General features: G+C 39.1%; 3 protein-coding genes and 1 non-coding gene across 13 annotated transcripts in view; 3 read left to right on the forward strand and 1 right to left on the reverse strand.

Annotated features, from left to right (window-relative positions):
- Positions 1-7,748: 7,748 nt before the first annotated feature.
- LOC120106919 (small nucleolar RNA R71) lies at positions 7,749-7,854 on the forward strand. The gene has a single exon (XR_005508902.3). It is a non-coding gene; the product is annotated as a small nucleolar RNA R71 (small nucleolar RNA).
- Positions 7,855-19,354: 11,500 nt separating this feature from the next.
- LOC149768513 (uncharacterized) lies at positions 19,355-24,059 on the forward strand. Its single transcript, XM_089929482.1, has 3 exons — positions 19,355-20,349; positions 21,119-21,972; positions 24,043-24,059. The coding sequence occupies exons 1-3, from the start codon at positions 19,355-19,357 to the stop codon at positions 24,057-24,059; spliced, it is 1,866 nt and encodes a 621-aa protein (XP_089785608.1).
- Positions 24,060-26,393: 2,334 nt separating this feature from the next.
- LOC103722508 (G-box-binding factor 1-like) lies at positions 26,394-50,101 on the forward strand. Of its 8 annotated transcripts, XR_003388611.4 has the most exons (11): positions 26,394-26,742; positions 26,962-27,339; positions 27,417-27,503; positions 27,593-27,744; positions 27,868-27,925; positions 28,272-28,320; positions 28,403-28,677; positions 28,856-28,933; positions 47,575-47,648; positions 47,730-47,895; positions 48,721-48,847. XR_003388611.4 is itself a non-coding variant. In XM_008813094.6 (10 exons), the coding sequence occupies exons 2-10, from the start codon at positions 27,025-27,027 to the stop codon at positions 49,519-49,521; spliced, it is 1,326 nt and encodes a 441-aa protein (XP_008811316.3). In that variant the 5' UTR covers positions 26,394-26,742; positions 26,962-27,024; the 3' UTR covers positions 49,522-50,101. The 8 variants fall into 8 exon arrangements, 3 of the variants coding, with proteins under 3 accessions (XP_008811316.3, XP_008811318.3, XP_089786595.1); XR_003388610.4 differs by lacking the exons at positions 47,575-47,648; positions 47,730-47,895 and adding an exon at positions 49,336-50,101 and having other exon boundaries at positions 48,674-48,846; XR_015983017.2 differs by lacking the exons at positions 47,575-47,648; positions 47,730-47,895 and adding an exon at positions 49,336-49,358 and having other exon boundaries at positions 48,678-48,846.
- A 14,158-nt stretch (positions 50,102-64,259) lies between these two features.
- LOC120104865 (putative protein phosphatase 2C 55) overlaps positions 64,260-72,089 on the reverse strand; it is a 10,860-nt gene continuing 3,030 nt past the window's right edge. For 2 of the 3 annotated variants that reach the window (XM_089930468.1, XM_039116739.3), the window contains 3 exons: positions 71,138-71,462; positions 67,019-67,168; positions 64,260-64,793 (listed from right to left, as the gene is read on the reverse strand). In XM_089930468.1, coding sequence (XP_089786594.1) covers positions 64,500-64,793; positions 67,019-67,168; positions 71,138-71,462 — 769 coding nt within the window. In that variant the 3' untranslated portion in view covers positions 64,260-64,499. The remainder of the gene's footprint in view (positions 64,794-67,018; positions 67,169-71,137; positions 71,463-72,089) is intronic. The other variant, XM_039116740.3, reaches the window with a different exon arrangement.

Consider the following 72,089-nt stretch of genomic DNA (forward strand, 5'->3'; position numbering starts at 1 on the left):
AACAATAAGTTCATCCTACAAAAGAAGATGCTGCGAATTTCATGCAATAAAAGGAAAAAAAGAAAGAAAAGCAGTGGAGCAAATCTCTAAGCCGTGTATATATATATATATATATATATATATATATATATATATAAAATATAGTGACACCCCTTAATTTTGGATGTATTCTAAAAATACCTCTTCAACGTTAAAAGTTTTAAGCCGGTCATTCAAATTTCCAAATCGTTTCCAAGTAGTCCTTATGTTAATCTTCGTTAATAAAATAATGGCATGTGACTATCATATAATAGTATAAAGCAGTTGTAGGATAAAAATGTTGGAAAAAATTGTCCCAAAAAAATTAAAATTTAAAATATTCTACTTCAACAAATAATAGGCAGAAATAGGCTTAAGAAAAAATAAAGAAAGAAAGTGAAAAAATGGAACCCGAGATGTTGAGGCGTGGTATGTTGATCACCTTCCTTGAAATAGATTTCGCCGCTTACAGTGCACTAGGCTTCGATGTCGTTCTACTCCTGAGATACAATAGCCTCTCGCAATGTTCCTTCTGCCTCAATGATTTGCACGGATCAAAGAGACCTCCAAACCCAAAATCAGGATGCAGCAAGGTCGTTGATTGAAAGTAAAATAGTAGAAAGGGAGAATAGAAGTTCTCTGCTTTTAATTATATCCTCCGTCTAATCCGAAGAGATCTATTTATAGACTTTCTCGGGACAGACGCGACCAAAAACCGATTAAACGGTCAAAATTGGTAAGAAAGTTTGAAAAAACACTGGAAGTAGGGCCAGCGGATGCGAGGTCGGTCGGGAAGAAGTGCAAGCGAGGAAATGACGTGGCTCCTTGCGCCTTGGGTGCAAGGCACGGCCCACGCACCTCGGCTCATCGCACATGTAGTCCGACCTCGACCTCGGCTCCCACCCGCTTCGGACGAGCACGGGCGAGATACGACCTCGGCTCTTCGCGCTTCAGACGAGTACTCGCGCGAGGCGGGTCGGATGAGCACATGCGCAAAGGGCCTCGGATGAGCAACGAAGTAGCCAAGTTGCCTCCAATGAGAGGCTTCACGTGAATAAACCCTCCACGTGAGAATAAAAAGGAGGAAATGGAGAGCCGAACCCATGACCTCCTCCAAATTAAACCAACACACCAACCATCCAAGCTATACTCCCATCTTAACTTATATATAAATATATATGTTTTAAGTATGAAAACTTTTAATCATTATTAACCAAAAAAATCTAACATTTCCCCACTGATGAAAATGTTTTCAAAACTTCATAAAATCAGAAAATAGTCAAACCAGGCTTGTTTATGTCATGACTTCAATAAAGGTAGCTTGCAGCTTTGAACCTTTACCTAGTGAAAGTATATTTTCATCTGAAAGGTATAGTGGTAGCTAAAAGGCTTTGAACCAAATCCTTTGGATCAGATATCTATATACTTCACCCATGACAAATGTAAATAATGGGTTCATCGTAGGTGGTGCTTTTTTCGGCCTTATGCACCAATATCTCAGTTTCATGAGCGCTCTAAAGGTTAAACCCTTATCCCCATAGACTGCAGCCACATAGTCACACTCACATAGGTGAGTCCTCCAAGAGTGCTCGCAGCACAGCACCTTGCCATAGACTCGAACTTATTCAGAGTTTTAAACTCTTCCGTATACCTCTACTGTGTTTAGCACTCACATCATAAGGAGAGACCAAATGACATGAAGTCATTTTATAATAGTACTAACTAATCATTAAACAACTTGTTTTTCCCGTTGAACCTTTTGTCTTGGGATCTCCAGTCAGAATAGGTTGGGTTATCATTGTCAATGATTCCTTACGGGTTTCAGTCTCATCCCCTTTGATGTTTCTATGACTTTGCTTCTAGATGGTTCTTTAGTCAAAAAATCTGCTAGGTTATCTTTAGATCTAACAAATTCCAAAGTCATGATACCATTTTTAATTAGGTATATTATAGTCTTATGTCTCACACTAATGTGTCTCTGTTTCTTTTGTTATACTTAGTATTTTTACAAGTATTAATTGCAGCTTCATTATCACATAACAAAGAGATAGCAGGCATAGGCTTTTCCATAATAGGTATTTCAGACATAAGATTTTTAAACTATTCTGCTTCTTGACTTGCAGAATCTAAGGCTACAATCTCAGCCTTCATGGTGGATCTGGTGATCACAATTTGTTTGAATGATCTCCAAGCAACAGCTGCACCACCCAACATGAATATGTATCCACTAGTTCCTTTTCGGTTCATTGAATCAGTGATCCAACTAGCATCATTGTATCCTTCAAGTACAACGGAAAATCTTTGATCGGTTATTTCAATTTCAAAAATAAACCACGCAATAGCACGTATCCTGTAGGATAGTGATTACGGGTGTCGGTCCACAGGGATTGGAGACAAGTTATTTTTCCTAATTAAATGATTACTTCAAAGGGGATAAGCTAGAGTAAATGATAAAAACTAAGAATTAATATGGGTGTAGTAGTATGAATTATCTATGGAGAGAGGTGTTTAGGGCTAGAATCCACCGATGGATTCGTAAGTGTGATGCTTTCAATGACTTAGATGCGTGTATGATCTGATTGCTCTTAACTACAAGTTAGGGCAATCATACAAAAAAGCTGAAATCTAACCCACAGTATGAGTCATCTAAGCCTGGCACAAACCATCTTTTCTAAGGATAGGCATGGTCTGTCCTATTTAGCATGATTCATCTGATGATTAATTTTTCAAAGATAAGTCCGATAGTTGCATAGCAATCTTTTCCAAACCACAGGTATTGGATTCAATTTCGATAAACTAGATTAATTCATGCAAAGACTTTCTACAAGATAAACATCTTACATAAATTAAACAAGACATTTTAAGATCATAATTTCATTGAGTATGCAACTGTCTTACAATGCTAAAAATCAAAGAAATGCAACACAAATACTCATCCATGGCTTCATCAAATCCCTAAACCGAGGCTTAGCTGCTCATGGTGGCCGGAAGTCCTCCCATCTTCATCTCCATCTCGGCTTTCTTCTTTTCACTGAAACAGGGGGTCTCCCCTGTTTTTCTTTTGAATCGATCCGAGCTCCTCTCCGCTTGCCACCGAACGATGGCCTCCTTTTATAGGTCCCCAGCAAGCATGGAGAGGGCGGAGGGCGTCAATCCGTGGCTGGATTTCGGGCGGAAGATTGGCACGCGGATGCTGTGATTCCGGGACGAGATTTGCAGATGCTGGTGGCTGGTGTGGTCGTTGGATGCTGCTGGAACGGGCTGATGTGGAAAATGGCTGGCTGCGGGATCGACGGAGGAACGGTCGCAGGCGGAACACCCGGGGACGACGACGATGCCACAGGTGCTTGAATGCGGAAAATGCCTGGCTGGATGCATCGCGGGAGAAAGGGGAACGTGCGGAGAATCTGGCTATGGCTGCTGGGATTGGATCCGGATGAAAACGGAGGCGCTGGATGCGGTTGGGACGTCGGGATCACGGAGGAGAAGACGCCGCACGCGGTTGATGGCGGAGGACCCGGGGACGACGACGACGTTGGGGCGTTCGGCTGGGACGAGCTCCTTTGATCGCACGGGGGAGGATTGCATCGCGGGAGAGGAGGAAGAGGCGCCGCGGGATCCACGGGAAGACGCCGTGGTTGTGAGCGAGGCGAGATCACGGGAAGGTTTGGCAGCGGGAGAAGAAGATAAACAGTGGAATCTATTTATTTATTTATTTATTTATTTATTTATTTATTTATGTTTTTATTTATTTATATTTTTTTGTATATATTTTTTTGTGCACTGTTCATATGAACAGTGTTTTCATGGGACACTGTTCATATCAACAGTGAATACATTGCTTCTTCCCGAAATTATCATTATTTTTATTTTTATTTTTATTTTTATTTTTTATTATAAATTTTATATGAAGGCACGCAAGGAATTGACTTTAGATTTGAGGTGGATCATGATTGTTGATTTGCTTGAACTTGTTCTTGAGCCCAATGACATTTAATTCTTACTAAACCGCTTCAGATTGAACTCAACCAGACCAGACTGTGACTTAAAAAAAAGGGTTAATCAAACCTTTGCCCCATACATAATTAATTATAACTTTCGGTCGAATCAGGACCAAAACCCATTTAATTATAACCTTAGCTTGATTACAACTCCATCAGGTTACCAAATCGGGTCAACACAATCTTCTCCTTATATATTTTCATGAAAGATTATAACCAGGAGAGAGACAAGTTTAGAGTCTGTTTTGAAAAAAGAATTATTTACCTCTTACCATATTTTAAATTCATTTCAATGTTTATTTAATTTTATGGTAAAATATATATTTATCAGCTTAAAAATATTGATAAGTGCTATGGAAAGATAACTAAATTATAGATTATTAAGCACTTATCACATCCCCAAACCTATGTTTTGCTAGTCCTCGAGCAAAATGAAATTAAAAAAAAGTTCTAACTCACTTTCGCAGGCATCGCGATTGCATTTACCATATGCAACAAAGCTTTAAACCCCTAGGTTACCCTAGTGGACGAGTTATAGTCTCGTGAGGGTTTCCAGTGAAGATACCCACAAACTTCAATATCATTTATTGTTATGATTAATTTGTTGTTGTTGTTGTTGTTTTTTTTTTTTTTTAATTTATTTTTTTTTTATTTGATTGATGAAACTTCAAATTCCAAGTGCATCCTAGCTAGAAAAAAAAAATTTTTTTTTAATTAAAATCTAATTTAAGATACATAAATGATAAGAATTTCAAAGCACACACGGTTTTATTTACTAAGTCAGCCCAAATTCTAGATTAGTATGCAATCTAAGTTAAAGTCATTAAGTTTCCGTTTAGGGAGTTGTAAGACTTATTTATACTGGAGTGCTCGGTGAAATCTGGACCGTACACAAGCTAAGGGTTCGGATCTCCAAAATATTGTTAATACTAGTAGTTTCCAAGGATTGGTCGAAAAGACCTACTCACTGATTCAAAATCATCTTATCTGCAGGATTTCGAGAGTTGTGGATGTTTACTTTAGTACCTCACGGGCTTTATCTGTAATATTCCAGTTTACTCGAATTTTTACAACGACGGCTTTCACACTATTGTCTTTTCGATCAATACAACATTTTTTTCTTTTTTTTTTTTTTTTTTTTTCAAGAAAGATAAATAAATTGTGCACTTTTACTCTTGTGGTGATTTCTCCGTGTAACGAGCAATCAGTCGACAACTCTCACACCAGTTGGCATAAGGTGTCGGGCATCAAGACTCCCCTACGGACTTATGCTCGGAGTCCTCATCACAAGCCCACTTGATCTTTGACAATAGGTAGCCCTTTTCGATGTTCCTGACTAAATCCATTTTTATTGATGTTTTTTTTTTTTTTTTTTTTGGATTAGATAAGTATGATTCATCAGGGTCCAAGGTTGCTACCATACTCTCAACATAATGTCGAGCCTAGACCTTAGAAGAGTCGGCCAGTGTAGTGAAATTCCAAAGTATTAATTAGCTTACAACTCCCTAAGAGAGACTTAATAAAAAGAACTTAAATTTGTATAACTTCCGACTAGTCATTGGGCTTTTTAGATTTTATATATCTTGTGTGTTTATCATTCTCACATTAATGTATAGAAATTAGGTTTTTTTTTTATTTTTTTTTAAAAAAAACTTTTTTTTATTATTATTTTTATTTTTTTATTATTATTTATTATTTTATAAAAATGAAAATGAACATATTTTTTCTTTTTTCTTTTTTTTTTTTGGATGAAAATCAAGATGAATACCCCCAAACCTAAACCTGACATTGTGAAGTGAAAACGAATGCAAGAGATGCAAACAAAACCAAAAATTCTTAAAAATACTCAAAAATATCCCCAAACCTAAACCTAACATTGTCCTCAATGTTAAAGAAATCTAAGAGAATTGGGTTGCCTCCCAACAAGCGCTAAGTTTATTGTCTTCAGCCAGACACAGTCAGGTAGTTTTTGCATCTTCTTTTATGGGTTCATCTATTTTGTCTATCATAAAACACTCAACTTTCCTCGCGGGTTGGTCGTCTGCATTGAACACATTTAATTTTACCTTCATATTCCCAAATGATATGTTCATTACCCCTGTTCTACAATTGATGCATGCATTGGCTGTTGCTAAAAAGGGCCGCCCAAGGATCACGGGGATTTGTTTATTAGGATTGGGCTCATATTCCATATCAAGGACAATGAAATCTACTGGAAAATAAAATTTGTCTACCTTGACAAGAACATCTGCAATTATCCCACGTGGTGTTTTTACAGATCGATCAGCCAATTGAAGGGATACCGAGGTTGGTTTTAACTCACCTAAACCAAGTTTCTCATAAACTGAATAAGGTAAAAGGTTGACACTTGCCCCTAGATCTAAGAGTGCTCGATCAATGAAATTATTTCCTAAGAGACAGGAGATCGTGGGAGCACCAGGATCTTTGAATTTTGGAGGGGTGTTGTGTTGGAGAATAGAACTCACTTGCTCAGTTAGGAAGACCTTTTTAGGCACATGTGTCCTAGATTTTCGCTTTTGTGTACAAAGGTCTTTGAGAAATTTGGCATAGGAGGGAACTTGTCTGATGGCATCAAGGAGTGGGAGGTTGATTTTAACTTGTTTGAAGACCTCCATCATCTCTTCTAATGAAGTTCCCTTTTTGCCAAATGGAGAGGGTGAAGTAAGAGCTTCAGGAAATGGGGCCTTTGGGATGTGAGTTTTGGCAGAAGATGGACTAGCCGAAGAAGAAGAAGAAGGTTTTAGATTTTCATTTGACACATTTCTATCCTCTTCTTCACCTTCTTTATTGTTGTCCTCTCCAATCTTATTATCTATTATACGTCCACTTCTTAGGGTAGTCAAAGCATTGGCTTGTTCATGATGAATTGCATTTAATTGATTTTCTTGAGCTATGTATTGTCCCCTAGGATTACTTAGTGGTTGGCTTGGAAGCTTTCCTTCCTCTCGTTTGTTTAGTGCATTAGCTAGTTGACCCATTTGGGATTCTAGCTTGGCGATTGATTGCGTATGAGAGTGCACTAATTGTGTAATGGTTTCCAAACCTTGAAGGGCGTTCAACACTTTCTCCTCAAAGGCTGTGTTTCTTTGGGGTGGAGGAGGAGTGTGTTGAAATTGAGTCGAGGGACGGTAGGGATGAATATTTTGTGGGGTTTGAAAATTCTGAGGGTTTGGAAAGTTTTGGGAATAAGGTTGGGCAGTATTCGAAGCTTGCTGCTTCCAAGAAAAGTTTGGATGATTTCGCCATCCCGGGTTATATGTATTGGAAAATGGGTCATTACCCGGTCTGGGTTGTGTTTGAGCAGCATTGATGTGTTCTTGCACGAGTTCGGGAAATTGGGGCGCTGAGGGGCACTCATGAATAGGGTGGGATGGGCTAGAACAAATAGTACACACTTGTGCTTGAGAAAAGTTCATGTAATGCCCACCTATCATCAGTTGGTCAATCTTATGGGACAATGCATCTACCTTGCTAGACAGGTCCATAGAATGACTTATTTCACAAATAGTCCCTTTTCTTTGAGAACTCGGGGGTGCTTGACGAGAACATGAAGCATGGTGGAGGGAGTTTTCATTAAGATTTTCAAATAATTTCCATGCTTCATGCTCATTTTGAATCATAAAAGTGCCCCCGCATGCAGCATCGATCATCTGACGGTTTCGTTCTGTCAATCCGTCATAAAAACATTGCACTAGTTGCCACTTAGGTATTTGATGATGAGGGCATTTACGGATTAGGTCCCTAAATCTCTCCCAAGTTTCATGAAATTCTTCTCCCTCAGTTTGGGAGAAGCTTGTAATGGCACGTCTAAACTGGTTCGTTCTTCCTATGGGAAAGTATTTTTTAAGGAATTCTTGTTGCATTTGACCCCAGGAATGAATCGAATTGGCCTCTAAAGAATTCAGCCATTGCTTAGCTCTATCTTTAAGGGAGAAGGGGAATAATCTAAGTTTTAACGCATCATCAGTAAAATTTTGAATCTTGACAGTGGTGCAAATCTCAAGGAATTCATCTAGGTGTTTGTATGGGTCTTCGTTGGTGAGCCCATAAAAAGATGGAAGCATTTGGATCACACTAGGCTTTATTTCATATTGTACAGCTGCTACCTCAGGTAATCGAATGCAAGATGGGGAAGTGTAAATAGTGGGAGTAAAATATTCCCTCAGGAGTTTGGGTTGTTCTTCAGCCATCTTAAGAGGTGGGGATGATCCTAATGTTTTGATCTTAGCTCGAATGTTCCTAAGGGTTCGTTCTATTTCAGGGTCAATAGGTAATAGGTTTTGTACTCTAGAACGACTACCGTGCATACACTAGTACTCGATCAATCAAGCATGCAATAAAAGAGAAAAGCATATCAATCCTAGTCTTTGTTCTAAAATCACTAGACAGCTCCTAACTGGTTTGAAGAGGGCACCTAAGCCTCCAATCCGGTCTAATGAACCGAGTTGACCAGGTAAGCTCCCAGGTAAGTGGAGGGGTCACGATGCGTTCGCAAAGGTCCCACTTAAAACCCACTTGCCTCGAACAGATGAACTGTCTCCCTTATAGGGACAAAGCTTGCCTAGACATCAACTAAGCCACAGAGCGAAATTGGTGCAACTTTCGGTGATCTTCGTCCTATTGAGCTCGAATGTCCCTAGGGGCCAACGTCTAATTGATTTTAATTAAAGATGACACTATGTGAGATTGAGTTCACCTAAGTTGGGCAAGAGTCCGGTGATGAAATCCGGCTCTTATCTTGTTGGGGTGATTGCCCTTACTATGTGCAAATTGATTTGTGTATGTGTATCAAGCATGCATTCACAATTTTGCTATAATTAAAATCAAACAATCACCACAAAATTTCAAACCAATAATTAATTTAAATAAGAAAAGTTTAGAGGTTACCAAAGAGAATTTTCCCAGCAATTTTTTTTTTTTTTTTTTTTTTGCAAACCTCTACAGCATTTCTTTTCCGACAGTTCTCCTTTTGATCATCCCAGATTTTTTTCCTCGATTCCTGATCAAATAATATATAAAAAATAAAATAAAAATTAGTAAGGGAGAAAAAGAAGATAAGAAAAGTAACAATAATAGAAAAATTTTTTTAAAAGAATTTTTTTTTTTAAATTTTTGAATAATTTTTTTTTAATAAGAAAAATAACTATGCTAGCAATCCCCGGCAACGGCGCCAAAAATTGATCGGTTATTTCAATTTCAAAAATAAACCACGCAATAGCACGTATCCTGTAGGATAGTGATTACGGGTGTCGGTCCACAGGGATTGGAGACAAGTTATTTTTCCTAATTAAATGATTACTTCAAAGGGAATAAGCTAGAGTAAATGATAAAAACTAAGAATTAATATGGGTGTAGTAGTATGAATTATCTATGGAGAGAGGTGTTTAGGGCTAGAATCCACCGATGGATTCGTAAGTGTGATGCTTTCAATGACTTAGATGCGTGTATGATCTGATTGCTCTTAACTACAAGTTAGGGCAATCATACAAAAAAGCTGAAATCTAACCCACAGTATGAGTCATCTAAGCCTGGCACAAACCATCTTTTCTAAGGATAGGCATGGTCTGTCCTATTTAGCATGATTCATCTGATGATTAATTTTTCAAAGATAAGTCCGATAGTTGCATAGCAATCTTTTCCAAACCACAGGTATTGGATTCAATTTCGATAAACTAGATTAATTCATGCAAAGACTTTCTACAAGATAAACATCTTACATAAATTAAACAAGACATTTTAAGATCATAATTTCATTGAGTATGCAACTGTCTTACAATGCTAAAAATCAAAGAAATGCAACACAAATACTCATCCATGGCTTCATCAAATCCCTAAACCGAGGCTTAGCTGCTCATGGTGGCCGGAAGTCCTCCCATCTTCATCTCCATCTCGGCTTTCTTCTTTTCACTGAAACAGGGGGTCTCCCCTATTTTTCTTTTGAATCGATCCGAGCTCCTCTCCGCTTGCCACCGAACGATGGCCTCCTTTTATAGGTCCCCAGCAAGCGTGGAGAGGGCGGAGGGCGTCAATCCGTGGCTGGATTTCGGGCGGAAGATTGGCACGCGGATGCTGTGATTCCGGGACGAGATTTGCAGATGCTGGTGGCTGGTGTGGTCGTTGGATGCTGCTGGAACGGGCTGATGTGGAAAATGGCTGGCTGCGGGATCGACGGAGGAACGGTCGCAGGCGGAACACCCGGGGACGACGACGATGCCACAGGTGCTTGAATGCGGAAAATGCCTGGCTGGATGCATCGCGGGAGAAAGGGGAACGTGCGGAGAATCTGGCTATGGCTGCTGGGATTGGATCCGGATGAAAACGGAGGCGCTGGATGCGGTTGGGACGTCGGGATCACGGAGGAGAAGACGCCGCACGCGGTTGATGGCGGAGGACCCGGGGACGACGACGACGTTGGGGCGTTCGGCTGGGACGAGCTCCTTTGATCGCGCGGGGAGGATTGCATCGCGGGAGAGGAGGAAGAGGCGCCGCGGGATCCACGGGAAGACGCCGTGGTTGTGAGCGAGGCGAGATCACGGGAAGGTTTGGCAGCGGGAGAAGAAGATAAACAGTGGAATCTATTTATTTATTTATTTATTTATTTATGTTTTTATTTATTTATATTTTTTTGTATATATTTTTTTGTGCACTGTTCATATGAACAGTGTTTTCATGGGACACTGTTCATATCAACAGTAAATACATTGCTTCTTCGCAAAATTATCATTATTTTTATTTTTATTTTTATTTTTTATTATAAATTTTATATGAAGGCACGCAAGGAATTGACTTTAGATTTGAGGTGGATCATGATTGTTGATTTGCTTGAACTTGTTCTTGAGCCCAATGACATTTAATTCTTACTAAACCGCTTCAGATTGAACTCAACCAGACCAGACTGTGACTTAAAAAAAAAGGGTTAATCAAACCTTTGCCCCATACATAATTAATTATAACTTTCGGTCGAATCAGGACCAAAACCCATTTAATTATAACCTTAGCTTGATTACAACTCCATCAGGTTACCAAATCGGGTCAACACAATCTTCTCCTTATATATTTTCATGAAAGATTATAACCAGGAGAGAGACAAGTTTAGAGTCTGTTTTGAGAAAAGAATTATTTACCTCTTACCATATTTTAAATTCATTTCAATGTTTATTTAATTTTATGGTAAAATATATATTTATCAGCTTAAAAATATTGATAAGTGCTATGGAAAGATAACTAAATTATAGATTATTAAGCACTTATCAATCTTGAGTAATGTAAATCATAATACATGGTACCTCTCAAGTATCTAAGTACTTCGTCCAATGCTTCCCAGTGACTAAGACTAGGCAACCATTAAACCTACTGAGTTTTTCTATAGCATAGGAAATGTCAGGTCTACTTGTATTTGCAACATACATCAGTGTCCCAATAATTTGAGCATACTTTCCTGGGCTACTGGATCACCTTTGTTGCACTTCAAGTTCAAACCATGCTCATAAGGTGTACTCACTGGTTTACAGTTCTACTTATCAAATTTCTTCAATATTTTCTCAATATATTGTATTGATAAAAGATTATACCATCAGGTATTCTGATAACCCTATTACCAAGAATTATCTCTGCCTGACCTAAATCTTTCATATCAAAATTATTAGACAAGAAAATTTTGATATCAGTCACCATATTCATATCAGTACCAAAAATTAAGATATCATCAATATTAAACACAAGATAATACATGAATCATTTTCTAACTTAGAATATAAGCCCTTATCAGATTCATTTGCTTTAAAGCCATAAGAAATAATTATTTTATCAAATTTTTTATGCCATTGCTTAGGAGCTTGTTTTAAACTATAGAGAGATTTGACTAACCTACAAACTTTTCTTTCCTGTCCTTGAGCCACATATCCCTCTGGCTAATCCATATAAATCTCCTCCTCTAAATCACTATGGAGGAAGGCAGTCTTGACATCCATCTGATGGATTATCAAATTATGGATTGAAGCTAGTGCAATTAAAGTACGGATAGTGGTTATCCTAGTCACAGAAGAATACGTATCAAAATAGTCTATACCCTATTTATGACAAAAGACCTTAGCAACTAATCTTGTTTTATATTTTTCAATTAAACCATCAGGTCTTAATTTCTTCTTAAATATCTATTTATAACCTATAGCCTTACTACCACGTGGTAAGTCAGTTAGAAACCATGTTTCATTAGTCATAAGTGAATTCATTTCACTATTAATAGCTTCCTTCCAAAACATAGAATTTAATAAGTTCATAGCATCTTTATATGTTTTAGGATCATCTTCAACCATAAAGGTATAGAAATCAGATCCAAAATCTCTCTTTTTTCTAATTCTTTTCCCTTTACCAAGTTCATTAATATCATTAAGTTCAGTTTCATTTTCATTAGTAGGAATAATTAGAGAATTAGAGGGTGAACTGCAAGATGCATCATTAGATTACATGCCTTTCTATTTTATGCTTAAATGAAAAAATGTCTTCAAAGAAAGAAGCATCTTTAGATTCAATTATAGTATTCTTATCTATGCCATTAATATCAGTACTAATGATTAAGAATCTATAAGTAATGCTATTAAGAGAATAACCAAAAAACACAGCATCAAAAGTATTAGGTCCTAATTTTTTTTTCTTAATTAAGGGAATATTAACCTTAGCCAAACAACCCCAAACTTTTAGAAAGTTTAGGTTAGGTTTTCTTCCTTTCCAAGGTTTATAAGGAGATTCATTAGAACCTTTAAATGGAATCCTATTAAGCAGGAAACATATAGTAAGCACTGCTTCCCCCCCACCAAACCTCAGGTAAACCTGAGTTGGCAAGCAAAGATCTTACCATATATTGCAGAGTCCTATTTTTTCTTTAAGCTACTCCATTAAACTGAGGTGAATAGGGAGGCGTTACTTCATGTAGAATTCCATTAACTCTATAGAATTCATTCAAGTTATTAGAGATGTATTCTCCTCCTCTATCTGACCTGAGAATCGTTATTCTCTTGTCTAGTTGATTTTCTAATAAAGACTTATAAGTCTTCAACATCTCAAATGCTTCATCTTTAGATTTCATTAAATAAACTTGACAATACTTAGAGTAATCATTTATGAAGGTAATAAAATACCTTCTACCCCCTTTAGTCAAAGTTTCATTTAGATCATATACATCTGAATGTATTAATTCTAATAAAGTTGAATTTCTATTTATCATTTTAAATGGTTTTCTAGGTTGTTTAGATTGAACACAAATTTGGCACTTTTTCTTTTCATTTAATGAAACATTAGGCAATAAACCAAAACTAATCATTCTTTTAATGGTATTATTATTCACATATCCTAATCTAGCATGCCAAAGAGATGAAGAATATACTGAAAGCACAACTTTATTATCGCTATCAGAAGAAAAATCCAAAGATACATTATTTATTACATATAAGCCATCATACTCATAGTCTTTGCCTACAAATGTTTCATTCTTTGTTATAATCACTTTCTTAGATTGAAATAACAAAGAATATCTACTCCTAATTAGAAGAGATCTATTGATCAGATTCCTCCTTCCATCGGGCACATGGTATACATTAAATAGTGGAAGCACATTCTCAGACGTAAGCCTTAGAAGTACTTTTCCAGTCCCAAGCACTCGTGCCGAGGTGGAGTCCCCCATAGTTACTGTTAGAACGCTTCGGATCTGATAAGCAATAAAAAGGATACGATCAGTACACATATGAACATTTTCACCTGTATCCACTAATCAATCGGTAGAATAAATGGCCAAATTTAATTCTGAACTTAAAGTTACATATCGATTATCAGTACTAGTAGGACCAGTACTGGATAGCACCATGTTGGTTTGTAGATTTGCAGGTTGAGAAGGTGCATATTCATAGTTTTGATACTTCTTCCTCTTCATTCGGCATACTCGAGCCATATTACCGAGTTTCCCACAATTGTAGCAAATCAGCTTCTAATCATTCTTATTGATATGGTGTTTTGGCTTCATAGGTTTTCCTTTGTTTCTAGGTCCACCCTTTTCAAATTTGGAGTTCTTGAACTTATGGGTCTTATTCTGGCCTTCTACAAAGTTCACCTTGGTTAGAAGCTCAGGGTTTATAAGTTGCTCATTATCTTTCTTAAGGTGTTGTTCTTGGATCCTAATGGCAGACAATAAGATTTTCATTGTCATATCCTCAGTTTTATGTCTCAGGGATAACCCGAAGTTTTTCCAAGAAGGTGGGAGCTTGTCAATGGTACAAGCAACTTGAAGGCTCTCAGTTATACCCATTCCCCTTAAGCCTAATTCATGATAAATCACTGTTAACTCATGGGCTTGATCAACTACGGGCTTGGTGTCAACCATCTTATAAGATGGGAATTGACTAGCAGTATACTTGTCCATTCTTGTATCTTGGATACCATATTTCTCATTATGATCATCCCAAATCTTCTTGAAGGTTTTAAAAGTGCAGTAGACATCAAAAAGGAGATCAAAAAGATAGGACAGAATCCTTTCCCTACACAAGTAATCTTTCTTCTTAAATTCTTCCAAATTACAAGTTCTAGCCGGTTCATTTTCTTCCTCATTTGGAGGAGAGTCAAAAATTATGGAAAATAACCCAAGTGTGGTTAAGAAGATTTCCATCTTTTGTCTCCAATGCTTAAAGTTAATTTCAGGAGGAACCGGATCACTTGCATTGGCTATTGGGGTAACTCTAAGTATTAGCCTATTATAAGTAGAAAATCTACTTCAAGAATGTTAGGAAAAACTATTCCAGAAAAATTAAAATCTAAAATATTCTACTTCAATAAATAATAGGCAGAAATAGGCTTAAAGAAAATAAATAAAGAAAGTGAAAAAATGAAACCCGAGACGCTGAGGCATGGTATGTTGGTCATTTTTCTTGAAGTAGATTTCGCCGTCTTATAGTGCACTAGGCTTGAATGACGTTCTACTCCTGAGATCAACAACCTCTCGCAATTTTTCTTCTGCCTCAATGATTTGCATGGATCAAAGAGACCTTCGAACCTAGAATCAGGATGCAGCAAGCTCGTTGATTGAAAGTAAAATAGTAGAAAGGGAGAATAGAAGTTCTCTGCTTTCAATTTTATCCTCTGTCTAATCTGAAGAGATCTATTTATAGACTTCTTAGAGACAGACGCGAAAAAAAATCGATCTAATGGTCAAAACTGGTAAGAAAGTTTGAAAAAATACTGGGAGTAGGGCCAACGGATGCAAGGTCGGTTTCGAAGAGGTGCAAGCGAGGAAACGATGTGGCTCATCGCGCCTTGGGTGCGAGACACAGCCCACACACCTTGGCTCATCACACCTATGGACCGACCTCGGCCTCGGCTCCCACCCGCTTCGGACGAGCACGGGCGAGATACAACCACGGCTCTTCGCGCTTCAGACGAGTTGTAAAAACCCCAAAAAAAAAGGAAATGGGGACGGGCCGGCCCGAAAAGATCGGGCCCATCCCCTTATCACGATCGTGGTGGACGAAGGGAGGGTGCAAGGGGGGACGGCGGCGGCGGCGTTGGAGAGGTGACTCGCCAGAGGAGACCGAGCGCTGGAGACCCGAGATCCGGCCGGCTGCGGGGAAGCCCTCCTCTTTTCTTCGGTGATTTTTAATCCGGGTTGCTCACGAACTCTTCCTCCGGTCCTCGCCGGAAAGATTGCCGGAGCACGCTGTCGGACCGAGGTAAGTGGGGCTCCCTTCCTTATGTTTCATTTTTTGGACTTAAGGCGGTGATGGTGGGGATTTGGCCGATGATATCGTCAGAGGAGGATCCGATACAGGGGTACCCTGTTTCGGCTTTTCTTTTCGGATTTTGCCGCCAGCCGCCGGGATTGGCCGAGGTCCATGGCGGTGGGGTGGTCGGGATATGGGAGGTCGGAGAGGGACCAAAGAGGTGGAGGAAGAACCCTTCTCTCTCATCCACCCCTTCTTTTGGTCTCTTCACCGGAACCGATTATCGTCGCAGCGTGGCTGCGGCTATGGCTGGCGACGACGTAGGCTGGTGGTACAAGGTGGGAGTCGGGCTATCCTGACTGCTCTAGATCTGGAAGGATTGAGATGTTTGGGGATCTGATGATGGACCCCATAACAGATGAAAATTATGGTTCAGAATATTTTAATATTAAATAATTTAGTTTGTGATTTATAATTAATGTTGCAGGAGAAGAGTCAGCGGTGCCAGAAGATTTTGATCAGGGGACTCAGCACCCCAACACGTAGGTTGTGATTCGGATCCGTGGTAACGTCAGTCTACAATTTCTGTAAGAATTCCTACATCTGAGCACTTCTATGCATATATCTGATTTATCATTGGATTTATTTTATAATTATGTTGTTATTGTTTTATGAGCTGATGTGATACCTATGAGGCCTGAATTTTTGTTTATTAGAAAAATATTGAAATCAATTCATTTGAAAAGAAATAATAGATTTTTGAGAATCTATGAAAATGCGAGAAATGATTGAAATTTGATTAAACATGTAAAACTGGACATGTAGAATGGGTTGGACTAACCTTATCATGAGATAGCCTCTACGAGCTTATGCGTAGGATAGCCTCCACGGGCTTATGCGTGGGATAGCCTTCACAGGCTTATGCGTGGGATAGCCTCTACGAGCTTATGCGTAGAATAGCCTCCATGGGCTTACGCGTGGGATAGCCTCTACGAGCTTATGCGTAGGATAGCCTCCACGGGCTTACGCGTGGAATAGCTGCCACGAGCTTATGCGTGGGATTTGTGCAGTCTTGGACTGGGACATGAACTTGGTTAGTCCAAAGCCAGAAGTGAAAAGTCTGAAAACTTGGAAATCAGAGTAATACGGAAATTGATCACATAATGTGAAAAAAGATTTATGTGTATGAAATGGTTGCATATATTAGCTGTTTGTTGAGCCTTTGAAATGATGAAATGATATTATTTTGATGTTTTGATCATTTTATTATTATTACTGTGTGTGGCTGTTGGAATTCTTACTGGGCTGGAAAAGCTCATACTACTCTTACTTTCTTTTTCAGAGGCATTGGATTTGTAGAGTCCATCGGATGGGACGAGAAATAAGATCAGCATGGAGTCTGACTGCTAGATAGATAGAAATTAATTTATCTTTTGCTTATGGACATTTGAATTTATGTAATCATTCAGTACATTTTGGTTGGTTTGGTTTAATTACATTAATCATGAAATTATTGGAATTAATTGTTTATCTTAGGCCTTGCATGATCTTTAGGGCACTGCTCTAGGGCTCATGTGGTCGGTTACGTACCAGACCCGGGTGATGGGTTCGGGGCGTGACAGAGTGGTATCAGAGCTTAAGGTTAAGGTATCCTAGGGTTTAAGCTCGAGTAAACTTGAGTGGGGGAAAATCACTAAACATGTAATATATTAAAATGGTGTGATTAGCATATGAAGGATGCAAAATTTGTCTCAGTTTGATAATCTTGATGCTGAAAAAAATTTGTGTAGGTGGATATGGTGCGAGGGCGTGGTCGAGGGCATGCCCGAAAGCCGACCCGATTTGCAGATGGCTCCACGGCTTGGGCACCCTCTAGACAGCAGGAAGGTACATCAGCCACGCCGACTCGGGATGTGCCACAGCAGGAGTATACTATTGACCCTACTGGCAGTACTCTAGAGATGGGAGCTCCGGAGATTGGGACATCCGAAGGACCAAGTATTCAGCTTGAGGAGATGATAAGTGCTTCACAGTTGATGCAAATGATGGTGCAACAGCAAGCTGCTGCCAGAGCAGACATGATGAGGATGGTAGAGGTGCAGCAACAGTTCTTGCAGCAACAGTTGCAGCAGCGGCAAGCAATGTATCAACAACAGCAGCAACAACAGCAACAGTTCCAAGGCACTACAGCTTAGCCGGAGCACCGAGTCAGTCTGTTGGATTTTCAGAGGTATGCACCCCCAGCATTTAAAGGTACGGCTGACCTGATAGAGGCTGAGAGCTGGCTGAAACAGATTGAGAAAGTCTTTCAAGCTCTGAGGTGCCCTGATGAGGAGAAAGTCCTTTTTGCCACCTTTATGTTACAGGGTGAGGCAGCTGACTGGTGGGAGATGGAGAAAGGGAAGCTTGGTCCGGATGATACCCCCTTCATTTGGGAAGAATTTAAAAAGGTTTTTCATGAGAAGTATTTTCCACAGGGTATTCGATTTCAGAAATATAGGAAGTTTGACCGACTGGAGCAGGGTGATATGACAGTTGCTTAGTATGCAGCAAAGTTTGAAGGGATGTCTCAATATGCTTCGACCTTAATATCAGAGGATAGTGACCGAGCAAGAAAATTTGATGGACTCAGGGGACGGATTCAACAACAAGTCGCTACTTTTGAATTGTCTAGTTATAAAGATGTGGTTAACAAAGCCCTGGTGATAGAAAAAGGGCTTGACAATGCTCGGGCTGCCAGAGAAAAGAATATGAAGAAAAGGTTTCGATCTACTGATTCTCCGAGCCAAAATAGTAGATCTTTGTCACCAGAGACAAAGGTCAAGCTCGAGGTGCCATTAGATGCTACAGATGTGGAGGACCTCATCTTAAGCGAGATTGCACTTGGATTGGAGGGACATGTTTTTCTTGTGGTCAAGAAGGGCATAAGGCTGTTGTATGTCCTAGTGGAAAAGAACCGCAGAGGCGACATGCACCTCAGTCTTCTCAGAGAGCCTCTATAAATCGAGCACCCCAGGAGGAACAACAGCAAGAGGGAGGGCAGCAGAGGCCTACGACCCAGGGGCGGGTCTATGCACTCACAGAGCAGGATGCCAATGCCTCTAATTCAGTGGTGACAGGTAATAAATCCATCCCTAATATTTTCTTTTATTGGCATATCATAAAATTTGGTTAGGTTATATATGTTGTGCATGTATGGATAAAGATTGTGATAGGTGCCTTGTGACTATGTACAGGAATGATTAGGTTAATGTCATATGATGCAAATATTTTATTTGACTCTGGTGCTACCCACTCATTCATATCGGCCAATTTTGTTAGAAAGAATACTGAAATATCATCGGTGCCATTAGAATTTGATCTTTGTGTCTCAACGCCAAGTGGAGATGTTATATTAGTTAATTCAGTTTGCAAGACTGTATTTTGGGCGTTGAGGACAGAAAAATGAATGCAGACTTGTTGGTCTTAGAGATGAATGACTTTGATTTGATTCTCGAAATAGACTGGTTGGCAGTATACCATGCTACTGTTGATTGTTTTGAGAAAACGATCAAGTTTTAGATCTCTGGTCAGCCAGTGTTTGGGTTGGTGGGTAGCAAGTCACCTTATCAAATGAAATTAATCTCAGCTCTACAGGCTAAGAAGCTTCTTGCAAAAGATTGTGAAGGATTCTTAGCTGTTGTGTTAGACACACAGAAAGAGGAGCCCAAGTTAGAGGATATTTTGGTGGTGACAGAGTTTCCAGATGTGTTTCCAGATGAATTGCCAAAATTACCCCCTAATAGGGAGATTGAGTTCTCCATCGACTTAATTCCTGGCACTGGTCCAATATCAAAAGCTCTATATCGAATGGCTCCAGCTGAATTGAAAGAGCTGAAGGAACAACTACATGAGTTACTGGATAAAGATTTTATCAGGCCTAGTGTTTCTCCTTGGGGCGCTCCTGTATTATTTGTGAAAAAAAAAGACGGTAGCCTCCGACTCTGTATAGACTACCGGGAACTAAACAGGATGATAGTACGGAATAAATACCCACTACCAAGGATTGATGATTTGTTTGATCAGCTGCAAGGGGCTCAGGTTTTCTCGAAAATTGATCTTCGTTCTGGTTACCACCAATTGAAAATAAAGGCAGAGGATGTACCCAAGACAGCTTTCAGGACCAGATACGGGCATTATGAATTCTTGGTCATGCCTTTTGGTTTGACAAATGCACTGACTGCCTTAATGGATCTTATGAATCGCATATTTAAACCTTATCTGGATCAATTTGTAGTAGTGTTCATTGATGATATTTTGGTGTATTCAAAGAGCCCACAGGAACATGAAGAACATCTAAGGGTTGTATTGCAAATTCTTAGAGAAAAGAAGCTGTATGCTAAGCTATCAAAGTGTAAATTCTGGTTGGATAGCATTTCTTTTCTTGGGCATGTGATCTCCAAAGAAGGTGTCTCTATTGATCCAATGAAAATGGAGGCGGTAGTTGGGTGGTGTAGACCTACCAATGTAACTGAAGTGCGCAGCTTCTTAGGATTGGCTGGATATTACAGAAGATTTGTTGAGGAGTTCTCCCGTATTGCCATGCCTTTAAGTCGCTTGACTCAGAAGTAAGTAAAGTTTGAATGGACAGATGACTGTGAACAGAGTTTTCAAGAGCTGAAAAAGCATCTCGTGACAGCCCCAGTGCTAGCTATTCCATCTGGAACAGAAGGCTTCACCATCTACAGTGATGCATCTCGTAAAGGACTTGGGTGTGTTCTGATGTAGAATGGGAAGGTGATAGCTTATGCCTCTAGATAGTTAAAGTCATATGAACAGAATTACCCTACACATGATTTGGAGTTGGCAGCGGTAGTTTTTGCTCTGAAGGTATGGAGGCATTACTTGTATGGAGAACACTGTGAGGTTTTCACAGATCATAAGAGTATGAAGTATATCTTCACATAGAAGGAGCTGAATTTGAGGCAAAAAAGATGGCTAGAACTACTGAAGGATTATGACCTGACTATCAGTTACCATCCGGGGAAAGCAAATATAGTGGCTGATGCTTTGAGCAGAAAATCCTCAAGTGGACTGGCAGCATGGATCACTACACAGAAGCATATTCTATTAGATTTAGAGAGATCAGGGATCGAGATACGACTACACAATCCTAAGGTACAATTGGCTACCCTCACAGTGCAACCTACTCTGATTGAAAAGATCAAGATGACTCCTCGGGGTAATGATGCAGTGTGGGTGATTGTTGACCGACTGACCAAGTCAGCACATTTCTTGCCTTTTAGAGTTGGCTTTTCTTAGGAGAAATTGGCAAGTATGTACATAGAGCAAATTGTGAGGCTGCACAGAATTCCAGTTTCAATTTGTATCTGACAGAGATACTAGATTTGTATCACAATTTTGGAAGAGCCTTCATAAAGCTCTAGGTACAAGACTGGACTTCAGTACAGCTTTTCATCCACAAACTGATGGACAGTCGGAGCACACTATTCAGATCTTGGAGGATATGTTAAGGGCTTGTGTCATGGATTTGGGTGGTGCTTGGGATAGTCATTTGTCGCTGGTTGAGTTTGCCTATAACAATAGTTATCAGGCCAGTATTCAGATTGCCCCTTTTGAGGCATTGTATGGCAGGAAACGCCGATCTCCAATATGTTGGGATGATCTGGAAGAAAGAAAAGTATTGGGTACTGAGATAGTACAACAAACTGTGGATAAGATACAGGTGATCAGAGAACGGCTCCTTATAGCTCAGATTAGACAAAAAAGTTATGCTGACAATAGGAGAAGAGAACTGGAGTTCCAGGTTGGTGATCATGTTTTTTTGAAAATATCTCCTACTAAAGGTGTGATGAGGTTCGGGGTTCGTGGAAAATTGAGCCCTAGATATGTTGGTCCGTTCGAGATCTTGGATAGAGTTGGAGAAGCGGCATATCGTTTGGCTTTACCACCAGCTTTATCAAGTGTGCATAATGTATTTCATGTTTCAATGCTGAGAAAATATATTCCGGACCCGAACCATGTGGTAGATTTTGAGCCCATAAGTCTGCATGAGGATCTGACTTATGAAGAGTACCCGGTACGGATTGTGGATAGAAAGGATCAAGTGTTGCGACGTCGGACCATTCCTTATGTAAAGGTGCAATGGAGCAACCACTCCGAAAGAGAGGCCATTTGGGAGCTTGAGGAAGAAATAAAAGCCAAACACCCTCAACTCTTTGGTATTCCAGGTACGTTAATTTCGTGGACGAATTTTTTTTTAGGAGGGAAGAATGTAAACCACCCCCAAAAAAAAAGAAAAAAGGAAAGGAGGACGGGCCGGCCCGAAAAGATCGGGCCCATCCCCTTATCACGATCGTGCCCTAGGCACGATCGTGGTGGATGAAGGGAGGGTGCAAGGGGGGACGGCGGCAGCGACGTTGGAGAGGTGACTCGCCGGAGGAGACCGACGTCGGAGACCTGAGATCCGGCCGGCCGCGGGGAAGCCCTCCTCTTTTCTTCGGTGATTTTTAATTCGGGTTGCTCACGAACTCTTCCTCCGATCCTCGCCGGAAAGATCGTCGGAGCACGCCGTCGGACCGAGGTAAGTGGGGCTCCCTTTTTTTATGTTTCATTTCCGGGACTTAAGGCGGTGATGGTGGGGATTTGGCCGGTGAGATCGTCGGAGGAGGATCCGATACAGGGGTACCCTATTTCGGCTTTTCTTTTCGGATCTTGCCGCCGGCCGCCGGGATTGGTCGAGGTCCATGGCGGTGGGGTGGTCGCGATATGGGAGGTCAGAGAGGGATTTTCTAGGGTTATTGGAGCAAGGGAGTGATGGATCCGAGGTCTTCTTCCTCGTGACTCCGTCTCCTCCCTTCTCCCCTTTCCCTCTCGTCGGCGGTGAAGATGGTGACTGGCCACCGGCGGCGACGGCAGCGGCAGTCGTGGGCTGCTTGGGTTGCCGTCAAGTGGGAGGGGGACCGAGCCACTCTTATGAGGGCTTTCGATGGAAGAAGAAGAAGAAGGAGAAGAAAAAGAAGAAGAAGAGGAGGAGACCTCTTCTTCTCTCTTTCTCTTGGCTAGCCACCATCGCCGGTGACTGTAGCAGGGGCGGCCGGCGATGGTTCGGCCAATGGTGGCCGAGAGTGGGGAAGGTGAGGGCACAGCCACCCTGGCTGTTGCCCTTGGACCAAAGAGGTGGAGGAAGAACCCTTCTCTCTCATCCACCCTTCTTTTGGTCTCTTCACCGGAACCAATTATCGTCGCGGCGTGGCTGCGGCTATGGCTGGCGACGATGTAGGCTGGTGGTACAAGGTGGGAGTCGAACTATCCCGACTGCCCTAAATCTGGAAGGAGTGAGATGTTTGGGGACCTGATGAGGGACCCCATAACAGATGAGAATTATGGTTCAGAATATTTTAATATTAAATAATTTAGTTTGTGATTTATAATTAATGTTGTAGAGGAAGAGTCAGCGGTGCCAGGAGATTTTGATCAGGGGACTCAGCACCCCAGTGCGTAGGTTGTGATTCGGATCAGTGGTAACGTCAGTCTACAATTCCTGTAAGAATCCCTACATCTGAGCACTTCTATGCATATATCTGATTTATCGTTGGATTTATTTTATAATTATGTTGTTATTGTTTTATAAGCTGATGTGATACCTATGAGGCCTGAATTTTTGTTCATTAGAAAAATATTGAAATCAATTCATTTGAAAAGAAATAATAGATTTTTGAGAATCTATGAAAATGTGAGAAATGATTGAAATTTGATTAAACATGTAAAACTGGACATGTAGAATGGGTTGGACTAACCTTGTCATGAGATAACCTCTACGAGCTTATGCGTAGGATAGCTGCCACAAGCTGATGCGTGGGATAGCCTCCACGGGCTTACGCGTGGGATAGCCTCTACGAGCTTATGCATAGGATAGCCTCCACGGGCTTACGAGTGGGATAGCCTCTACGAGCTTATGCGTAGGATAACCTCCACAGGCTTACGCGTGGGATAGCTGCCACGAGCTTATGCCTGGGATTTGTGCAGTCTTGGACTGGGACATGAACTTGGTTAGTCCAAAGCTAGAAGTGAAAAGTCTGAAAACTTGGGAATCAGAGTAATACGGGAATTGATCACATAATGTGAAAAAGGATTTATGTGTATGAAATGGTTGCATATATTTGCTGTTTGTTGAGCCTTTGAAATGATGAAATGATATTATTTTGATGTTTTGATCATTTTATTATTATTACTGTGTGTGACTGTTGGAATTTTTACTGGGCTGGAAAAGCTCATACTACTCTTACTTTTCTGTTCAGAGGCACTGGATTTGTAGAGTCCATCGGATGGGACAAGAAATAAGATCAGCATGGAGTCTGACTGCTAGATAGATAGAAATTAATTTATCTTTTGCTTATGGACATTTGAATTTATATAATCATTCAGTACATTTTGGTTGGTTTGGTTTAATTACATTAATCATAGAATTATTGGAATCTAGGGCTCATGCGACCGGTCATGTAATGGGTTCGGGGCGTGACACGAGTACTTGTGCGAGGCAGGTCCGATGAGCACAGGACGAAGTAGCCAAGCTGCCTCGAATAAGAGGCTTTACGTGAATAAATCCTCCACGTGAGAATGAAAAGGAGGGAATGGAGAGTCGAACCCACGACCTCCTCTAAATCAAACCAACACACCAACCATCCAAGCTATATTCCTATCTTAACATATGTATAAATATATGTATATATTAAGTATGAAAACTGTTGGGAGAAAAAATGAACCACCCCATAAGTACAATTAAAGCACCCAAATCCGACAGCAAGTCTGACCTCATGCAGGCCGAGCTCACGCAGGCCGAGCCGAGCTCATGCAGACGGAGCTCAGAAGACCGAGCTCGTGCAAGCCGAGCCAAGCTCATGCAGACCGAGCTCATGCAGGCCGAGCCGAGAAGTCCGAGCTCATGCAGGCCGAGGCCAGAAGGCCGAGCTCGTCATCCACATGCTGCGGCCACGCCCTGCAGCAGTCTCACTACACCATGCTTTGCTTGCCGGCTACGCCACAGCATATCAACCAGGGACCATATCATGCTACGACTGTCAACAATTAAATGCGCACGATCTCCACAGACCTCCAGCCAGCCCAAAGTCTCAGGCCATCCACGACAACTCGTTGACTCACTCAATCCCGTCCAGTCATCCACGGCAACTCGTTAATGCGCCACTCCGTCTTGTTCAGCTGCCCACGCCAGCTCATTAATGCGCATGACCACGCCCAATCATGACAGTAATTCATTAATTCGCCCAGTCACATCTCAGGTAACCTGGCACTCCTCCTATAAAAAGAGGAGCTTCTTCCTCTAAAAAGAGGGCTTCGAACTTCTACATACAGTCCATTTCCTTCTTCAAAATTAAGCCCCCCTCTGATTTAAGCATCGGAGGGCCGGCGCCGAAAATCCCGGCCACCAGCTTTTTTGCAGGTCCCCCGGAGAACACAACCCGCCGATGTACCATCCACACCGGAACTTCTCTCCCTCGGCCAATGGTCACCCTCGGGTCCAATTTCCAGCAATAAAAACTTTTAATCATTATTTAACCAAAAAAATCTAACAAAAAATACCCTTGATATATATTGAATGGGTGGAGTCTCAAATAATCTTCCGTGCGAAAAAAATCTTGAAGCATAGATTTCAAAGCACCGTTAATATATGACCTATAGTTAAAGATGATCAACTACACAAATCTCAAAGCACTTTAAAACTCTCCATTTATTCATCTGCATAGATCTCAAAGCATATTTAGTATATAACGCATGGTTAAGAATCACCCCAAGCTCATAACATTCGAATCCTCTTCATTTATCTATATGGACAAATCTTAATGCATCTATAGTATACGATACATAGTTAAGGATCATCTACCATGCAGATCTCAAAAGCATTCTAAACTACTTTATTCATCCTTCTGCACATATTTCAAAGCATGGTTAGTATATGGTCCATAGTATAAATCTCAAAGCACTTTAAACTACTTTTTTTCGTCTTTCTTTACAAATTTCAAAATATTTTAAATATATGGTTCATAATTAAGAATCGCACACCACATAGATCTCAAAATACTTCCAATAATTTTCTCTATTTGTCCACTCAAATAATAATTCATGGATGTTTGAAAAGAACGAGGATAGTATGGTTATTTACAAAGATCTTGTGTGGTCGAGAAATTCGAAGGATCATTTTAAAATAATTTTAAAATTTAAAAAATTGATGTATAATTTTTTAAAGTTGAAGAGGCATCTGGGACGCACCCAAAGTTGAGGAACTCGGAGGCTTCTTTTTCATTCTTAGACTATTTCCATTCTATTGGCCGCACCTATTCTAGAATTGGGTATCAGCCATTGTAGAAACAAAAAAAAAAAAAAAAAGGTTTGGAGGAACTGGGGCTACAATTTTTCCAAAGAAAGATTCTCCAAACGGTCGTGCTGCTTGGTCAGTCGGAACGACCGCGACTCAGATGGCAGGCGCCCAAATCGGCTGGCTGTAGCAGATCCGGACAGGCTTTTCCCACTCCTCCGCGCTCATGTTCAGGCTCGACCACCGAGCAGGCGGGCAAGTTTCAGGCTTCAGCCCCTTCTATAAAATACCAATAATAATACTAATAAAAAACACACACCGAGCAAGCGAGCCAGTGGAGAGGGCCTACCGCTCCCGCCTCCTTCCGACCCAATAAATATCCACCGCATGTAAGCGTCTCGCTCGCCGCGTCGGTCCTCCAAACCCTAGCTCGCTCGCGCGGTCCACGAGCAGCAGCAGAGCCAAAGCCCCACCTGGACGGAGACCCCTCGACACGTATCCCGATCTGGCGGGTTAATTACCAGCCAGCGAGCCTCCATCTCGCTCTCTCGGATTCCGTCCACGACGAATCCGTGCCCTAAACCTAATCCACCTCCCGAGATCTCATCTCATCTCTAACCTCCGCTGTTCCATTCTTTCTCGGTTAAAAGAAAGCAGAAATAGAAGGGTCGGTTGGTTCCCACCGCCAGTTTGTTTTTTTTCCAATTCTTGTTCCGACCGGAAAATCCGCCGCTCTTTTCTTCTTTTCATCGCCAGCATCTCAATTTCTCGTTGTTTTCCCCTTTCCATTTTATCTTTTCTTTTCCTTTCGAGAATTTTTCCTTGTCAAAGTTATTATGTTACTGATATTCTACGTGGGTTATTCTACTTGGGTTCTTCTGTTCAGTTGGAGGAGGGAAAAAGAAAGAAAGAAAGAAAGAAAGACGGAAATTGGAGGTAAGATTACCGGATGGAGTCTACAGAAGAGACCGCCACCGTCTCCGAGAAGCCTTCCAAGACTGAAAAGGCGGCTACTTCACCTGCTGCCGCGGTGGCTCCTCCGTCGCCGCCTCAACAATCCGCTGCGCCAGCGCAACAGCTACCGCCGCCGACAACCCATGCGTACACCGAATGGGCGGCATCTCTGCAGGCTTTCTATGGAAGTGGAGCTGCGGCCGCCGCGGCGGCGGCGGCGGCGGCTGCGGCGGGAGCTGCTGCTACTACGCCTCAGGCCTTCTTCCCACCCTCTTCCCCTTCTCCCCATCCTTTCGTCTGGGGAACTCAGGTGAGTGGCTTAATTCTTTGCATTTCTTCCCCAAGAAGAATTCTTTCCTTGTATCTAAGGATTCTTCTTCTCTTTAGCATCTGATGTCGCCTTATGGCACCCCGATCACATACTCCCCGATGTATCCTCATGGAGCGCTGTATGCTCACCCTTCCGTGGCGGTGGTAAGCACGAAATCCTTTTTGCTCATCCCCTGTTTCAGTTGTTAATTGGCCTGTTGATTGACGATTGGATTGCGGTGTTGTTTTGCTAGGGCGTGGGTTACCCGACTACTGAGCCATCAGATGGGAAGGACAAGGGCTCGGCAGCTAGCAGGTGGAGTTCCGGGAATGCTGGGGGTTCCCCAGGGAAGTCAGGGGATGGCGGTAAAGTTACTTCAGGTTCTGCAGATAGTGCATCCCAGAGGTGAAATTTGCTTCCGAACTAGTCTGATTAGTGAATGTACTCCTATGTTGATTGTATTCAGATTATTAGTGCTCTAGATCTGTTGTTGTGATGCATTGGTTTGGTTATTTGCTTTTTAAGCAGTGGTGACAGTGGAAGTGAGGGCTCGTCGGATACAAGAGATGATAACACTGAATCAAGAGTATGCAAATGTTTTTAGTTTATACTGTTTCTCAGTGATGTTTCTTGTTTTGTTAGAAATTCAATAGAGTTTATTTGGGTCATACCATATCACCTCTTTCTAAGTATAGTACGCTAACATATGAGTCTCTTTCATGGGACGCCTGTATTTTTGAAGCTCCAAAGTCAAAAGCTTAAATTAAAAAGCAACTTGACTCTCGCTATAAATCAACTTTAACCACTACTCTTCTTAAGTCAAACGAAATTAGGTGTCTTTTGGTGCTTCTTTGTTGGTATTCTGTCTGTCATGACTCATTCATTAAAAAAGCTCATTGATCTTCTTAAGATACATTTTTTTTAATATTCAGGACTTATCAGCATCAAAAAAGAGAAGTTATGGCAGTATGATATCAGAAGGTGTGTTCTGTAGTAGAAATTCTTATTGCTTATGCTAAATTCAAATGTATATTGACATAAATATCTGCTTGGGTTGTCTCAGTAGAAACTTCACAGCCCATAATTGCTGCCCAATATTGTGGCACTACTGTTGAACCATCTTACTCTAGTAGGGGAAGATCTGCAACAAAGCTGCCAGTTTCAGCACCAGGGAGGACGACGCTAACTGGCCTTCCAACTAACTTGAATATAGGGATGGATCTATGGAATACTTCCCATGCTGGAGCTGTACCTGTTAGAGCTAGACCTATGGGAGCAGGTGTTGCAATGGCAACAGGGAGACGGAAGGGGGTCACAGCTGAACAGCAGTGGATACAGGTAACACCTACTAGATTTTTGCTCAAATTATGGATTGTATACATGCATTATATATTTTCATTTTCTTCATTAAGTGGAAAGGTTCAATTCTTTGTTCGATTTTTGAAAATTGTATTCTCTCTTTTGCCTTGTTTAGGTTTTAGCTCTTTTTGTCTACTGATTAGTCCTATTTTGGCAGGATGATAGGGAATTGAAGAGGGAGAGAAGAAAACAGTCAAATAGGGAGTCAGCAAGGAGGTCGAGGCTACGAAAGCAGGTATTTTTTCCCCACTTCCCTCTAAATGCTTTCGAGGTCAAAAGGAAGGAAGAAATGATTTTACCATTTAATTATTTTTTTTTGCTTTTTTGTTCAAAAGTGAGGTCAAACAACATATTTATAAGCATATCAATACACTTCTTAGTGATTTCTACAGTAAACACAAGGAGAGTGTTTTTTTACAAGATGTAGAGATTAGATGCGTCAATGCTAGGATGATGAGTCCTGGCAGGAGTATTCTGAGATTATAGAAATGGAGAGAATAATTCTAAGAGTTTTTGATGGTGTTATACTCAAGGGGCTTAAAGTTAAAAGAGAGGATGGGTGGGTGGCTATGCAAAAGGGTGATACATTTTGAGGAGGCTTAACAGTTGATATGCTTCAGTAAGGAAGATAACATGTTGTATGGTTTAAGATCATGCAATGAAGATAAAAAAATTTTGCTCCATTTTGGTTAGATAACTTGTCAACAAAAATTGAAATTTTCCAGCTAGATGGTTAAAACCAATTGGCCAATTTAATGATGTGTTCAGATCATTTTGTAGTACTTCTGTGATATAGATTAAGCCAAAACAAGCTGTTTTTTTTTATTTTATGTTTTGCTTTCCATTTTTGGTTTGAGTTCGTAAAAATGTTGAAATATCTTTCATTTAAATGTTTTATTCAAATGTGGTCCTTACATTATGATATGCACGCATGGAAAATTAAACTAGGCTGGTTTAGTTGATTGATGTAATTTTCTAAATGTACTTGTAAAAGATGAGGAGTATGCTAGATGAAGGGATTGAAAACACTCTGGGTTTTAATTTTAAGAATAAGTGACATCTACTAGTTGCATGAGTAGTCATGCTACCAATATTCTTTGTGAATTTGTCATAGTAGAAGCTAAAAAGGCAATGTGATCAATCAATCATTAGGTGAGTAACAATGATTTCTACAATTTAGTCTTCATGCAAGGAAGCAATTTGAGCTTTTGTAGATAATTGATGAAAAGAATAAGTTACTAATAAAATATAATGACAACATATATGATCAAAAATTGAAGTCTGATATTGGATAATCTCAAAGAATATACGGGAGTACTAGGACAAGCGCGATAAGTATTACCAGAAAGATGGAAGCCTCCAAGGGCTACATCTAATCTCTTTGTTTTTTTGAATCATTACAAACGCATTGACTATAAATGTTCCAGAAGAGGCCTCTCTGTTTGTGTTTATTTTCACATAGTGTTGGTTGAGGTGCATGGAATTTTATGAGAATGCATGTATCATGAAGTTTTGATTTAAGATTAATGGTCAAATAGATTTTCTAAGTGATGATTGCTTCACTAACCTTGCTTCCATTATATGGAACAATGGAGGTGTTACTAGAGGTGCTCTTGTTAAAGTTTGAGCAGGATGGATGAGACAGGGATGTTGCTCTGATGTCATGTGATCTTAACTTGAGTTTCAAGCTTAAAGGAATCAAAAGAAACTTTTAAGACCAAATCTGTTGAATATAAATGCAGATGGCCCAAATTGACACTTGGTTGTGATTTACAAGATATGACTTGGTTAAACTTTTAGCATGGTTTTGACTATATTTGATGTTGTATGGAATTTATTCATACTGAAGCTGTTCTTCGTGACAGTTACTTGAGAAAGGGAGCTTGATATTTTGTTCCTGCTAGCCTGTGATAAAAAAAGGGTTCAACCTCACTTCCATTAACCATTACTTCCAGCTGGAGTGAGGAGAATAAACTTTAGAATTTGTTGAAAAACAAGTCCAACTATTGATTTAATGATGGTTTTAAGTGGAAACCTTAGATTTCAAGAATTAAGGTCATTGGCAGAATATATGACAGTTGTGTAGCCTACTATGCTATTATATTTCTTCAGAAATCTGGACAAGATGCCGATTGTTTTTTGTAGTATTACTGCAAAACCTTAAAATATGAATATATTATTGACTTGTCACATTATAAGCTACCTTAAAATGATCTTGTGTAATGCCCTTTGGAAGTGTGAACTAAAACTTGGTCGATAAATTTTGTGGAAAAAAGTATAGGCTTTTGTTTGCCTGGTGCAGCTTTAAGTTATATAGTTTCGTCACTTTGTGTCATTGAAGGAAGTGTGATCTATTTTGTCTCAGCTGGACTTTGAATCTCTTGATGCATTCCTGAGACCTCACTCAGTTTTCTGTTTACTTTCAACCTTTTCCTATTTGATGGATAAGAGAGTTCCCATCTTTCTTGTTCTATTTTCGTATTAATGCTGTAATTAGTTAATGTAAAAAAATACTCTCTTTTTTTCTGTCTATTGCCCTTGCTATATGTTGGTAAATGTGTTGGTGAAAGGGCTTTTACTTTGCTTTAGCTATTTGAAAGGAGATTTTGAAGAATGGTTTTTAGAAGCTTTGGTGCATAGAAATCTAATAGCTTGGGTGTTTTATGCTTTGTACATGTATGGAATTTTGCAACATCTTAAAATTTTTAGAAACTTAGTGTGGAGTTAAAGATAACCTTAGCCTTGCCGATGTAGTTGGAAAGAATGGTTGCCGGGGAGAGGGCTACCATCTTGTTATTTGAGTAAGGTTTTGTTTTTCTAGAGAGGCTTAGGAGCAAGGAGTTACTAGAGGTCAATTTGTTTTAAGAAAGTTATGGAATCCAACGACTAAGGAGGATTTGTGGATAAAGGTAATAAAGAAAAATTTTACATTTGAGAGAGATGGGCTTAGGTATTTGCAAATGTTTTGCTTTTTTGGTAGCAGATTATCATTGGAACATGGACGTGTAAAAAAGCTTTTGAACTCATCAATCTGGAGGGGCTCCAATATTAGGTTTTGGCTTGCTTTTTGGGATAAAGGTGAATAAGTTTTGAGTCATCTTCTTGAAGCTGGTTCTTTCCTGAGATGGGGATTTTACTTGAAGAGAGAGGACAGTGATGAGTAAATCATTTAAAAGTGAACTCTAGAAGTTTAAGCTACACTATCTTGTTTATTCTTCTGGTTCAGCTGGAGTTGGTTGTGTGCCAAGAAGGTTCATTGGATATAGAGGTGGAATTCTAATAACAGCATCTTTGTTTGATGATTTTATGGATTTTGGATGATGGTGCCTGTTGCAGAAGGAGAGGAAGGTTTGACATTCATTCACATTATCTGAAGTTCAAGTGCATTGGGGCATTTGAACTGACGACAATTTCAATAGGAAGATCATTCAATCATATTATAGGTGTCTGAAGATTTTGTTTCCCACTATTTGTTGTATAGGCTTCAATATCTCATGCCTTTTGGACAGAGGGTACTAGGTAGCTGTATTTTTGGCCTCATGTTTTAGCCTATGTAATTGGAAGTGTGAAGTTATAATGTTGGAATGCCAATGAGGCAACAGTTTTGTTGTGTTTATTGAATTATTGAAGTATGGGGTAACATGGGTTTACTAGAAGAAGTTTGCTGGTTATGTGCCATGTATTTTTTTGTGGTAACGAGAGAAACCAAAAATCTCTTTACTTGACATTGGGTAATCACATACTCTGGATCCGTGATCTTCCCTTGGATCTTTATCTAGGGTGTATTTGGTTCGAAGGAAGTGGCAACCCTGACATGGGGTTTCGGCAGAAGTTGCCACTTCTGTGTGTTTGATTTTGGGTTTTGGCAGAAGTTGCAACTTTTGTGTGTGCAATTTTGTGGAAGTGGGAGAATCTCATTGCTGAAATTAAGCCTTAACCTCACCAAAAAGTGACTTGTCTGGTCCAACTAAACAAATTTTGTGGAAGAGAGATGTCATTTGTGCAAGTGAATGCGGGCACTTTAAAGCACTTAATCCTATTAATCAAAAGATTGATCTAGCATTATAATGGTCCTGAGTTGACACATGGAAATGAAAAATGAATCAACACGCGCTAGCAGGTCAAAGTAGAAATGGAGCGTTAGTGAAGGTTCAAATTAATTATAGGCATTACTTATTACATGATATTACTGTGCATTACAATTCCTACATTGTCAATCTCTTATCGGTCAAATGAGCCCTTAAGTAAATAACAATAATTGGAGCTTCAGATTTTTTTTTTTTTGTGTGTGAAATGTTTTATTATGTCATTCTTTATATCCATCTTTCATGTACTAATCCATTCATACTTCTTCCTATTTTTCTAGAGAGAAATATCTGTTAATGGATTAATGGAACAATATTTGTTCTCTTTAATTTTAGTGAAAGGTATTCGTTCTTGTTATTCCAACTACCCGAAGATGGTCACCAAGATGACATCCGTAAACTACTTCCCTAATGCATATCACTGCCTTAAGAACCAATGATAATATTTCCAACAATTCCACCTAGTAGTGCTTTGTACAAGATTTTGCCCCCACGTCTCTAGGTTTGCATTTTGTGGTGCACCTTATATTCAATGCTGAAGTTATTCATCTAATAGAAGCTTTGACTTTTGTTAGATTCAAACATTTCACTCATAAATAAGAACATCTATATAAGTCTGGCTTTGACGAAAGAGCAAAAAACATGAGGTTGAGTGAGAGAAGTCAGTAAAAAATAAATAACCATATAATCTTTGATGAGCTTTGTTCTGTTTGGGGTTAGCTTCAAGGACCTATCATTTGGCAATGAGAGGTACCCATGTTTTTCAAAATGACTACCTTAAAGGATATGGCTTATGACTATTGTAACATAGTTGTATAGAGAACTATATGACAATCTTTCAGTGATAGTGGTTATTATAATTGTTAGAAGTTATATAATGGACATAATGGTTGGGCCATGGCCACTATATGAGTTATGTTTTGTCATGATTTTGATAGCTGTTATAATTATCATGAGGATGGTGTATAATGGTCATGGTGGTCATAATTTGATATTGCATTATGCCATGGTTCAGTTCTTGTCACGATTGCTATATGGATGCTTTATCATGGTCATAAAGGTTGTAATTTCATTTTACAGTTGGCTACAAAATTTAGGACTTTGTATATTATTGGTTCTAACATATTTAGATGTTTCATGTTTGGATGATATGATATCCATAGTTACAGCATTTCACTGCTATCAGCCATGATTTGTGATTTTGATGACTTAGGCCCTATTTGGGGGAGCTTTTGGATGGCCAAAAAGTACTTTCTGGCCCTCTAAAAGTACTTTTGGATGAAAAAGGGTGTTTGGTAAAAATTTCGGAAAGCTGTTACAGCTTCTCGATAAAGCTGAAAACAGCTTTCTAGGAGAAGCTCCATTTTGGAGCTTTCCGAAAATGCTGTTTTTAGCTTTATCGGAGAGCTATTTTTTTACTAAAATACCCCTATTTAAAAGTTTATTTTTCTTTCCAAAATTTTCTATCCCACGCCTCTTCCTTTCCCTCACCGTTCCCTCTCTCTATCTCTCCCTCTCTATCTCCTTCTTCTCAACGCTGCTGCCCCTGCTTTTTTTTCGTTCTGTTTTGGGAGGCAGCTCGTGGCTGCCCATGGTGGCAGCCACCACCTGTGGCCGCCTTCCCGGCCGCCGCTGTGGCCTGTCGCTCCGGTGAGCCGGCACCGACGTCCGGCTCGTTGCTGCGATCCACCATAGCCGCCGGGCGGTGGGAGGTAAAACAAACAAAAAAAAAGAGGAAGGGGCAGCCATGGCCGCCGCCTCCCCGTCCCGGCCCCCTCCCGCGGCCGCCGCGGCCCGAGCCCCTTCCGGCGCCGCTCGCCTCGCGGGAGGAGAAGAAAGGAGAAGGGAAGAGAGGAAGGAAGGAGAAGAAGAGAAGAAAAAAGAGAAGAAAAAAAAGAAGAAAAGGAAAAAAAAGAAGAAAGGGAAAGAATAAATAAATGCATAAATAAATATGTATATAAATGAACGAATAAATAAATAAACAAATAAATAAGATAATAAATAAATATATTTCAATGAAATAAAATAATAAATAAATAAAAATATTAGTAATTATTTAACCAATTATATTACCTAGCTAAAAAATTTGTTAGAGAGATAAATGGTCATTAGAAGGGTAAAAAATTAATTTACACTAATAATTATAATATTTTATATATTTAATATTGTATTATACTATAAATATAATATATATTACATTATATAATAATACATTAATATGTTATGTTAAATAATTTAATATTATGTTATATTATGAAAAATTAATTTACTCTAATAATTATATTACTATTATGCTATGCTATACAATGTCATATTACTATATTATAATAATATTATTTTACATTACAGTAATAGTATACTATATCGTATATTATGCATTAATATATGTTATATTTATTATGCTCTGTTGTATAATACTATGCAATATCCTTTATGGTAATTTTGTCATACAAAAGTACTTTCTTAGTTTGTTTATTAAACACATGTTAAAGCACTACAGTACTTTAGAAATGTAGTTACCAAACAACAAACAACTTTTTATAAAAGCTCTACTTCAGACAGCTCTACTGCCAACAGCTCCCCCAAACAGGGCCTTATTATGACCATCGTACCTCTAAAATTTAAAAAATAATGAACATAGTTTATATTTTCCATTAGTTAAAGAACAATTTGTAATAAATTTATAAATTAGACCATATTTGGCATTTTTTTTCTCATTTACCATTTTTAAAAACAAAAATATGACAATCAAGGCAAGGAATGTGTTTAGTATTTCTATTTCTACCTGTTGTCAGGATATTTTGATAAAATGAAAGAAAAAAATTGTGCTTTTAAAATTTTTAAAAATAAAACCACCCATGAGGCAGTAAGTTAGTAGTCTTGGTTTTGTTTCAAGCACCCTTCAAACTCTCCACTTGAGTGCATCCCTTACTCTCCATCTCCTCCCCATCTTTAAGCTTACCTGATGTATGGGACCCAAAGTGATTTACTGACCCATTCTCCTGTCTCGCCATTGGAATTTCCATCTTTTCCTTTGTGGCAATTCTCATATTTGTTTTCTTCCTTCCTCTTTTTCTTCCTCTTTTGCCTTAACCTCCTTTTATTCATCCCTTGTGTGGTAGTTTGCTTCTCCAATCCAAGCCCTAATCCCAACTGAAGCCCCAATGTCAACTGAATCCCTTCACTGTATTCAGAAATCCAAATTCTCCATCCATTTTCTTCTTCTCGAACCAACCCTGGCCATAGTTGCTCCTAGTATCCATTTGGATATGTTCCTAAGATCTGAACTGTGCATTGTTCTGTTTAGTCCTGTTAGAAGCCATGCATCTATCTAAACTAAGTTCATATCTATTCGCCATAGTAGGAAACAGGAATGAGATTATTTTTGAGATCTGAATTATGCTCATCTTAGTTAGAACTTAGAACTATGCTTAGATACGAAGTAGAAAACAAGGGACGGGATTATGTTCAAAGCTGAACTATGTTTTCTCATTATTATCTATCTTTGGTTCTGAATTATGTATCATTTTAAGATCTGTAGTAAAATTTGAAACATAAGAAACTACAAGTTATTCTCGAAAATCGGGTCATACATTCTTTCATCTCAATTTCTTGTACAAGGAAGAAATATCAATCTTTATCTGGTTCTTTGCTTCCCTTTTGTTCTCTTTATTTGTTTGTTCTCAAAAAATACTATCAATAACGCATTTTACAGGAATTTCGTGGATACCACTAGTTTCTTTGTGGTAAATTTTACTTTTTTCGGTTTTACCAATGTCAATTTTGTTCTAGCCCTGCCCTACTTTGATCCTTTTCCTTATTAGAGCCTCTTTTAGATCTTTGTTGTGCATGTCCATGCCATCTAAAATGATCTTCATCACTTTGCCCTTAAGTGGTGCAACTTTTACATCTATTATACCTATTCCTCACTCTTTCCTGGATTTACAACACATCCATCTTAACATTTTTCATTTATTAAATTTATTTTGTTCATTTGATCCTATTTATTCTGCAATATTTCAAGCCATACAATATTTCAAGGTTTATTGCTTTTCTATAAATTCTTCCCTTAAGTTGACTAGGTATGGAATGGTCACCATGTCACTTTTAAAGTACCTCTTCCATTTCCTCCATCCGGTTTGAATATCGGTGGCTTTAGTGGTGTATATCAACTATACCATACTATACTGGTAGTCTGGTACCGGTAGTATCCTTATTTTTGAGCCTTATCGACCCATTGTGTATCACTCCTGTTTTCCATGCTTACACCAAGAGGCATATTGTGTGACGGTATGGTAACAACTAGTTTGCACTATACAAGTAAGGTACCAATACAAGTACAGGTACTAGTACTTCAAAGTTCAAACGTTGCCCTTTTTTTTTTTGTATGGTAGAACCTACATAGTGAGGCTGATTATTATGCTGTTGCTCTAGTCTAACAATCTTGATCGAGGGCTCATCTTCATTTCTATTTAAATTCGTGTTCCACATGCTATTTTTATTATATTATTTGTAAGCCCTAATCCTCAAATTTTTTCCTCCCCAAATTGAATTTAACATTTAATCTCGTCTTTTCATCAATCAATACTATAGCATTTGCAAATAACATGCATCATCGGACATCCTTTTGAATATCAATAACAAATTTACCCATGATTAGTGTGAAAAGATATGGACTTGGTCTTATTGCTTGGCCTAAGCCTGTCGTAACTAGTTTTTTCTTTTGAGCATTGCGATTACTTCTAGCACTTGTTGTTCTAGTCTACATGTCGATAATTTTACTTTACCACTAATGGACACTATTGCGGAAACTACCAAATTACTTGTTAGTTTGACATCCTTGTCTATCGTTTGTTTTTTTAAACCATATTAAATAAGAAGCTAAATGAGTGACTTCAATCGGTCTTTCATAGACTAAATTGGTTTTTTAAGACTGTCATCATTTTTCTTAATTATTATTCTATAACCTTTTTGCTTAACTTCATAGAGTGGTTGTAAGTTTAATCCCAAAATAATTAGGTGAATTTTATACATCATTTTTATTCTTATAAATGAATACCTTATACGCGTTAATGATTTGTCTTTTTTGGTTTTCAATACATTACAAATCAAGCTACGAAGTTACCCAATATCACCCTTTTGCATGACTTCAAAGAGTGGCTAATAAGTTTAATCCCAACATAGTTATGATAATTTGTGCATCACTTTTTTCTCCTTATACATGTCCAATCATTTGCTCTTTCTTTTGTTTTCATAAACCATATTAAATAAGCAGCTAAATGAGTGATCTCAATCGGTCTTTCATCTGGCCTTAATGCGCTTCGTTCTGACCATATTTGAGTTATTTATAATTTCCAAATTGGTTCCGGAGAAACTAGACAGCTGCCTAATCGAGCCTATTTTATAGAAATTTCTTTACTAGATTCATTTAATAAGTTTTGAAAATAATTTTTTTATCCTTTTTTGAAACTATCCTCATATTTCACTAAAAATTTATTATCCACACCCTTAGTGTGTCTAACTTGTCTAGTATTTGTATCAAGTTCGCCGAATTAGTATCGGAACTTATATCGGCCGGTGAGCAGTTCTATAGGGTACTGGTACGTATCATATCAAGTTGGGGCATATCGAACCAAGGGGAGGGAGAGGGAGAAGAAGAGGGAGGAAGAGAGAGAGAGAGAGAGAGAGAGAGAGAGAGAGGGCCTTATGGAGAAGGGGAGAGGGAGAGATCGGTGGTGGAATCCCTTTCGAGAGAACAGTGGTGGAACCCTTTGAGAGAGAGAGAGAGAGATGAGGGCTTACTCGATGGTGTTGGTTGGCATCGAAGAGCGGAGATAAGCACCAGACGATGTAGAAGGGGGGGGGGGGGTGGGAGAGCGAGAGGGGTCGAACTCGTGAGCCCTCTCGAACCTTCAGCCAAATAGGGTGGGGGACGGTTTTATAAACAAATCTGAATGGTCGAACTTGTGAGCCCTTCTCTTTCTCAGTTTTTCTAACCCTCCTTTTCCATCTTCTAGAAGAAATGCAAGAGATAGCACAAAGAATGTGGGAAAGTCGAGGCAGAACAGCGTTTTTATAACTTTTTTGGATAAAAAATTGTTAAAAATTTTAACTCTTGATGTCTTGGGTGATAGATTTGTGTTTGATTAATGTTCTACCTAAGCTTACGTAATATTTGGAGTCTCTTTCTTCCCTCTCACTTTTGGGTCAATCCCTTTTATTAATTTAATTGTGCTATTTTTTGGGGATATATATTCTCTAATTTGGACATATAAGAATTAGACAGATTTCAATTATCATTTCCAAAGTATCTATTAATATAGACATTGCACACATGCTTTGTGATTAATAATTATAAAGAGTGCCTAAAGTTGGCATGTGAGTTCTTGGAAATTTTATAAATATTTTCATATATATAATATACAGATCTGTGTATGGCTATATAATATTATAACATTAATATTTTCATATATCTATATAGATAAGTCTATGACTGTACAATATCAATAATGTCAATCTACTTATTAGTAATATTTTCATATATCCATATAGATAATTCTATGACTATACAGTATCAATAATGTCAATCTATTTATTATATTTTATAATGTTTTAATTTGTTTATTATATCATTATGACAATACCTCGACTCAAGAATAAAAAATTCTGTGGAACAAGGGATGCAAAATTGTATGGTTCGAAGTGTTGAGCAATAAAGAGAGTTCACAAAAATAGGTTGAGCGTGGTAGAAATGAGAATGTTAAGATGGATATATGGTAAAATTAGAAAAAATGGATTGAGAAATAAACATATTAGAGGAGCAGCAGGATTTGTACAAAATAAAAAGAGTGATGGAAAATCAATTGGAATGATATAGACTTGTATAACGAAGATCTAAGAATGCTCCAATAAGGAGTGGTATTTTATTGTGTGCTGAAGGTTGTAACAAAAAGAGAGGAAGACTTAACGTAACAGAGATGAAGGTTGGGAGGAAGGATGTGGACAAGCTTAGAATAATATTAGAGGTAGCTTTAACTAGAAATATTTGGCAAATGATGATCGACAATACCAACTCAAATAGTTGAGAACATGGTATGTTATACTGTACTGAATCGAATGTTACCGGACGTATCGTACCATACCGGTTCAGTACTGGTACATGGTAGGTGCGGCGTACTGATATTCGGTATGCCTCCGTACCGTACCTTACCGACACAATGATAGGGTGGCACCAGTATGGGGCTCGATACCGAGACGGTGTACGTTGGTTGAGAAAAAGCTAGATGGTTATAGTGATGGTCCCATCATTATAACTTCATGGTTTGTTTTTAATTAACTCGATAGTTGAATCGATGGCCTGCCTGCTTTTTTGGTTCAACAAATGGCCCAAGTTTTGGCACTGCATACTTTATGTTGTATCCTATACCACTTATCCTTACATGCTTAAAAGTGCCACTTATTATTGTCCTTTCTCCCTCTGATATACCTTCGACTGATCCATTAAATTTTCTATAAAAAATGCCTTTCTTTTCCTTCAGACTTGTTAGCGAAGCATAAGCACTGACTATATTTAATAATATCATCATCTAGGACTAAATAGCTATTGGTCAATTAGCTACTTGTTTATTTTTGCAATTTTGGTGACTACTATTCGAGCTCTATTTTTATAATCCTTAACTACATATATGATCTAAGAGGATTGTCAGACTTGATGTGGACCACTTTGGGCCACTATGGGTAGGGCTGAATAGGGTCCAAAAGTGAGATTCACTACATTGGGAAGCCAAATTGCGTGCCAAACTTTCGGAGGCCATAACTTAGTCATATGATGCTCGATTAAGGTGATCTCTTTTTCAAAAAAAAAAGGATAACTTTCAAGTTTTACGATGTGGCTTTACCATAAAGGGTACAATGTGGATATCGATCAAGGCCAAATTTCATTGTTTGGGCTCCGAAATGGATAGTCAAATCAATTTTTTTAGGACTTTGACTTGGTGTATCTTCTATTCCAAAAAGAATTAAGTAAAGCAATAGAAGGCAAAGTCGATGTAGGAGTCGAGATCTACCTTCTATAGGATTTTAGCTTTTCGAGTTTTTTTACTCTAGTCATGTCTACTTTAGGAAAATAGTCTTGTTCGAACTAGGAGAGGAATCCAACTTGAATTATATAAGGACAAACCTCACTATTATAAATAGAGGCCGTGTACCTCAGTTTTTGGATCATCAATGAAAGAAAAGGGAATGTAAACCCCACTTTCATAGATCTTTTTCTACTTTTTTATGAATTTTGAGAGATTCGAGTTGAGCAGGTTGAGAAAATTTTTTCTTCTTTGATCGGATCAAGTTGGTAACAAAGCTTCAGTCCTCTACATCTGTGGAGGTTTTAGTTTATGGTTCAGACGTGCAAGTGATACAAGTAGACCGGAGAAGGGCTATTTGTGCTAAAGTACATCGAAGGATAAAGGCAAGTATGACTAGTTTTACGTTGATGGATGATGAGATAAAGGGAATACCTTCAACACAAGCACTGACAACTCTTGTAGCTATCTTTCACATCTGGAGATGGGATCTACCATCCAATGAGGAGGATAAGCAACCTACGGGCACTCAAAATTTCTCTTTTCAACCCTTCAAAGTTGAAGCTCAAATCGAGATCTCTAGATATGATGGAACTATCGATGCAGAGAAGCTGAATACTGGTTAGACCCGTTAGAGACCTACTTCACTATCGATGGATATCCTAGTATTCAGAAGGTAGCTTTTACCTGCCTTAAGCTTTTCAGTCATGTCCTTACCTAGTGGAATTTGTTTATAAGGAATGATATCTCTAATCTAACGTAAAGTGGCAGTAAGGAGGATCGGTGGATCAAGTGGCAGTATCTGCAGCGGAAGTATGATTAATCTGTCTAAGACTTCACCATTGAGTTCCACATGCAAACCATTTCACTCGAGATCTCTATCGATGATCATGTGATTCTCATGAATAAGTTAGAGGCCTCAATAAGAGCATCTAGAAGAAGCTGAAGCACTTCAAAGTTGAAGATATCATCGAAGATAGTGTGAAGTATGGTCTGTTGTGCTGGTACCGGGCATTAGACCAGTTGCCCGACAGCTACAGGCTCGTGCCGTGCTGGGTATGTACCAACATAGTAATGGAGGCGGGGGAGAGGGTGAACGGGAGGGGAAGAGAGAGAGAGAGAAGGGGGAGAGGGAGGGAGGCAGAGAGGAGGGTGGTGGAGGCTGGTGCCCGGGCAGGAGGCGGAGGCCGCGGGCGGGTCCCATGTTTCGTTCGAAACAGGGTCTCTCCCTCTCCATTTCTCCCCGCTCGCTCTCTTTTCCTCTCTTTCCTTCTCCCGCAATGGGTTTTGTTTTCGTTGTGCAGTCGGGACCAACTCGGTCTGCCGCCGAGACTGACTCGATCTGCCGTTGAGACCGTCTGGTTTAGGATGGTTCCGCCGATCCTAGTATGAAGGCTATGGGGATTGAGGAGAAGAATCGGTCTAGGGAAGGCAAGAAGGGTGTTAAGTTTAGGAAAGGTGGAAGATTAGGTCAGAAGGTGGAGTAGAGTAAGAGCAAGCCAACCACTATAAGATTAGTGGGCACATTAAGTAGAGGTGTTGGAGTCTTCATGCTGAGTTGCAGCCAAAGAAGTCGAAGGAGGATCCTAAGAAGAAAGAGGAGGTCCTCAATGTGCCAGAGGAGCTACTTGTGCTTGAGCAAACAAATTCAAAATTGAGTCTAATGATAAGAAAATTTGAGACATCAACTGTAGTACGACGAGTACGGTATGAAATAGGTTGGCAAAGAACACAGAGTCGTTTTAAGGTCTAAAAACCCGACAGAACTCTTTCTTTCCAGGAAGCCTATCCCTCTTTTTATGTATGATACCAGTCGAGTACAAAAACGTAGCAACAATTGCTTGTAATTGGCCGTTTCCCTTCATCGACAAAATACGTTTCCAGCGAGAGAACAGGCTCAGACGGGAGCAGAGCCGAAAGGAGATCCATACGTTGATCCAGTCAGAACTAGTGGATCCCAAACAAGAGTTTGATTCGTTTGTCGACAAACCTAGAGGCGTGAGAGAAACTCTTCAACTTGAAGATTCAGCTGAAGCATAGCATTATTGATGTTATTGTAGATCCTGAAAGCTAGAAGAATCTCATATTTGAAAGTTTGGTTCAAAAGCTAAGGTTGCACATCAAGCCTCATCTGCATCCCTGCCCTCTCAGTTGGACTCAGAAGGACGTTGAGTTGAAGATCACCAAACAGTGTATCTTTAAATTGCAATAATTGAGAGGTATACTGGCGAGTTGATATGTAAAATCGTTTCTTTGGATGTTTATCAGTTCATCATTGAGTATCTCGTACCTTTGGGTTTGAAATGCAGTCTTGTATAGGTGGTGAGGAAGTATCAATTCATATAGGACGGGAAAGAGTTCATGATCAATGCTTCTAGAACACAAGAAAACATAGACTTTGCAATCGTTGCCCAGGTGAAGTGACTTGTTAATGCTTGCAATAAATTTATGATGATGAAACAAGAAGCCGATACCACTTATGAGAGGTCAAGCTCTCGCCTCTTGGTTTCACCGATTAATCAACCGAGATTGAGATTGAGGGAAGTTATTATCGCCATGGTTGTCGTCAACAAAGAATGATGGCAAGGAATGTCCCTACCATAGAGTCGAGGTGCAGAAGTGGGGCGAGTGATTTGCCAAGATTCAGGAGGCAAAGGAGACCAAGGTCAAGAAAGACCATTGGCTGCGGACTGTGTCATCAAGAGAGGCCACAGGAACCAGGTGTGGGAGGATTGAATCTTTCTGGATTGGTTGAAAGGGTCAGCTTCCAAGCAAAGCTAAATGGTTCATCCGTGAGATAGGAAAGCTGACATTTTCTTATTTTCACTTCTAATTTTGTAGGAGTTAAATCCTTTACACAAGGAGTGCTCCGATCCAGGAGGAGCACCAGACTCGATGTGGACTACTTTGGCCACTACGAGTAGGGCTGGAGATGGTCCAAGAGCGAGATCCGCCATATCGGAAAGTCAAATTGCATGCTAAACTTCCAGAGGCATAACTTGGTCGTACGATGCTTGATTGAGGTTTTTTTTTAATAAAAGAATTATATAATTTTTCGAGATCTATGACATAGATCTAGTGTTCATCTAGTGTTCAGGGCCAAATTCTACTGTCTGGGTTCCGAAATGAGCAAGTCAAGCCGATTTTTTTTTCCGAAAAGACTTTGACCAGACATACATGAAGAATTAGGTGGAGCAACAGAAAGCAAAGTTGATGTAGGAGTCCAGATTTACCCTCTGAAAGATTTTAGCTTTTTTATGTTGATTTTCGCTAATGATTATTTTTGGAAAAGCTAGTCTTGTCCAAATAATAAGAGGAATCCGACCCAAATTGTGCAAGTGTGAACCTTACTGTGATAAGTAGAGGCTATATACCTTAGTTTTTAGATTATCAATTAAAGAAAATGAGAGATGTAAATCTTACTTTCACTAATCTTTTTATACCTTTTTCAATTTTTTTGAGATATTCGAGTTGAGTGGGTTGAGGAAATTCTTCTTCTCCCTTATTAGATCAATATAAAAGCTTATAACCATCACTGCTATCCTTCAGAATTTCCATCTCCTACTATGTGGCTTATATGGAGAGAGAGAGAGATGACTAGGCTAGACTAGTCAAACCTTGATCCGGTCACCTCTGTTGCTGTTCAATCGTCATGCATCTTGAGGCATTCAGACCTTAATAGGTTCATTGCATCAGAATAAGAAAGAAAGAGAAAAGCATTAATTAATAGGATGAGATGTGCCGCTCATGCCCGCGCCCATCCCTTGGGACACGCCTCGTTCATGCTCTCTTTCTCTCTCTCCCTCTTTTCTTCACCCTACAGAAATAAACACTAAGGTGTCCTGGGTAAACAGTGACCCCCAAAACGATAAACACCTAGTCTACGAGAATAATTACAAATGTCACAGAAAACTATCTAGCCACACTAGGTCAGATGAGGGCTACCTTATAGCAGACAACAACAGACCAGGATAAATAGAAAGTTTGAAGGAAGTAAACCCTAATTGCTTGAAAATAAACGCTAACTTGCTGGAAGCAAACACTGACTCTACATACATAAATACTGAGGTGTTCATGATAAATACTCATCCTTAGATGATAAACACCTATTTTGTGGAAATAAACACAGTGGTAGAAAGAAACAGAAAAAGATCTGGCCTGGGGTGGGGGGTAAGGGAGGGAGAGGGAGAGAGGACCAGAGCATGTGGCATGGGCGTGGACGGCGCGCCACGTCCCATCCCATTAGTACATGAATGTTGTACACAAGAGGGGAGAAAAAAAGCCATGAGTGCCATCCGATCCCATTAATGCTGTCTATTTTTATTTTTTTTGGATGTAATGATGGGGGGCTGCTGTTAACAGCCGATTTCCAAGCTTCAAGATGTGCACCGATTGAATGGCAGCAGAGACGACCGGATTTGGGCTTGGCTACACTTGAGTATAGCCTAGTTCATCTCTCTCTCTCTCTCTCTCTCTGTATATATATTTAATAAGGCATTGCTTTCACTCCAATACATACATTATACACACTTGCATGCTTTTTTTGTGTGTAAAGAAACCTATTGCTGTTAGGATCAGGCCTAATGCAACCCCCATTGGAAATATAGGTATTGACTTTTACCTTGTCAAATAACCAGCTTATTATTAAAATAAACAAACAAAAGAGAAATATCTACAGCTCTCTGTTGACATCGAATATATTTCTGGTCCAATAACCTATCATTTTTTTTTGAAAAAAATCCTTAGTACCCAAATTGTCGTTTCAATCTTCTTCTTTTTTCTGAAAAAAATATATTTTGAATGACAAAATTCCTCTGTTATATTGAAGTATTATGAAAGACAATCAAGCACATATTGACACAAGCAATTTACATTTGATGTGTATGTTATCGTTATTTATTTTTGTAAGCTGTTTGCATTTTATAATATGCTCAACATAGTTAAGCAATTTTTTTTGCATAACTTAACTATGGTTGTTATATAATCTAGTGTAACTTTAAATACAATGTTTGAACAAATGAATATCTTTTCCACTTTCTATGAATGTATACACCTAACACATGCTACATGTACGTCCCTTGGCTACATATTCTACTTGTGTCAATTCATAAACTACTTTTGATTACATGTTGTTGTACTACAAATCGTATATTATAACGATATTGCACATGTATACAAACTAACTTATCTAACATCAATGAAAATATCATAAGACTCGTGCAAGCCATCATGGTATATGCACATTCACTAACATTATTATGTTGAGTGAATAATAGTTTCAATATATACATTGCTCGTATTTTATGGGCTGATGAGCTTAAAATCAAGAGGGTAACTTTGTCCTTGAAGAGAGTGATTTACTATCACAAATTTCTGAACTTCAGAGATCTAAAAAGTAAGTTTAAAGGTCCTACTTATACCTAAAATTAGTCGCAGGTCTTGTTATGGACCTATAGATAATATTTCTAATAAATGCGCTAGTTCTCTCTCTCTTCCCCTCCTCCCCACTGGCTCCACCTGCTTTTGTCCCTTTTTTTTTTTTTTTTGTTCTCGTATCTTTTTATTTTGGTATGCTGTTCCTATATCTTTGGAAAAAAGATAATTAAAACCTACTTGTTGTAGCAAATCCTTCAGTTTAAGGGAATGGCTTATGTGTGCATGCACACTTCAGTGTGTTTGATGGAGAGAGAGAGGTTAACATTGCATGACATGATGGGTGTAAATTACCAGGTAGTACTATTAGGGAGGACAAATGTGTACATTGTTTGGGGTCGACAAATAAAGAAGATAATTTGAGAATGATGCAACATGAAAACACATTAGAGCCAGACTAAAGATCAGTTCAGTAATCGATAGTAATATATATTTATACACACACATATATATTAATTATTAGATAGCTTATTCAGTAAGATATTCATGAGCAACACAATGAACTATCAGGAGAGAGTGATAAAACAAAAGAAAAATGACAACAATCATAGGACTAGTGTGACTTTATCCTTGGTTGCTTAAAATTAGAGGTGATCTATCATGTTGAGCTTTGAGAATGATGCAACATGAAAAGACATTAGAGCTAGATTAGAGACCAATTGAAGTATGTATTTGTGATTGTTAACTAGCCTATGGAGTTTGATTTTTATGGCCAAACCATGATACACCTAAAGATGAGATTGCTGTGCCGGATGTGTGGTAAAACGTTGAAGGATATGCCAAGAACAAGTGCATTCTGAATGTGCATGAACTGCACCAATTGGATGCGAAGTGGTGAATTGATTCACAAGATGTGGTCATTTGTACTATATTATAATGGAGAGGTCAGCTTACACTCCTGCAAAGCCTGAAGCCTCGCGTTTCCCATGAAAAAATGCGAACGGAAATTTCCAGTTTTCCAAAGCACACCTGCTACACCTTGAAGGATATGCCAAGAACAATGCACACCTGTTACACCTTGAAGGATATGCCAAGAACAAGTACGTTCTGAATGTGCATGAATTGCACCAATTGGATGATAAGTGGTGCATTGAATAACAAGATCTAGTCATCTCTCCTATACACTATACATGATGGGATAGGCTTGGAGGCCAACTTACCTCCAAAGCCCGAACACTAACATTGCCCCTGCCCCAACCCCACCCTCTGTGCGCGTGCCCCTCAACCCATTTTTTTTCAAAAAAGTTATATATCAGAATTTTTTGTTTTGTGATGTGCAGTTGTTGCCCACCAAAAGAAAAGAGCATCTTCCCTGCATGCTCTGGACCCACCACACCCAACACAGGCACACAAGGTGCTTGGCTTCCCCCCTGCGACCTTATCAGTTGAATTAGAGCCATTCATAACCATGTCCAATGCATGTGCTGGACTCCAGTGCGGGATGAAGACTGATGAAGGCCTTACTAGGATGACAGGCTTTTATTTATGTCAAAGGATACATGGAAGAGTCAGAAATCTGGTAATGACCATGAATGTAGCTCTCAATATGAATGAAGTGGCAAAGGGGAGGACTATCATAAAGCTGACTTTATGTAGTGAGGGTAAGGCTTGTTGGTTATGACTACTGTTATATCACGTTTAGAAATTTGTCTTTTTGTTTGTATTGTTGTACAGCTAGTCTCTCTCATGATATGGTTTACATGACTCATAAAAATGATGCTATCAGTGTGTGAGATGCCATTGTTTTCCTAAACTAAATAGTATTAGGTTCTTCTTCATGATTACCCTTGTGGAAGCTGGGTATATAATAGAGCTGATCAAAACCCGGGCCGGGCCGGGCTCGGGCCGAGCTCTACAACAGAAATTAAGCCCGATGGCTATGCCCAGGCCTGGCCCGGCCCGACTGTCGGGCTTAAATTTTTGTCCAGGCCCGACCCGACTTTATAAATCTGGTTCTAGGCCTGTCTAGCCCGGCCCGACCCGATAGGCCCGACCCGAGAGATCCGATTTTTTCTTTGTTTGAAATCTGAAAATGGACCAGAATGGTCCGACTAGGCCCGGCCCGATTTTTTTGGTCGGGCCGTTTTTCTTGCCCAGGCCTGACCCATGGGCCTTTTTTTAATGCCCAAGCCCGAAAAATTTCGGGCCGGGCTGGGCGGGCCAGAAGGCCCATAATCAGCTCTAGTATATAACTATAGTAAGAGAATTCCTGATGTTTCCCGTTGTTCCCATTCTTTTTGTCAGTTTCTTTTATATGAGCTACTCGTCATGAAGTGTTATATCAAGATAACTGTATCTTTTGTTTTGATGGCACTTTTTGCCTCTTTTCTTGAAGTGCCATTTGGATTTTTAACTTTTGTGTTCTTTTCTCATCTTAAGCCAGAGTTGCTGGGACCTAATTGTCTTGCTCTCTTCTCTTTCACCAGCAAGAATGTGAGGAGCTGGCAAGGAAGGTGGCTGAACTGAAAAATGAAAATAGTGCATTAAGTGTAGAGCTTGAAAATCTCCAGAAACTCTGCAGGGATCTGAAGGCAGAAAATGAATCATTAGAGGTTAGCTACTTTTCTTTTTAGTCTTCTTCTCAGTCTTCTTTTACCTTAAGTCAGACTAGATTATTATTTTCATTTGTCATTAAACTGTTATCTATTGGAAAGAATCCTTTAGGTCGCAGGAGTATTATATGCTATAATATTGCTGTACTATTAACTGCAGTGAATCATTGGAACCTAATCTTAATGTCATCGGAAGAATTTTCAAAATGTCTCTGCATCCCTTCTACATGCGGATCACTATGACATGCTGTTCGCTCTTTCAGATCAGCTCCTCCTAAATGAAAAAAATTTCCACATCCGCTGTCCCATAGCAATTCCTCTGTAGAAAACCATGCTTCTTACTTCTGCCTGACGTTTGTCCTTGTCCCCTTGTTATGATGCTTGTGTTGAAATGATCCAATCTTGCCTTTAACTCTCTTCTCATTATTTTAACAGAATTCCACTGCCTTTTGGAATAATTCCTCAATCTAAACCTATTTATTGCAACAGGAAGGCTTGACTCGCTTCTATGGGGCTGGTGTAGCTTCTGCTTTAGGCATCAAAGGTGAGTCATCAGCAATGCCATCAGTTGGTGGAGATGACAGTGGCCATGTTCATCGAAGTCCAGTTGATTCCAATCAAAACACTGGAAAGTTCTGTACCGGCACTGGTAATCCTGAATCCACATCGAGATGAATTTAAACCTTTTATTCCTTAACCACCATCTTAGGAGCCTTGACACTTTCTGCGCATGGAGAGGGTATGTAAAGCTGCCGACATGCATAGGTAAAAGATACTCGAGCTTTTCAGTCTTTTCAGAGTTTACGGGTCGTCGAAGATTACAGAGGCATTTTATGGATTGATATAACAATTTTTTATAGCTCTATATTAGAGTTTTTTTTCCTCTTAACTAGTTCGCTAACTATAATTACTAAAAAAAGTTAGCTAATTCTGATGAAAGAGAGAATTCCTCCCGTGTGTAAACTTCTTTGGAGGGAAACTTTTCTGCTTGTTTCGTTGTTCTCTTTTGGTGTGAAGGAAATCTTATATGAAAACTTGTCTATAGCTAAAAGTTTGAACCGGCATTGGTCCCAGGTCTCTGGTACAAACACCTAAGAGACAGTGCCAACGGACAACCCGGCACCTTGATAACTGTTTGAAAATGTGTAGTTTTTCTGATAATCTTGAGATTCATGTATTTAGAGGATTGTGATCAAACTTAAATTGCTTGTATTTGAATTCCTCACCTATCTCAGCAAGATACTTGTCCTGTTTATTCTTTTCCATGTGGTCGGGATCCAATCTGTGTCTTCCTACTACTTTAATCTTCCAAGAAGATCAGACCTGTTAGCTTGTCTGCCCGCTTCTGGAAGAAAAAGTTTGTCATCGGGTTAAAATGACTCCAGTAGATGCATGCGATCAGAATCCAATCTCCTCGTGGATGATGTCTGAATGAGAGCACCAGCACTTATTTGGAAGCATCAAAAAGCTTCAGGAAATGCATTACAGGTTCAAACATTGATTCCTTTAAAATGTATTAGGGCAAAAAGGTTATTTATAAAGGGATGATTTGGGTCTATGAACCCAATCCCGACCGATTCGAATGTTGGAATGTTTAATAATTTGTAGCAGAAGAGTTTCTGCGAGTAGAAAAATTACGTCAATCCATTGAGATATGGTATGCTACAAGTGAATATTTGAGACAAGAAATGAATCCTAATTTTCGGATGACTGATCCTTCTAATCCAGTCCATCTGATGTCCTTTTCGGGAGCTAGAGGAAATGCATTTCAGATACATCAATTAGTAGGTATGAGAGGATTAATGTCGGATCCCCAAGGACAAATGATTGATTTATCCATTCAAAGCAATTTACGCGAAGGGCTTTCTTAAAATAGGTGGAGATATCTCATGCAGTTCAAGTACTAGTAGGATATATTACCTGAAAATACGAAATAATATAGATACAATTTGGTTTGTGCATAAAAAATAAATGGTATATATATACATATATTAACATATTTTGATTTTTTTATACTCATTTCATACGCTTTTTATGTGTTTGTGCGAATGGGCTATCAGGGTTTACTCGGCTAAAATAATAGAGGGCCTGGCACGGAAGAAATGTCATGCTAGGGTTGCGAATGGGTTAGTAACCGTGACCAAACCCAGTCTTGACCGGGTTAGGCTCGACTTAACCTGCTTGGTATATTATTCAATTTAATTTGGCTTAGCAAAAAAAAAAAAGGCCTGACCCGTTTTGGACCTGATTTGGCACGTCTCGAACCCAAATAATGCTAAACCACTTATCCTCTTACCTATTTTAATTATATCGGTAATTTGGTTTAGTGGATTCTTATTTATAATATCCTTAAGTTTATCAATTATATAAGTAAAAAATTGTAGTTTATAAACTTAAGGATGCTCAATATTTTTGATGAAATTAAAATTTTTAAGTGAAAATTCGTGTCTAAGTTGGCACTTTTTTTTTGGTTATATTAAAATTTTATTGATTTATATTTAATTAAAAAAATATATATTTTAGCTATAAAATACAACCAGATGCTCGACTTAAGTTGAACGCGGCTTTGATCTCAAATGTTTCCAAGTTCGGTGTCAATCACACTTGAAGCCGACTCTAATTTATTTGCTAGGACATCAAGGGAAGAGCCCCCCCCAATACCAATTAGCCACTTGTAAAGTAATAATAATGCAAGGGGAGCTCATGAAAGTTTTGTAGAAGTTCTCTGTGGCATCAGACTGAACATTGGTTCCTTCTCAAAAGATTAGGACATGGATGCAAAACTAGGATTCTTATATCACCATAGAATCTATCGAAATGGACACTAAAGATCAGGTCTGAACAACTGGAATTATCCCTCCAAGTCATTACTTTGTGCAGGCTTCAAGGTAATGGCTTGGGTATGGGCGAGCCTGTCCGTCCGAAATGGTAACCTCTCCGAGGTGCACCCAAAAAAGTGCCTAGAGAAATCGCACCAGAGAAATCATTACTCAAGTACAAGCTTGATTCTGCTGCAAGGTGGATTTGCTTCAAACTGAAACTTTCAATGTAACACTCCTCGGACGGGGTCTCATTAATTGAAGCAAAAATATACACCAAACCTAATTTAAGATGTTCCAGTCTGGTAGGGATTCAACCGATGAATTTGTTCATTTCTCATGCAATTAGACACACGAAAACTAGCACGGAAACTGAGGTAATAACTTGAACTTGAAAACTAGCTTAAAGATAAAGGTAAGTGTGAATCAGGAAAGAGAGAAGATCGGAGCCAGTGTACACCATGCTGACTTCATGGAACAAAAGTACTGCTTCAAAAGCTATGGATTTTCGGAGCTTAAATAATTTTAAGAAAATCCAGCCAGATGAAAAATTTACATTGTGTACTGCCTCGTCTGATTAGATGGCAGCGAGATGTAGGGATGCTGCAAGTCAATTGACAGCATCGGAGCCTTAATCATTGCTTTCTTGTCCTGTGGATCGATTTGGGCCCTCAATCATGATCTCGTGATTGTACTGGTTTGAGTTGTACTCTTCACCATCCGATTAGCTGGTCCCAGAGATTGCAAAAACGACTCTGGCCATTTGTCAGCAAGAACTAGATGATATCCGATTCCTTAAGCAGGCGAGCAACAAACATTTGAAATAGTCCGGAAGAGACTGGTCACAGAAAAAAAACAATATAATGAAATGCTAAATTACAAAGATCAACAAATGTTGATCTTAAGTGGATGTATCTGACATTCCAAGTTCCAGCAAAGAATTGTTGGGTTTCCCAGTGCCCTAGGGCGCAGCGAAAGATATGGAATTATAAAATTTTCTTATAAAAAACCCATTATATGAAACCCTAAAAAGCCAAGATTACCTTAATAGTATAACCAAATAATGTAGAAAATATAATCTTGGTATAGAAGAATACCTGTCACGCTATATCCAATATGTCTGAAGATGTCCTAAGGTGCCCAAATGTTCACCCTCCGATGTTGATCCACACAGGAATGGGTTCAAGACTCTAGCTCCACCAAAACTTGATTCTAGTTGTTCAATCCTTCCAAAGGATTTAATTGGTTGATTTTCCTTCACTTCCTTCTTCCTTTCTACCTCTAAAACATTCACTAGCCTTTTTGTCCTAAAGAAGACCCTCTTGTCTTGGGTTAGGACAAAAGAGAGACTTGTAAGAAAGAAGGGATAAGGGAGAGAGAAGGAGAGGCTTTTTCTTGGATGATCTTTAGAACCCCAAGGCACCTCCTTATTTATAAGAGATGGAAGGATGCATCATAAAGGGATGCATCCCATCCACACACCTCATCATGATGAGGCATGTGCCAAGAGATGCATCCCATCATGATGGGGTGCTAAGGAGAAGGGTGTATCAACTTCTTTCTCACATCTCCCTCTTAAATCCTGACGATCCAAGGGCCCAAATGCAGTGAACCAAAGCCAATGGTCCAGATCTAGGCGCCATCTAATGGTCCAGATCAAGGCATCATCATCCAGGGTGCCATCCAATGGTCCAGAAGCAAGATGCCATCACCAATGGTCCAGATTCAGGCGCTGAGCAACGGTCCAGATCTTTCATCCAGAGAGCCATCCAGTGGTCCAGAATAAGGCGCTAAGCAACGGTCCAGATCTTTCATCTAGAGAGCCATCCAGTGGTCCAGAATAAGGCACCAACCAGTGGACCAGATCCTTCATCCAGGAAGCCATCCAATGGTCCAGATGAAGGCGCCAACCAGTGGACCAGATCCTTCATCCAGGGAGCGATCCAATGGTCCAGAAGTGAAGGCCCTTTCAAACCCAATCCAATTGGGTTTAACCAACTTAAAGGAAACATTAAACCTAATCAAATCAGGTCTAATTAAAGCCAAATGGGTTCCAATTCTTGGCTAACCCATATTAGGTCATGATCTAATCATATTAGATCAACCTAATCTAAGAATCAGATTCAAATTTAATTTGAATCAGGAGCTAGGGTTTGCAACACGTGCTAGCATGTTCATCTTGCAAACATGATCTAATCCAATTAGACCCTTGATCAATTCCCTTGTGTGTGACCCATTGGGTTCCTTATCTTAGCCAGCAGTAGGTGCAGGTGCAAGTTGACCTAACCTGATTAGAATACCTCTAATCCAATTTAGGTTCAATTTAGTGCTAAACCTGACTTAGCAATCAGAACCTTTCTGATGCTTTGATCTAATCAAACTCTTTGATCCGATCAACCCACAAGACATGATTGACGTCTAGCAACGTATCATGTCTACCCGGAAGATGAGAAATGTATTGGACAAATCCAAACATACCCTTCAGTGGAAAGTTACTGTGCAATTCAATCCCTCAGTCATACTACATCCTGAATAAGTGCTCGAGTATGGATCAATATCAAACTCAATCACTTATTCATGTCTCTCTCAATCTTTTATATGATAATTCAAACAATGAAACATTAGAAACTCTTTCTAATATTCATTTTGCTTTGATCAAAGGCTTCTTGAATCATCATAAGATTAGAGTAAGTAGGATGTTACCTTCTCTTAGTAGAAGTGACTGATTCCTTGTTGACCTACTCACAACCTTCGTACAAAATCCACCATATCCAGAATATCCCGTACACAACGCAATGTCGTGAATGAGGATAAACCAAAACATAACTTCAAGTGCACAAGGTACCATGGTGATCTCAGGTCTAAGGATCACTTGCACAACTCCCACTATGAGAACCATCTTTTGATAATTAAGTAAGAATCCATAAGATGTTCTCATGGCTGGTCATTTCAGTGAACTCATTCCTCTAATGAGCACCCACATCTTTGTATTAGTATCTCACACAAGTGATTGTGAGATCAATCACCCTCTACATTGAGCATACATAAGATGTGCCAGTCTTTCCGGTAATATTGATCCCCGACTCAATATACCAATTTGACTGGAAATACTCTAAATTAGGATTTTAGGATTTTAGGTCTCACTGGTATGATCTCATCATAACCCTAAAACCAATGTCCTAATTTATGGGGTTCATCATCCAATAATAAAATAGATAAGCAGCAAATGACGAAACACAATGCCTTTATTGATATATATCGAGTGTCAAAGTACATGATTTGGAGGATTACAAAGAGAAACCCATCAAATGATTGGCTTATAGGGCATCTACTCTTTCAATCTTCCACTTGCACTAAAGCCAATCGCCCTTATATTTTAACCCCATACAATCGAGGTGACGATTGAATTGCTGCTGTGGTAGAGCTTTAGTAAATGGGTCTGCTATATTGTTCTTTGTGTCTACTCGTTCAATCTTGACGTCTTGTCTTTCGATTATCTCTCGAACAAGGTGGAAGCGTCTCAAAATGTGCTTGGATCTATGATGAGACCTTGGTTCCTTAGCCTGTGCAACTGCTCCAGTGTTATCGCAATAAACTGGGACTGGTCCGGCAATCTCAGGAACTACACCCAGCTCTGTGATGAACTTCTTCATCCAGACTGCTTCCTTAGCAGCTTCACTAACAGCTATGTATTCTGTCTCAGTAGTTGAGTCAGCTACAGTTTGCTGTTTGGAACTTTTCCAACTCACAGCTCCACCATTCAAAGTGAAGATATATCCAGAGATTGACTTGCTATCATCTGGATCAGATTGAAAGCTAGAATCTGAATAGCCTTCTAGTTTCAATTCTGATCCTCCATAAATCAGAAAAACATCTCTAGTCCTTCTCAAGTATTTGAGAATGCTTTTCACAATTTTCCAATGATCCTCCCCGGGATCTGCCTGAAATCTACTTACCATACCCAAGGCATAAGCTACATCAGGCCTGGTACATAACATAGCATACATGATCGACCCTACTGCCGAAGCATAGGGAATAGAACTCATTCTATTCCTCTCTTCAGATGTCTTAGGAGACATCTTCCTAGAGAGTTGTATGCCATGTCCTATGGGTAAGAAACCTTTCTTACTTCCATCCATGTTGAACCTCTTCAGCACATTATCAATGTACCTAGACTGGGACAAACCTAGCATCCTTTTAGATCTATCTCTATAGATCCTTATACCAAGTATATAGGATGCTTCACCCAAGTCTTTCATGGAAAATTTCTTTGATAACCAAGTCTTGACCGATTGCATCATTGGAACATCATTTCCAATGACCAATATATCGTCCACATATAATATCAAGAAGACAATAGCACTCCCACTAGTCTTCTTGTACACACAAGGTTCATCTATATTTTTAATGAAGCCAAACTCTTTGACTATCATGTCAAAATGGATGTTCCAACTTATAGATGCCTGCTTTAATCCATAAATGGATTTCTTAAGCCTACATACTTGATTTGCTCTCCCTCTTGAGACAAATCCCTCTGGCTGTGTCATATAGACCTCTTCCTCAAGGTGACCATTAAGGAAGGCGGTTTTGACATCCATCTGCCAGATCTCATAATCATAGTATGCAGCTATAGCAAGCATAATCCGAATAGATTTGAGCATAGCTACTGGCGAAAAAGTTTCATCATAATCAATGCCTTGTTTTTGCCTGAAACCTTTTGCCACTAGCCTGGCCTTGTAGGTTTCTACTTGGCCATCAGCTCCTATCTTCTTCTTGTATACCCATTTGCACCCTATTGGAATCACTCCCTCAGGTGCATCAACCAAAGTCCCCACTTGGTTTGTATACATAGAATCTATCTCGGATTTCATGGCGTCCAACCATCTGTCAGAGTCCCTACTCTTGACAGCTTCCGAATAGGTTAGAGGGTCATCGTTATCAACGATGTGGGCTTCATCATTCTCAATGATAAATCCATACCTCTCAGATGCATTTCGCACTCTTTCTGACCTTCGGAGAGGAGTAGTGTGTAGTGGTTGTACCTCTTCCATGGGTACATCTGGTTGAGGATTATTATGTGTCTCACTTTGTAGGTCTTGAACTTCATCAAGTTCAATTCTTCTATCCTTGCCTTTTTCTAAGAAAAACTCTTTTTCCAAGAAAGTGGCATGCTTAGCAACAAATACCTTTTGTTCGGTAGGACCATAGAAGATATATCCTAAACTGTCTTTAGGATAACCTACAAATATACATTTGTCCGATCTAGCACTTAGCTTATGTCCAAAATTTCTTTTGACATAAGCATGACAATCCCATATCTTAAGATACTTAAGATTAGGTTTCTTTCCTTTCCATATCTCATATGGAGTGCTAGATACAGACTTAGATGGTACTCTATTTAATACTAATGCAGCAGTTTCTAGGGCATGTCCCCAGAAGGAAATTGGAAGATTTGTGAAGCACATCATGGACCGTACCATATCTAATAAGGTACGATTTCTCCTTTCAGCTACACCATTTAATTGTGGCGTATATGGAGGTGTCCATTCAGAGAGTATACCCTTTAATTTAAGATAGTATAAAAATTCACTAGAAAGGTATTCTCCTCCTCGATCAGATCAAAGGATTTTAATACACTTTCCGGTTTGTTTTTCGACCATACTTTAATACTCTTTAAATTTATCAAAGGCTTCGGATTTATGTTTCATTAGATACACAAAACCGAACCTTGATAAGTCATCAGTAAATGTGATGAAGTAAGAGTATCCACCTCTAGCTGAAGTTGACATAGGACCGCACACATCAGTGTGTACGAGTTCTAACAACTCACTTGCCCTTTCTCCATGTCCCGAGAATGGAGACTTGGTCATTTTACCCATAAGACAAGATTCACAAGTTCCTAATGATTCAAAATCATAAGGGTCAAAGAATTTATCTTTATACAACTTGTGTAACCTTGTCTCACTAATATGACCTAATCGGTAATGCCAGAGGAGGGTATTATTAATATTCTCTCTTTTTCTTTTATTATCTTTGCCAATATGAAACATTACATTATTAAGACATAATACTAAAAGACCATTTTCCATAGTGCCATGACAATAATACTCATTAGATAACGAAATAGAGCAACCATTGCTCTTTCCATTTATTTCGAATCCTTTCTTAAGCAACAAAGGAATTGAAATTATATTTCTAATGATTTTTGGCATCAAATAACAGTCTTCTAGCTTCAAGAACTTTCCGGAGGGTAGCTCCAGTATGTAGGTGCCAACAGCTTCAACCTGGATGGATTCTCCTCCAGCGCCATATAGCTCGAAGTCACCTTTCTTCAGTCTTCTAATTTTCTGCAGTCCATGCAAAGATTTGCATATGTGAGAACCACAACCGGTATCCAATACCCATGAATTAGAATCAGAAGAACTTAATGTCATATTGGCATGTAATAAAAACATACCTTTTGATGCAACACTTACATCAGGCTTCACACTTGCAAGAAAGCTCTTGCAGTTCCTTTTCCAATGCCCCGTCTTGCCACAGTGGAAACAGGTACCGGGTCCAGAGATTTTCTTTCCCTTCTTCTTTTTGATGTGACTCTTAGGGTTTAGTTTTTTCTTTGAACCCTTATTGCCCGACTTCTTCTTTGAGCTCTCACCAACAAGAAGGATCGGACCCTTGTCCTTCTTGATGTGAGACTCTGCTGTTTTCAGCATATTTAGAAGCTCAGGCAGGGAGGAATTCAGTTTGTTCATGTGATAATTCACGACAAACTGCGAGAATGAGTCGGGTAGTGATTGCAGGATCAAATCCTGACTGAGCTCACTGTCCATAGCAAAACCAAGTTGACTTAATCGAGTGATTAAGTCTATAACCTTTAAACAGTGGTCTTGCACAGACGATCCCTCGATCATTCTAGCACGGAACAACTGTTTAGATATCTCATATCTAGCAGTTCTGCTCTGCTCACCATATAACTCCTTTAAGTTAAGGAGTATGGAGTGAGTATCCATGCTATCATGCTGCCTCTGCAATTCATTATTCATAGAAGCAAGCATGATACATTTGACAGTCAAACTGTCATTTTTCCACATACGATATGTGGCCAATTCCTCCTCAGTTGCATCTTCCCCTGCTGACCCTAGGTCAGGAGTTTCAAGAATGTAGGAAAGTTTTTCTTGTGTGAGAACAATCTTTAAATTCCTCAACCAATCCACATAGTTGGGACCAGTCAATTTGTTTGTATCTAAGATACCTCTAAGTGAGAGTGAAGATGCCATTTTTGCAGAATTAATCTATAATTACAAAGAACACTAATATAAGCAGACCAATCATGATGACATGTATTCAATCAGACAAGGACTTTTATCTAATTGTTACTTCCACTATTTTTATCGAATATCATAACCCTCAAGTATGATGAACGAGAAAATACTAATTTTCTTAGTGGGGTTGAGATCCAAATTCCTTATAAAAGACCTTGTGGGAATCACAACAAGCCCTTATAAGTTCAAAGGTAGGAAACTCTTTCCAATTGCATCCCATGCAATTCTCAACTTTATTCTGTCCTCTAGCATACATATAGTCTTGTGGGAATCACAACAAACTATTGTGTCTAGTTAAGTCAAACCCTTCATTTTTATACAGTCATATTTGAATAATGCTGCCCTTGTGGGAATCACAACAAGGCAACATATTAAAATATGCCATATGCATCATATGCACCAAGATATTACAATATCAATCCCTAATACTAGCCTTGTGGGAATCACAACAAGCTAGCGTAGATATTGACATAATAATATCTAAGCATGAAGGAAGGATCTTTATAGTGTTATATCAGCAATTAGCTTTTCCATGGAGGTCAATCAAATAGTTGGCCAGGTAAGCAGATGGGAGGCTCTCCTTACTTAGTAAGGTCCTAATTAAATAACTACCTATAGCCTCTTTTCTAGACACCAACTTAGTCAATTGATTCAGAATGGCTCAGCTTAAAGCAATTAACACTACGACTTAATTATGAATTTAGTGAGGGCTTTCAAATAGTAGTATCTTACTAACATTAAGCTCAACCATAAAGGACAATCAAATAATTGGCCAGGAAAGCAGGTGGGAGGCACCCCTCACTCAGAGAGTGAGGTCCTAATTAAGTAACCACCTGTGGCTTCCTTCTTAGACACCAACTGAGTCGATTGTTCCAGAATGGGTCAGCCCAAAGTTTTCATACTACTATATTGGTCTCATTGCACATTCTATAATTTAGTACTAGCAATTATACTGTGCTACAACATGAATATAACACTATCTCATAGCATAAACTAATCATGCATACAAACAACCTAGCTATCTCATAGCATCAAGATAATAGCATGTATTATCATTTGGTTAAACTGATTAAGGGTGGCTCTGATACCACTGTTGTGTTTCCCAGTGCCCTAGGGCGCAGCGGAAGATATGGGATTATAAAATTTTCTTATAAAAAACTCATTATATGAAACCCTAATAAGCCAAGATTACCTTAATAGTATAACCAAATAATGTAGAAAATATAATCTTGGTATAGAAGAATACCTGTCACGCTATATCCAATATGTCTGAAGATGTCCTAAGGTGCCCAAATGTTCACCCTCCGATGTTGATCCACACAGGAATGGGTTCAAGACTCTAGCTCCACCAAAACTTGATTCTAGTTGTTCAATCCTTCCAAAGGATTTAATTGGTTGATTTTCCTTCACTTCCTTCTTCCTTTCTACCTCTAAAACATTCACTAGCCTTTTTGTCCTAAAGAAGACCCTCTTGTCTTGGGTTAGGACAAAAGAGAGACTTGTAAGAAAGAAGGGATAAGGGAGAGAGAAGGAGAGGCTTTTTCTTGGATGATCTTTAGAACCCCAAGGCACCTCCTTATTTATAAGAGATGGAGGGATGCATCATAAAGGGATGCATCCCATCCACACACCTCATCATGATGAGGCATGTGCCAAGAGATGCATCCCATCATGATGGGGTGCTAAGGAGAAGGGTGTATCAACTTCTTTCTCACATCTCCCTCTTAAATCCTGACGATCCAAGGGCCCAAATGCAGTGAACCAAAGCCAATGGTCCAGATCTAGGCGCCATCTAATGGTCCAAATCAAGGCATCATCATCCAGGGTGCCATCCAATGGTCCAGAAGCAAGATGCCATCACCAATGGTCCAGATTCAGGCGCTGAGCAACGGTCCAGATCTTTCATCCAGAGAGCCATCCAGTGGTCCAGAATAAGGCGCTAAGCAACGGTCCAGATCTTTCATCTAGAGAGCCATCCAGTGGTCCAGAATAAGGCACCAACCAGTGGACCAGATCCTTCATCCAGGAAGCCATCCAATGGTCCAGATGAAGGCGCCAACCAGTGGACCAGATCCTTCATCCAGGGAGCGATCCAATGGTCCAGAAGTGAAGGCCCTTTCAAACCCAATCCAATTGGGTTTAACCAACTTAAAGAAAACATTAAACCTAATCAAATCAGGTCTAATTAAAGCCAAATGGGTTCCAATTCTTGGCTAACCCATATTAGGTCATGATCTAATCATATTAGATCAACCTAATCTAAGAATCAGATTCAAATTTAATTTGAATCAGGAGCTAGGGTTTGCAACACGTGCTAGCATGTTCATCTTGCAAACATGATCTAATCCAATTAGACCCTTGATCAATTCCCTTGTGTGTGACCCATTGGGTTCCTTATCTTAGCCAGCAGTAGGTGCAGGTGCAAGTAACCTGATTAGAATACCTCTAATCCAATTTAGGTTCAATTTAGTGCTAAACCTGACTTAGCAATCAGAACCTTTCTGATGCTTTGATCTAATCAAACTCTTTGATCTGATCAACCCACAAGACATGATTGACGTCTAGCAACGTATCATGTCTATCCGAAAGATGAGGAATGTATTGGACAAATCCAAACATACCCTTCCGTGGAAAGTTACTGTGCAATTCAATCCCTCAGTCATACTACATCCTGAATAAGTGCTCGAGTATGGATCAATATCAAACTCAATCACTTATTCATGTCTCTCTCAATCTTTTATATGATAATTCAAACAATGAAACATTAGAAACTCTTTCTAATATTCATTTTGCTTTGATCAAAGGCTTCTTGAATCATCATAAGATTAGAGTAAGTAGGATGTTACCTTCTCTTACTAGAAGTGACTGATTCCTTGTTGACCTACTCACAACCTTCGTACAAAATCCACCATATCCAGAATATCCCGTACACAACGCAATGTCGTGAATGAGGGTAAACCAAAACATAACTTCAAGTGCACAAGGTACCATGGTGATCTCAGGTCTAAGGATCACTTGCACAACTCCCACTATGAGAACCATCTTTTGATAATTAAGTAAGAATCCATAAGATGTTCTCATGGCTGGTCATTTCAGTGAACTCATTCCTCTAATGAGCACCCACATCTTTGTATTAGTGTCTCACACAAGTGATTGTGAGATCAATCACCCTCTACATTGAGCATACATAAGATGTGCCAGTCTTTCCGGTAATATTGATCCCCGACTCAATATACCAATTTGACTGGAAATATTCTAAATTAGGATTTTAGGATTTTAGGTCTCACTGGTATGATCTCATCATAACCCTAAAACCAATGTCCTAATTTATGGGGTTCATCATCCAATAATAAAATAGATAAGCAGCAAATGATGAAACACAATGCCTTTATTGATATATATCGAGTGTCAAAGTACATGATTTGGAGGATTACAAAGAGAAACCCATCAAATGATTGGCTTATAGGGCATCTACTCTTTCAAGAATAGGGCATAAAGAATAGTCTCTGAGATATGACCCAGAAACTATGGAATTGCTGGATGAAAGATGAAAGATATCTTTGGCTTCCTGTTGAGGACTCACGCAAGCAACGCTGAGGTAGCGCCAAGCCAAGAGAGGATCATGTGCCAACTGAAGGCCAAAGTGGCTAAATAATGTGTATTGTGGCCGACCGACCCTTGGCCAACCACGAGGTTCATCCACGACTTCGGCACCGCGTGGGATCACAGTGCGCGCCAAACCTTGCTCCATCAACCCAACGGGCCCTACCAAAGGCCGAGCCGACCTCAGCCAGACTGGGACCCTCGGGTCGCGCGACCCGGTCAACCAGGTTACACGTCCCATGCATCCGGGACACACGTCCCAGCCAGCCTTGCCTTCCAGCTATCTCAGCCGTCCATTCAGCGAAGGAAGATTGAGTCAAACCATCCGGAATGCGTGAACCGTGCATCTGGGACATAAGATCCATGCAAATCTGGAAGATAAAGATTGGAGATCTTCTAGGACCCCTCTAAGCCATTGATCACCTGCCAATCAACGATAGAGAAGCTTTGGATCTATGGGAAGATGATTTTCCATGTTTATCTTAGGGAGGGTTACTTAAAATTGTCTAGGGTCTTGGGTCCATAAATAGAGTTGTAAGGGGCCATTGTGAGGCATCCTAGAATATCCCAGAGTAATCTAGAGTTGAGTTTTATTTTGTTCTCTTGTGAGAGAGTCGGCCGTAAGGCTTGGGCGGCATTGTGCCGATTTCGGTCTAGGGGTTAGGCTTTAGATTTGGGCTATTAAGGGGTAAGGCCTTTAATAGATTTCGATCCTTAGATCTTTTGTTGTAGGACTTGGGCTAGTAGTAGATACATCAATCTCCACTAGATTGGGCTAGGAGGGAATCCTTACGATCCTTTGCTAGATTTAGGCTAGTAGAGATCCTTGATTGCTCTACTAGATTGTTTTGCTTTTTATTGTTCTTGTTTGTTCTTCAATTTGGAGTGGAATAAAATTTAGATTGCTTTCATTGTTGATCTTTGTATTGAGTTATTCTACCTGCGTTACCTACAATCAGTCCATCATCAGCAATTTTTGAAGGTGCACGCAAGGAGCGCGAGGAAAGGGGTATGGTGAGGGGCTTTGGACCGTGAGCCCCCATCACCCACGCAGGCACGTGCGCGCGCGCGGAGAGAGAGAGAGAGAGAGAGAGAGAGAGAGAGAGAGAGAGAGAGAGAGAGAAGAAAGAAAAAATTCTTGCCCTTTTTCTCTACTCCCAAATATATGCATGAAAATGTGCCCCCTTTTTTTGATAACTCAAGGTAGAATTCAGGGGGAAAAACGGAGTAGAACATGTGGGAACATCTTTTGACAAATACTAATAGGGAAGATACCTAAAGTGACGTGCCATCCTCGAATGACTAAGGGCCCAGGGACAAGATTTGAGAATGCACAGGCTTAATCTAGATCTTTATTGCTTAAGATTATCTGAAACGTTAGCCATGAAATCCTCTCTAGAGCAACTAGGATTCAAATATAACTTCAAATACATAGATCAGGTATTCAAGTATTGGAAAAGGACCATCTCTTGCAACTGGGGTTCAGTGACTCCTAACTGCTGCTGTCCAAGCAGCACGCAAGTCTTTCTCATTCCACTAGTGTCATATTCACATCCTTTTGCCCCTTCCTCTTTCCAAGCCTTTTCCTATTCATAGATGGTAATTGCTCATGAACTAAATCGTCAAGCAAAAAACAGCCAAAAAAAAAAATCACTATGAGCCGATCCACTGTTAGGAATAGATCTAAAATATAGAAAATTAAGCCTGAATATGCACAGGTTCTAAGTTTGTGACAGCCACCTGAATGAAATCTAAAATACAAAGGGGATAGAACTTCCTCTCATTATAGATACCAACAAGATATTCTCTCCTGAAAAAGAAGCTCCAAAGACAGAAGCAGATGAACCTATGCAAAACATCTAAATTGGTTTCTGACTCCAAAACTGTATAGAGGAAGATGGATTTTGTATCAAGAACTGGAAGCAGCGATATAGGATACCACAACTGTAATGTCATCAAGTTTGCCTCCATAATACCGATACCCAGCATCAAGGGCAGCAGTAGAGAAAGGTGTTTGCCGGTTCTTATCCTGCGCCCGTTGGCGGGCGAGTGCAGCTATCTTCTGAGCTGTCACCTGAGGCCCAAGCCCGGTTCTGACAGCTTGGACAACAACTGCTGTAACTTCATTAGTATACAAATTATCAAACAATCCATCTGTTCCCGCGATGATAACATCACCAGGTGAGACAGGGAAGGTAAATACCTGACCACATGCAAATAAAGAGATCAATTAATCCACACAAATATCCCAAATTTATACGCTAAAAAGATTATAGAGCTTGATAAAATGAACCAAAATAGATAAAGTTAATCTGTTGCTGATAAATTCATGGCCCACATCTGACCAGTTTTTTCCCAAAAGAAAAATCTGACCAGAAATTAAACAGTTAAGAGTATCAGTGATAGACTGAATGTAAAATCTTTCTCTTGTTCTTTCTTGCAAGAAAATTTGGGTTCAATAGTGTGTACAAGGTTGGAGATGCAGTCAGCCAAGCTCTCGGCTTGAACCAAGAGGGCCTGTTTCGATTACTAGGTAAAATTACTTTATGAGGTATGAAAGGTTAGGTTCTAATTTCAGTTTTGGCCAACCGGACGAGTTTGCTATTTGATAGTTTTCAAGCTTTGGACTGTTCTGGTTTGAGTTTCAGTAATACATGTATATATACATATATACATATATACATATACATATGTATATATATACATATGTATATATACACATATATACATATATGCAATCCCAAGATTTTTGGGATATCAAAAATCACCATTTGGATTGTGTTCAGTTCTCCCAAGACCATGGGGGGCTTGGTGGCATCTTTTGACCCCCTTCCACTTCCAGCTTCCTTCAGCTTTTCTATTTAATTACTGTCATGCTCTGCAACAGTACTGTAGTAGAGCAGTCTAGAGCATCCCATCTCCAGCTGAAAAGTAGCTAATCATTTTGGGAGGTGAAATACCCAACATGTGGCATTTTAAGAATGCAAAACCCTACCTAAGATTGCCATCAACTTACTTTAGTTGAGGTTAATAATCTAATTGCAACCCAAAGTATAGCATACCAATTCGTGCATAATGCACCCGACCTTCATTTGAGAAAGCAAGCCGTTACCAAATAAAATCAAAAGAAATAGTTTTCAGTCCAGCTCTGTTCCCTGTTAATTGTCATAGATGCTCACACCTTGCAGCTGGGTGTCAGATTTCCTTACTGGGGAGATAAAGAACAACTGCCAAGAGAGCATGTGTATTTTTTTCTAACGTTCGCAGAAAAACTATCCTTTTGATACCAAAATATATGGTGCTCAAAAACATTTAAGCATCCTGTCATCTGTAGAGCACAACCAGAGGAGGCTTGCAAATCAAACAATCCCCCACTGCAAGCAGATGAGCATTAAATTACTAGACTAATGACAAAATACTCTTAATTATTAAAAGAATTCTTGTATCTGTCATAGGTGCTCCTCCAAAATTTCTCTACTTAATGAAAAAGCATGTTTTTCATGAACTATTGATGAGTTCTAGAAATAAAAGTATTTGTGTGTTTTTGCTTGAGCCGTACGAGATAAAATTCTCATATACAGTTCTCAGAGGAGGAATTCCTTTGGATCACCTTTCTTAATAAGGTATATGATTGGTTTGAGAAATGTGTTGAGATTCTGGTGACTGTGGATGATATAATTAGTAAAGATGTTCCTCCTCATATCAGCATATTTTATTGTTTAGGGGGAATTATATCTGTTTTTTAGTACAAGTAGCCACAAGTTTGCTCTGACATTTTACTATTGTCCAACTGTTACAGAAGCTCTTTCCTCTATTCAATTTCATTCTGTTGTATGTGTTGTAATTACGCAATTACAATTAATATTAATAGAGTAATAGTAATAATTAAGTAATACAATTTCTTTCTAACTATCAATTATTTCAATATTAAATCCCAATATTTCATTTATGTATCTTCTTTCTATGCCATGATTTTGTGGATCTTGCCCTAGATCTGGATACACATTTCCATTTCTGTCCCCCAAAATTCAATCTTGGTAAGAGGGATCTTGAATTAAGAAAAAGACCTAGAAGCTAAAAGAGGGTTTCTTGAGCATTTGCAAAAATTTGGTCCATTGATATTCCTAGTATAGTACATGATATCACACATATAGTCATACTCAATTCAATGGAATTGTTTGACCTTAGAGGAGATCTCCTATAATTTCACATGTAAGAGGTTATTTCTTGGTTTCGTCTCGTCGTTAATAACTTGATTATTTTTAAATAATAGTCGATAGAAACAACGCTTGCAAGGAGTCTTATTGGGGTTACTTAAAAAGTCCATATGAATTAGAAGAGAACGGACGTAAAACCCTATCCTCCATTCAGCTTGTGCAACTATGCAGCAAGAGCCAATAACGAGAGAAGGCATAGGCTTCAACTGACCTGGGCGGCGCTTGGGAGGTCACTGCCATTGCCATTCTCAAGTTGATAAGTGAAATTGAAGTCATGTTGTTGTACAGGTGACCTGAAGATGGTGCACCCATCCCTAACAACGATAAAGCCACTGTCCCCTAGGTTTACAGCATGAATACCCTGCATATAGAAATAACAACAAAGTAAAATGTAAGAAATAGTTTTTGAGTATGTGAAATGTTTCAGCATGCAGAAAGCTACATTAAATCAGAAAATTAACTTGATAATTCAGATAGAAAATCCACCATATATTATACAACATCCATTAATTTTTAACAATTGTATGTGACAATTAGAGTATTGATGTAGCATGGATATGCAGAGACATTTCTATTCAGGTCTCTGCATAGCCGTTGTGAAGCCATACAGTCCCCTTGCAAGGGAAACCACATGGACAATAACAAGTTCAATGCTATGCTTGGGCAGATAGCATTTGTTTTGGGGCAAAGCTAACGCAAGATCCTTCTTCCCATGTAACAATTGTTATGCGCGCTTCCTGAAGAAAGCACTGTCAAATGCAGCATAACATCATATACAGATCCTAGACATTCAATTTTTTAGGCAAGATGTAAGTGCAACAGAACGATGATTGGTGAAAGATGGTAAACTGTGATAGCAAGGATATTACCAAAAGATGTGAAATTGTTAGGGTAATTTACAATATTCACTAGCGACACCTAATCAAACTAATAGACGTGAACCACTAATCAGTTCTAATAACAGATCTTTGAATAAGACACTGATAGGTTAGGCACTAGGAAAGCGGATTACTATTATAGCCTCATTTTCATGGCAAATTTGGGGAAAAATTAGATATGTACCATTATCATTGATGCATATTTATCTAGCTGGCCAATTTGATATCGAAATGCATATTTAGATTGAAGAAATTTATTCACAATACAAATTCCCTCCACATGAAAGATTTATCTGCTATTTCTTCTACTTTATTATTATGTTTTCTCTCTCATAAGCCTGGCAATATCTTCTCACTACTGAAACCCTGTCATATATCAAAACACTGATTAGTTGGGGTGCAAATGCAGCCAACTAATTTGAATTTTTTAACCTGCCTGATAAAAAATCACACCCAAAATAGCCAATTCTAGAACCATGAGCCCAAAACCAGTTCATTGAAGAACATAAACTTTGCAAACTGTTCATGAACACTTGCTTGAACTTGGTATAATATCAAATTGTATGACACCTCTCTTCAGACCTCTTTTTTTTTTTTTTTTTTGGTACAATGGTTGCTCACATCAGATCTTCAGACCTCTATGATATATTGGCCTAACTCATCTTCAGCATTATCCCTTCAAGACTTCAAGTCGTATCAAATAAAATAATATAAAAGAAGAGAGGTAGGGGTGGAAGCATTAGATGGGCATGGATGGTCTGAAAGTAAGTTTCCTAATATGATCTACTTATGCAGATATATACAGATGTAGATATTGTCTGTAAATTCATTATGTGGAAAATCAAGTCCAATTGTAACACTCCTTGCTAAACATTTACTAAATCTAGTCAATAATGATTACAATTTGATGGCTTGGGAGCACCAATTGAGTTTTATTTGTATTTTTTTTTTTTTTTTTTAGGGCCTAAAGCTAATCTAAGGAGTTTATGTCGGGTTATCTTGATAAAATGGAGGACCAAGATTAGAAGTTGAGATGATATTTATTTCTAAGTTTTTACCTAGTTTAAATGTTAGAACCAAAATACCGCTTATTTGAATAAGCATCCCATATGTGAAGAATGAGATCAGAAACCATAGCAAATACATGGAACTGATAATAGAGGAAGAGTCTTGCTGGTCATGCCGCCCATTCCCCACTATTCATACTCCTGTTTAGTCATTCTAATGATGATTTCTTTATTTCATTTCTTCCACATTTTGGAGAAAATTATTGGAATTTTCCTTTAATCAGAAATCTTAGTTTAGGAAGGGCAATGATACTGGGGGGTCTAGCCATAATCTTCTATCTTTGTAAGAAGAAAACTCAGATCACTTCTCTTCACCTCTGCTCTAATTCTTTTTATGTTTATATTCCATTCTGGAAGTGTTATTAAAAGTGGCTCCCTACGTGCTTAGGCAGCTGCCTAGGTGCTTAGTTTGGCTGGGCTGCCTAGCACAAGCTTGCTTGAACCTTATCTCTTTAAGGATGTCTTTTCTCATTTTCATTCTTTATAGCAAGTGGACTGATCAATGGTTGCTAACTAGTCAACTGACAGTGACAAGCAGCAGTGAATGCAACCAACATACTATAGCAAGTGGACTGACCAATGGCTGCCAACTAGTCACCACATATGCTTCCACTCTTTTCCCCTAAATTTTTTCTTTTGTTCTCCTTGCTAGCCCCTAGTTTGCTTGCCTCCCCTTTTGCTTCTTCCTAGGTGCTAGCTAGTTTTGCAGCTTGCTGGATGCTATAGTGGTATAATGTTGTTCCAACTCTCCTTGTGTATTTTCATCTTTGGGCTTTTATTGCGTGAAAAATAGGTTCATGATCCCATACATGGTCAAAAAAGAATCCATATAGAATATATGCACATGCATATTTATGCATATGATTAGAAGTATGCATAATAAAAGCTTGGAGAGCTTTCCTCCCTAGGCAGCCACCTAAGCACCTAGGTGCCTCCCTGGGCCATATAAGGGATCCCTTGCCTGGCCCCGCCTAAGCAATCTGACAACCTTGCATTCTAGGCCAAGTATCACTCTATAGGCGATGCACTCAATCTATTGCTTATATGCCGAAGAGATCTGGATGGATGGGAGCAATCCGATTTTTGATATTTCTCATATCCATAACTTATTGTGAATTGAAGTTCTGATGCAGGGCCACATCAATGATTTTCCTCAACTATGACTGACTGCTTCAAGTGGTCCATCTATCTCAACTGTATTTCACAAATTTGACCAAACTCTTTGCAAAAACATGACCTCACACCATGAAGACAGCCCCTTTTAAGGAATAGTTTGATATCAGATGCATCTAATATTTCTAACAATGAATGAGATGACTCATCTTGGAAAATATGTTTACAATGGATAACCAGAAAAAGGCAACATGATATTTATATGGTGTGTTGCATGCATTGGCGAAGAAATATGTGCAATTATATGCAACCAATTCATCAGATGCACTTCAAATAAACAAAGAAATGCTACAAAATTTCTTTGACAATTCTTATCACAGGGAACAAAATATATCCTCTAATTTGTGTATAACAGCTACTAATAAAAATCAGAGAAAAATATGCACAGTGCAGTAAGGTACATGTTAACCAACAAAATAACAGCAAAAATTATGCTATTTAAGAAACCAAATATAAATAATGACACCAAAAGAAAGGGTCAAAGAACAATTAGATCATCATAATGTACCATTTATAATATAATGTACAAATCGGTACATGATATAGAACAATACTAACAAGTAAACTGACAACACCCTCCACTCAAATTATAGAACATGAGTTTATTGTAGGGGATACCCTGGCGCAGTACATATCTTTGAAAATACCAAGTGCTTCTATACTTTAAAGTGATTAAAGATGGTATCATAAAATCAGTGCTAAATATAACAGCTTTTCTTGAAGTGGAGGATATTGAAGATTTATTCAAAATAAATACCACTTAATAAATCCTAAATATAATAATACATAAAAGCAGCTATTTTTCCAAACTTTTCTATTCCCATAATAACCCTAAATAGATTTCTCCCTTGGAGGTTTATACCATGCTAAACTAGCACAGAGCAGTATCCTAACCTTGCTGGTTTCTGAGTCCAAGGAAGAAACTCTCCTTAAGTTTGGGATTTCTATGATTCTGAGAGTTCCACATCTTCCCAAATCCAAACTAATATTGATTTCATGGTCATAGCAGAACTAAAGCTTATCTAGACAAGGAACATGATATACCAAATAAATCTTTAACAATTTCATGAGGAAGGCATATCAGTAATACTCCATGCTAAAATATTTTTAAATTTTATCCTAAATCTAATATCTCTAGTAGTAACCATGAGATCATAACTAGTGAATTACAACTAATGCTATAAAGACAGCCAAAGGAGAAAGGAAATAAACCTGATCTGTGAGAGCAATGATGCATGCTGTTGATGATCCGTTTGCTTTCGTACCGGAATAAGCCTTCTCTAGAACCCTTGCTGGATCAATGGACCTCTTTGGCTCTTCTAGGATTGCATTTACTGAATTAGACATAAGCTCCCGAGCATATTGTCCTGCATCAACTCCAAGGTCTGCCCAGCCGCCAACACCATCTGCCACGCCAATGGCTTGCTCATTAACACATATGAAATGAGCATCCTCCCCGCCAGTTTTCTCCTTATCTGGGTGAGGCAGGTAACAAGATCCAGAATGCAGCTTCAAAGACCTGTCACCCAGTACTTTTCTGTAACCCAAAACAGACCATTATCCAACTCATGAAGCAGTTTCACTAGCAACATATATCCATATTAAATGCCTGATCTAACTTTACTAGAACTTACCATATACACAGGGAAAACTTCTGAAGTGCACAAAAATATAAAATTTCACAGGGATGGAGAAATCATGATGTCAAATAAGCCACAAACCAAGTTCAATTTTTTTTTTAAACAACCAGCCCATTATTCAAAAACTCTCAAAATTCCTATTAATGGACTACGATATCTAGGTTAGCAATAATCTCAATGACTAACATGGCCTACTTCAAAGATTTGATACATAAATGGCCAATTTTTCTGTCAATTACTTAAAAAAATGACTTTGACTTCTAATACATGGAAAACACACAGTAGCTATTAATAAAGAAGACATGCTTTAGAAGTAAAGATAATGTTAGAAAAACAGAAGGCTGTATCTGTCTAGAACTCAATTAACCTTAACACTGGAGTCAAATACAGCCAAACCAAAAAGGCCAAAGGAAAAAAAAATGCAACTTATTCACAATACTCAATGCCATCTCATGCACCACTCTCTCTGTGGAATGGTACAGTACTGGCAGGATGCAGTGACGCACCAGTACCATCAGGACTAG

This window comes from Phoenix dactylifera, chromosome 1, assembly GCF_051530095.1.
Source record: "Phoenix dactylifera cultivar Ajwa chromosome 1, Ajwa_hap1_PhDact_Kaust_v1.1, whole genome shotgun sequence".
NCBI lineage: Eukaryota > Viridiplantae > Streptophyta > Magnoliopsida > Arecales > Arecaceae > Phoenix > Phoenix dactylifera.

Excerpts from the sequence above, each read along its gene's own strand:
- LOC149768513 (XM_089929482.1), top strand. The coding sequence starts at position 19,355 with ATGAAATTAATCTCAGCTCTACAGGCTAAGAAGCTTCTTGCAAAAGAT. Across the intron at positions 20,350-21,118 it reads TTAAGTCGCTTGACTCAGAA|AGATACTAGATTTGTATCAC; the intron begins GTAAGTAAAGTT and ends TGTATCTGACAG.
- LOC103722508 (XM_008813094.6), top strand. The coding sequence starts at position 27,025 with ATGGAGTCTACAGAAGAGACCGCCACCGTCTCCGAGAAGCCTTCCAAG. Across the intron at positions 27,926-28,271 it reads ATGATAACACTGAATCAAGA|GACTTATCAGCATCAAAAAA; the intron begins GTATGCAAATGT and ends TTTAATATTCAG. Across the intron at positions 48,847-49,335 it reads CAGAAAATGAATCATTAGAG|GAAGGCTTGACTCGCTTCTA; the intron begins GTTAGCTACTTT and ends TTATTGCAACAG.